We start from the raw sequence: 60,948 nt of genomic DNA, 5'->3' as shown, positions 1-60,948 counted from the left end.
CACAACAGATTTTTCAACTAGATTTCAGAAAAGGGGGACTCTTTACTCTCTGGGGTTTATTAGGTAATTAAATGCTGAAGCTAATTCATACGAGAAATTAAAAAAAACCTCAAATTCGGCCCACATTTTGTCATGAATCAAACTCCGATAACAATGCAGTGATTAAGTAATTGGTAAATCATCGAATTGATGGATTACTATAGGAAAATTGAGCGAAACAACTGGATAATTCGAATATAATTCATAGTCCAAAAAGTAGCAGCAAAATTCGACGAAATCAACAAAAGTAGCAGCAAAATCAAAGATAGAGAAGAACAATTATAATACAAGCAGACCTCTTTCTGGTAGGGAAGATTGAGAAATTTACAGCAATCTCCGATTTGTCGCAAGCATTGCTACCGCTAATTTGACGACCTTCAGTTATCGTTTTCTTCGAATTGATGTAAATTAGGTAGAACACCACCCTTTTTTTTATTAGGAAATTAAGTCAGCCCAAGGATAACCCCTACGAGCTACTAGCCTGTCGGAAACACCACCAACACATTGGCTGGTAGGAATTTAATGCGGTAAACGACACGTATCAATAATCATGAATATTTAGACACAGATTAAATCCTCTTCACAACAATATATAGCAAAAGCGATTTTCAACCTTTTTATGATTGTTCAAAACCTCGAATCAAAAGTTAATAACTATTTGAATGTCCAACTAATTGAGAAAAGAAATTCATTACAGGAGATGACACTTATGAGCACATAGCATGATAGCAACAGCCATTATAATGATGCAAGCAGGTCGATGATTTCATCGATGTGCTTATCTGAGCTGCCTCCCTCGCCCACTGCCTCCTTAGCCAAGGCTTTCCACTTTCCCGCATTCTCCTTAATCTTCTCTGCTCTTTGTCCATGCATGATTTCTTCAAGGCAATGTGTAATTTCCTCGCGAGAAACTAATCCTTTTTCATTTGCTTTGGGTTTAACTCCAACACCCCAAATTTGATCCACAAAATGTGCATCAATCATTTGGTCCATGAATTGCGGCATTGCCAACATTGGCACCCCAAAGCTCAATGCCTCAATTGTCGAGTTCCAACCACAATGGGTAACAAAACAACCCACCGCTTCATGTGCCAGGACATCCAACTGGGGGCACCAGGACACCACCAAACCTTTATCTGAAGTTTCATTAATGAAATTATCAGGTAGCTTGCTGTGCTCAGTTTCCCTTACTATCCATAGGAAACTACTCGGGATATGCTTCAACGCCTCTGCTATTTCTCCTGTCTGCTCTACACTCAAAGCAGCAGCACTGCCAAATGAAACATACACAATTGAGGCAACTTGTTTGGCATTCAACCAGTTCAAGCAAGTGTCATTATTTGACTTAAAGAGGTTAAAACCATAGTCGACATCATGCTCAACACGCTTGTCAAGGTATGCCGATGGAAGTGTAGGTCCAATGGTCCGAACAGGCCATAAATTTGCCATCCACTTGACAACCTGCAGGGTCAGTCAAATCTCTAGAAATTAGCAGTGTAACTTCACATACAGTATTTAATAAGACATCTTGAAATAGGCTGATTTTAGATTTATTATCTTGGTGGATTATAGAGGTTAATGCACGAATCACAGGAGATGAAAACAAGAATCAGGATTGTGTAAAAATTCACATGGGTTAAGCGCATCTTAAACCACAGCGCAGTTGACGATATTTGATATCTCCAATCAAAGAGGCTGAAAGGCTACTCGACGTACGAATCACAATATATACTAAATGTAACTCAAGTCTAAATAGAGGTAGTTGAGATTAAGGCTTAATGCACATGTTTACATAGATTATTCATTAACATAAAGTGCACTCAACCTAAAGAAATATAGATTATCCATTAGTGTAAAGTGCCAAGACCAAATCAAGTATAAAAAACAATAGGCGGTATCTTGATTTGGTCTTTACTATTACTATGGGGGATTCTGCCTATTTTTTTTGTTCAAATTGAGTCAATTACATGGTAGTTTTCCAATTTTAGATGGACACCCTCAATTCTTCTTGAGAACCTCTTTAAAATGAGAAAAGCAATCCGAGGGTGAAATCACTGGGGAGGAATACTAAGACAGGGACACATCCCATGCTATTTTGTGATGCATGATTCGTCTACAGAATGAGAACAAAGAGAAGTTTGTAGGCCAAAATTTTCAACTTTTTCCCAGGTATCAACTACATATTGTTTTTTAGCTGATTGGTTATAATCCTGGCCTAATTTACGATAATCAAATGTTCTCAACAAGAGATCGGCGGCAGCTCTTCATTAGAGCAATTAGGTCGGCTGAGTTAAAGACGAAAGCAAAGCTTTTTTTTGTTTTGCATATCACTATGTCAGTAATGAATAATTTGAATCAAAAATCTTCAAACAGGTTTTTCAACTATTTGAAACTAATTCCTGTATTATAAGTTTATAAGCAAGTAAAAGGGCAGATTAAGTTTTGTTCCCCAGTTTCAGAAAATAAGGAACAGAAAACAAGAGAAATCTTCAAGTCAGAACAACAGCTATAAGAATAAATTAAAACATATAAAAGGCAGAATTAGTTTGAAGGAGTTAATTTAACACACCTCGTCCTCGAGGTTATCAAAAGAGTTGAAGAGAACCAAGTCAGCAAGATGAAGGTTAGACATATGGGACAACATCATTCGGATGATAGGGTGAAGAGGCTTCGTGTCAGTAGCAGTAGAGGAGAACGACAGAAGGCTAGGAAGACCTCGCTCGAGCTCCTCCGGTGACGGCACAATCACACACAGCGGAGGACTAGCATTAGCATTAGCATTGGCAGCAGCAATAACAGGATGATCATGATTGTCTGCATACTCCTCAAGAAACATAGAGTAGAAAGATGCAACATAAGCGCACGCCTGTGTGAAGAAAGCTGCTCCTGGTACACCCTGCTGCTTGGCCACATCCAACGCCCACGATAGATTAGCATCGTAGACAAGCAAACACTTCCCTGCTGAGCTGCTGCTCCTAGTAGAGATGAGGCGTCCAAGTTCGACAGAGGCTTGGGATTGGAACCTGTCGAATCGGGCCTTGAAGTTCAGTTTGGCATCATCTGTGTCGTCATAGATGGACTTTGTTGTTATGAATCGTAAGTTTTCGTTGTCGGAGTTGATCATTTTTTGGGTGGTGGAGAGGGTGGTGGCAAGGGTCACACGGATGTTGCCAGCGCCTTTCCAAATTAAGCGTTTGGCGAATTGAAGCATAGTGTTCATGTGACCTTGCCCGTGAAACGGCATCAGTATCACCTCCATCTTTCTTCCACCTTCCTTTGATTTCGATTCGGAATCTGAAAATTGTTGATTTTCCACTACTCTCCAACTCTTCTATAAAACCAGCTTTTGTTATAGATCTTGGCTAATTTCGGTAGTGACAATTGATAAATTTGATAACAGTGCTCCATTAAAAAAATAAAAAAAAAGAACTGTCAAACAATAGTGCACGAGGAGCTCGTTGGCCTAGTTCCACTTCCGTTCTTCTTTTTCTTTTCAACTTGCAACCAATTCCTTTATTTTCTTTTTCTTTTTATCTTTTCTATTAGCTTTTGTTGACCATTTAATCCGGTTGATTTAGTGTAGCTGAGTAACAGTGGACTTATTATTTTACCCTTTCAACTTCTTGAAATTCCTGACCTACCCTTACTGTGCAACGTGTTTGTTTGTCTCCTATTCTTTGCATCTCCTCTTCTCTCTGTTTCTCCTATTCCTTTCTCTCTCCTCACTCCCACCGAAACCCTAGCTTTCAAAATCCTTTTCTGTAGGAATATATAAGTACTACTAGCTTTTAACCCGTGCAAAAATGCACGGGAGGTTTTATTTAGATATAATTTGGACCAGTTCATAGTGCACGGGAATTGCTTTATTTATTAAGTAGTGTTCTTATATTATTATTATAAATTCAATTGCATTTAAGGTTAAAAGAATATAAAATGTAAAATCATATTAGATGATATATACAAATCCTTTGTTACAACATTTTGAAGTTTGAAAATCTTATAATTGTGATATATACATCTATAAATACGTAAATGAAACAAAAAAAAAAACACATTAACGCGCGGAAATATTTTGTTTTATTAATTTTTATTTTAGGATGTTTATCCTAAAATCATGGTCAGAATATTAGCTCATGATTTAAAGTTTTTATAATCATATTGTGTAATAAAATATATTTTAAAATCAGCTTATGACCCGTGCATTCAATGGCTGATGTAGCTAATGTCATGATAAAATACACGGGAAGTTTTTTGTTGGTTAGATATATATACTAAAAGATATTGATTGACTATTTCATTTATACAAATTCTTTAGTAAGATAGATATACTGTAAATTATTGTGATGGGGGTATATTTTTGCCTTAAATATATCAATTTTATTAATCTAGAAGTGGCCTATTTAAGATTAAAAGTTACACACTTTGGTTGAAATATCTCTTTAAAGTTGTAAAATGACTCACTTTGACTTAAAAAAGTGATATATTTTGATTAAAATTAAGTGAATTGGTTTGACAATAAATTTATTGTATTTATCCAGAGCACACAATATTTGTTGTTTCATTTGAAAGTAGGAAAGAACATGCAAAATTAGCACACCAATTTGTACATATGATATATAGTTTTTATATGTCTTGCTAATCATTGTATATTACTTCACTATATTACTACCACTATCGGAAAAAAATATTGATAATTTTATATTCTAGGTACACCATACAAAATTATGAAATAAGATATATTATTGATAATGATTCAATAATAATGATTAAAAGATCACTAACTATATATACAATATTTCTAATTCTAATATGGAATCTCTTTATAAAGTATATTTTTGGAAACCTCCATCAGTTCATTATCATAAAATGTGAGTTTCAGATGTAAAAGTTACGAAAAGCTTTGTGTTCTTATCAAAAAATGAAAAAAGCTTATTTGTATTGAATTAATTTAGTTCAATATATATCTGCAGCATAACCATAAACTATAACTTGTATAACTATATGAGATGACCCAGGAGATTTAGTGTGACTTAATGATAATAACTTATGTAAAGATAAGGTTAGTTAAGATACACTTACAATAATCTTAAGATTTGTTGTTACAACAACTTGATTTAGTTCATTAAGGATATTATTCCTTTACTTCAGGAACTCCAGAACCAATTCTCTTCATCTGCCCTATGAAATTGTATCAGGTTCAATTTCGTTGGCCATCTGATCTTGATGAAGAATAATTTTCATACACCGTATCAATATTTATGCATCTCAAATGACCACCTTAATATATTTCTTACCCACCAGCTTAAAATTCTAAATTTCATTATAATAGTAAATATTAGTACATAGTGAGCCTTATTTTGCGAAAGAACGACAAACATGTTATTTATAAAAAATATCAATTTCTTTTTGTATTAAGAATTAGTTATTTAATGGCTTTCAGGAAATAAAGTTACATAACACTCAAAGTACTATATACTTTTTTTGTTTTCTTTATATGCGACATTTGTCTTTTTAGTGGGTAGATCATATTTATCAAATGTTACATAAAAAAAGGAGGTAGTATTAGGATCACTTTCGAAAAATAAACAATGCAACATGTAATTTTTTTTATAAGAATATCATGTAATTATTGTAATATTTGCCAAGTACTCCCTCCGTTTCAAAATATAAGGCATTCATGCTTTACAAAAATTTGTTTTGACCAAAAATATCTCTCTATTTTTTTAAATTTTTTTTATCAATATAGATTGAGAGTAATTAGCGGTCAAGGTCTAACCTTGAACATCATACACGCCTTATATTTTGAAACGGAGAGAGTACATGGTACGAAAATCTAAGGATGTATGTGTAAATTAACTTTTAAATTTATAAATTTAAGATATTATATTTGCCTATTTATTACTTTTATCTAATTTGTAGATCTAAAAAGCAGTCAAAATAAGACCCTTCGGGCCTTCATCACTTTAGTTCTTTTAGTAGATATTATATATCAATCTTTTTATATATGCACCTTGTTGAAAAAATATAAATAAATTTATAGACATAGTCTGTTGGTTAGAACCCTTTTCTATTTATGAGGCTATAACAACAACTGAACAAGTAACCATATTATCAATCACATCCTTCACCACACGTATTATAACACAAAATTGGAGGAAGGGTCTGATCTCCCAGCTTATTTTCAGTTCAGTTTGATTCAGTTTAGTTTAATTACAATCAGTTCAGTTGAGTTCAATTCAATTGCGATCAGTTAGTTCAGTTCAGTCCAGTTCCTAATTTATTTATCAAATAACTTATTATTATTTAATGACTTATTATTAGTATTTAAGACCTAACTGGATGCTTATCAAGAACTGAAACTGATAATGATGAACTGCTATTGGGTACAAACTCTCTAACTATAGTTTTTTCTTGTTATATTTGTCAATGTGTGAATTCCTAAGTAAAAAGACTAACTCCCGAAAGTCCTGAATTACATTGCAAATATTAAGAAAAAAAAGAGATGTATTGTAATGATTTTGGAGGATTCTATTATATAGCAGGCAAAATACTACTATGATTGATTCCAATCAAGGCTGTTAATTTTGAATGATATACGACAATTTGTTCTAAGCCATTAATTTAGTACATGATTCTTTGCTTGATTTAAGGAACATTATAACAATACTTCCTAATTTGAAATATTATAATTTATTTACTGATGCTTCTTGCCTAGTTATAAAGATTATGACACGCGTTAGAGCGGTATGCAATCAACACATAAGCATTAGCTGTTTACCAATCTACACGTGGCAATTTAATTTTGAAGCCACATGAGAAGACGACATTTGGCATGATGTATATTAGCTTGACACGTAGGCATAATGAACTTAGCTTTATATATAGATATAGATAAAGCAGAATTTCATGAATCATATTCATAAGCACTTAAATCAGGATCATATGCATATACAATTAAGGATCACATACAAGTTTAGAAATAACCTTTGTAGCGTGATTTCCACAAAGCTTGAAGAACCCGGATTGAGAATCTCAGATGTGATTCCTCTACTTAGTCCACCAACCCAGATCAACACTCCACCAATGCTAGTTGGAAAGGAAGAAAACTTCTTCTTTGTTTCTTGGAGTATAACGTGACTTTTGAAGAGAGAGAATAGGAGAGAGAAAATAATAAGAGAATAAACTGATGTTTTCTTTTCTGCCTAACCCAAATATATAAAAGTATTTAGGTCAGATTCTCTCTCCTTTTCCTATCTCTTGGCCGGCCACCCTAGGGCCCTCTTGGGCTCTAGGTTTCTTTTGTTGATCCAAGTTTAATGTGTGACCTTGTAGGATCCGTTACATTGGGCTTCGGGTTTATTTATTTACTAATCCGAAGTTCTATAGCTTTCTCTAGCAAGACGTATAGACGACCCAATATAACGAACTTATTATCTCTATAATACGATCCATTATATATTAGTAATTGCATTTAAGTCGAGGACATAAATCCTTCAATCTCCCACTTGTCCGAGACGAGTGTGCAATGTTTTTATTCCTCAAGTCTCTTAATGTCTTAATTTGATAGTATGATCATATTTCTATATCATCCATACTAGCTTTCAAATTATTCCTTGAAATCCGAGTTCAAATTGTCAACAAATGATCATCGAATGATCCATTTGAGCACGGCCATGCATTTTCAATTTTTCACTCTTCAAGGGGCCAAGACACCTATCCTATCTCATATAGGAGGACTTTTCCAATCTTGTAGTAACCAATACTCCCACTCAACTTTTAGCACAACCTGAATGCTGCCTTTATAGTCCCCTTTTACGGCATGACGTTTGACAGTATCAAAGCTATACTAATCATTGGGCTAAGTAATGTTCTACTCATGTCTCAGGAATCTACTAATATAATTTCGAAGTTATAAAACTTCTAAGTAGGTCAAGTTCGACTATGTATCAACTATACATGTCCATATGATTGATTAAACATCTCTATGTTTCCATAGCCCATGAAACGGCGCTATCAATCAATCTTATATGCTAATCCCTTTAATAAGTCATTTATGTCCATTTAATGACTTAGATTAGGAACTTTAATATTCTATGAATTCTGTTCACTTATGGTGTTTCATTCATCAAATCACATATTTGACAAAACCATAGAATTCAAGATATATTTTGGACATTTTATTTAATACCAAACCAAAATTAAATAAGACAAAATTTATTATCATAAACATAAATAGCAAAACCATGTCTTTACATTGTAATAAGTTTCTCTAAACCTAGTACAATCTAAAGCCACTCTAACATTTGCTTCAAGCCTATAGCCCTAGCGTGACACTCATGCTTGGGTTGAGGTAGGGTTTAGTTAGCGGATCAGCCACGTTCTCATCCGTATGAACTTTGCAGATTCTGACATCCTTCCTGTCAACTATCTCTCGAATGAGGTGATACTTCCTCATCACATGCTTGGACTTGTTATGTGACCTTGGCTCTTTTGCTTGCGCAATAGCACCATTGTTGTCACAAAACAACTCAATTCCTTCCAGAACACTAGGTACGATATCCAGCTCTGTCAAGAATTTCTTTATCCAAACTGCTTCCTTAGCTGCTTCAACTGCTGCTAAATATTCTGATTCTGTCGTAGAGTCTGCTACAGTGCTTTGCTTTGAGCTCTTCCAGCTCACTGCTCCTCCATTCAGACGAAAGACATACCCTGACTGAGAGCGGTAGTCATCTCTGTCGGTTTGGAAGCTTGCATCCGTGTAACCTTCAACAACCAACTCACTTTGTCCCCCATATACTAAGAACATGCCTTTAGTCCTCCTTAAGTACTTAAGGATGCTCTTAGCTGCAGTCCAGTGTGCTTCTCCTGGATTTGCTTGGAACCTGCTACACATGCTCAAGGCATATGCAACATCAGGTCGAGTACTTATCATGGCATACATAATAGACCCTATAGCCGAAGCATAAGGAATGCTACTCATTCGCTTTAACTCATCAGGCTCAGTCGGGCACTGACTCTTGCTAAGCGATATGCCATGTGACATGGGAACGAAACCTCTCTTCGAGTTTTCCATGTTGAACCTTGTAAGAACCTTATCAATATAAGTTTCTTGACTAGCCCAATCATCCTTCGAGACCTATCTGACTTCCCAGTATGTACTCAGCTTCTCCAAGGTCCTTCATAGAGAAACAACTTTTTAACCATTCCTTGACTGACTCAAGCATTGGTATGTCGTTTCCCATGATTAGTATGTCATCTACATACAGAACCAAGAAGACTAAGCTGCTCCCACTAAACTTCTTGTAAACACAAGACTCTTCTTCGCTTTTGATGAAACCAAATTGTTTGATTGCCTCATCAAACCGAAGATTCCAGCTCCGAGATGCCTGCTTCAATCCATAAATGGATCTCTGAAGCTTGCAAACCCTTTTAGGATTTTCTGGATCTTCAAAACCTTCAGGTTGTGTCATGTACACATCCTCATTCAAGAACCCATTCAAGAATGCGGTTTTGACATCCATCTGCCAAATTTCGTAATCGAAAAATGCAGCAATCGCTAAAAGTATCCGAATTGATTTAAGCATTGCTACTGGAGAAAAGGTCTCATCATAGTCTATACCATGAACTTGTCTGAATCCTTTTGCAACCAGTCTTGCTTTGTAGACATAGACATTTCCATCTTTGTCTGTTTTCAATTTGAACACCCACTTGCATCCAATAGGGTTAACCCCCAGGCAAGTCAACCAGTGTCCAAACTTTATTCTCAGACATGGAGTCTAACTCGGATTTCATGGCCTCAAGCCATTTCTCAGAGTCTGGGCTCGTCAAAGCTTGTTTGTAGGTAGTAGGTTCTGAATTTTCCAAAATCATAATTTCAGAATTTCAGTCATTAGGAAATCAACCAACCTTTTGTTTGGAATCCTTGGTCTACTGACCTACGCGGGTCTGAGCATCAAGAGAAACGTTCTCTTCAACAGTTTGAAGATTTTCGCTTGATTCAACTTCGAATGGGACGGTAGGAGGTTCAGCGTTGAATACGTTATCTCCTCAACATGACTTTCGTCTTGTTGGGCCGTCTCTGACATGGTGTGAGCCACGTCCAGTTGTTGCTCATCTCGAATTTCTTCGAGTGTTATTTTACTCCCACTTGTCTTTCTAGAAACAAATTCCTTTTCAAGAAAGACACCATCACGAGCAACAAACACTTTGTTCTCTTGACGGTTATAGAAGTAATAACCCCTTGTCTCTTTTGGATATCCCACAAAGAGACATTTATCTGACTTGGGTGCGAGTTTGTCTGATAGTAACCGCTTTACATAGACCTCGCATCCCCAGATTTTAAGAAAAGACAAGTTTGGAGGTTTTCCATTCCATAACTCATATGGAGTCTTTTCTACAGCCTTTGACGGGCTCCTATTTAGTGTGTGTGCAGCAGTTTCGAGAGCGTATCCCCAAAAAGAAATCGGTAGATCAGCAAGACTCATCATAGATCGAACCATATCTAGTAATGTTCGATTCCTCCTTTCAGATACACCATTTAACTGTGGTGTTCCTGGTGGAGTTAATTGTGAAAGAATTCCACAATCCTTTAGATGATCATCAAACTCTTGGCTCAAATATTCACCACCACGATCGGATCGTAGTGCTTTTATTGTCTTACCAAGTTGATTCTGTACTTCATTTTGGAACTCTTTGAATCTATCAAAAGATTCCGACTTATGTTTCATAAGTAAATATAGCCATATCTACTCAAATCATCAGTGAAGGTGATGAAGTAATTAAACCCTCCCCTTGCCTTTGTGCTCATAGGACCACATACATCTGTATGTATGAGTCCTAAAAGATCGCTGGCCCTTTCACCTTTTCCAGTAAATGGTGATTTTGTCATCTTACCCATTAAGCATGATTCACATACATCAAATGATTCGAAATCAAATGATGGAATTATACCGTCCTTTTGTAACTTGTGAATGCGCTTTTGGTTTATATGACCCATTCGGCAATGCCAAATATAGGTTAGGTTAGAATCATTTGATTTCTTTTTCTTGCTATCTATGTTATAGACTTGTAATGATTTATCAAGCACATATAAACCATTTATCAAATTAGCTCTGGCATAGAACATATTATTGTAAGAAATGGAACAACATTTGTTCTTTATTTCAAAGCAAAAACCTTCAGAATCCAAAACTGAAACCGAAATTATGTTCTTAGTTATTGTAGGAACGAAATAACAATTATTTAATTCTAAAATAAGCCCAGATGGCAAGTGTAGACTATAGCTCCCGACGGCAAGTGCAGCAACTCGTGCTCCATTTCCAACGCGTAGCTCTACCTCGCCTTTTGCCAACTTCCTACTTCTTTTTAGTCCCTGCACATCATTAACTATGTGAGAACCACAACCGGTATCAAATACCCATAAAGAAGTAGAAGTCAAATTGATTTCTATAACATATATACCTGAAGTAGAAGCCCCAGACTTCTTTATTTCCTCCAAGTATATCGGGCAGTTCCTCTTCCAGTGTCCAATCTTGTGACAGTGGAAGCACTTGCTTTCCGCAGCAACCTTGGGCTTGGCGGTTGGCTTAGGTTTTTCAGCGACAGTGGCAACTTGCTTGCCTTTGTCCTTCTTTCCTGCCCATTTCTTTTTGAAACCCTTTCCCTTTTGAACCAACAGAACCTCTTTCTTTGGTTCAACCTTAGGGATGTTCCTTTCAGCATTGACCAACAATCCATGCAGCTCTTGCAAAGTCTTTTCAGACTCATTCATATTGTAGGTCATTCTGAACTGATTAAAACTTTCAGGTAGTGAGTGGAGAATGATGTCAGTAGCCAACTCGAGCCTATAAGGGAACCCAAGTCTTTCCATGTTTTCGAAAAGACCCATCATTTCGAACACATGGGGGCCAACAGCTTGACCCGGCTTCAAGTGACATTCAAGGATCTCCCTGTTAGTCTCATACCGCTCAACTCGGGCCTGAGTTTTAAACATGGCCCGCAGCTCTTGCATGATCGTGTAGGCATCCTTGGTTTCGAACCTCTTTTGGAGGTTCGGCTCCATGGCTGCTACCATCAAACAAGTGATTGGTATAGACTTATCACTAGCCTGTTTTGCACGACGTTTTTCAGCGTCAGTTGATTCATCAGTTATTACAGGAAGCGGGGTATCTAAGACGTCCTCTCGACCCTCAAACCTCAGAACGAGTCTTAAGGTCCTTTCCCAATTAAGGAAATTTTCACCATTCAGTCTGTCCTTTTCCAGAAAAGGACGAATGTTGAAACCGGAGTTGTTGTTGTTGTTATTAGACATGATATCTACAGACAGAAAAATAAGGCAAAGTTCAATTTTATGTTTATAAAGCAACCTAAAACATGTAAAAGGTTTCTAGGTTGACCACCTATTCAAAATTAAAGTCCCCTATGAATAAGTGTTTTACAAGATCCTATCAACATGTAACACTAAGCAGACGGAGGCCTTATTAACGTTACATTATCAAGGTAAGTAAACTCTTTTACTAATTATAACACTTTATAACTCTTGTTTAGATGGATAAACATCGCATGTTTAACTATCTCTTGCTTCAAAATTCAAAACGCTTTTGATAATTTTGTTAAGGACAACCAAACTAAGTTGTAAAATTCGCAATTTTACCTTATTATCCCAAAATTAATGATAACACCCTGCGGAGGCATGACCTATTACTATTAATTAAGGGTTTTATAAGTACTTTATGTTTGGAAAAGCAAACCTTAATATTTACGGGGCCTAAGTTTATTATGTTGTTATGAATTAGTGAACTCTAGCGCATCAAAACCAACATACAATAAACTTATAAGCATTTTAAAGAATAATAAAATGCGAAAATAAAATGATCTAGTATGGCCCCTAATCCTAAGAACTAAGCATCAATGCTCCTTCTTGGACTCTTCATGGATCTCCATCCACTTTTCCATGGGCCTTCTCTTGATGGACTCTTCTTTGGATTACATAAGTATCAAAAATAATTTAAATAATAACTAAATTAAATAAATTACAAAAATACTTAACGATACGCAGATCGTATTTAAAATTACAAGAATACATCACGATACGCAGATCGTATTTTCTATCTTAATTTGGGCCATACTAGTCATACATAGCAAATATATCATAATATAAAAGCCACATAATAATATCAATATTATACTTGCCAATCAATTAAAATATCAAATATTCTTAATTAAAGCAAAAAGATAAAATTTTAAGTAATATCTAATCACCTAAAGATTCTATCCCTTAAAACTAGCCTAATTAATTTTAATTAGATTAAAAAATCAGATTATGGATTGAAATTTATGACCAAGTCAATAATTAACATAATTGAAATTTACTTATCTTTCTCAAAATTCTGTTTTCAAAATAAAACTTCCAAAAGATAAAATAAAAAAAATTGGCTGCTGCCCAGTCTTTTAGTCACGTTCTTTTATCAAAATTTTTTTTTTATTTTAAAACTTTGAAAAACCGTGAAACGCAGCACAAGACTGCTTTCACGCAAGTTTCACCACCAAAAGTTCCGGCAACCATTGCAGGCCACTCCTGTCGACGACTTCACCGGCAACTCGCCGGTTTTTGAGACCGTGAGCCGACGCCGGCAGAAGACCACCAGCGCCAGCCTATCAACTACCGAAACGGCTAACAGCACTGCTCGCACGTCAACGTGCGTCGCCTGCCGCCACGTGCTCCCTCGCTGACGCGACTACTCGCCGGCGTCTGCGACTCCCTCCCCGACTTCACGCCGGCAGACCACACCACGGAGCAGCCACCTTGGCTTTCCTTTCTTTCTTCCTTCAATTTTCTCCCTTTTTTTTTTTTAATATTGAAGGAAGTAAAATTACAATTATTGTAAATTAATTAGTGATCTTGATCAAATTAAACATAACTCTTTATGCTTAATACAGAAAATTAAATTTAAAATCTCTATTTTAATTAATTTTCAGATTATTCATATAATTAATCACTAATTCATATAAAACACCTTTTAATGAATTTATCTTCATACATAAACGATTTTAAGCATGAAAATTTTATTAATAACATGAATTTATTTCGAAATTTAGAGATCTAAAATCAGAATTTTATAAATTTCGAAAAAATTAGGGTTTAGGAGGTTAAAAAAAAATCGGCTATAAATATTGAGAAAGAAAGTAATTAAAACTCTTTTTAACAAATTTCAATTAATTATTCAATCCATAATTTAATTCCTCCCCTTAATCAAATTAAAATTAATCATACATAAACTAAACTTTATGACCAAAAATCTATATGCAAGAGGCTAAAACTGATACCACTGTAGGAATATATAAGTACTATAAAGCGGAATTTCATGAATCAAATTCATAAGCACTTAAATCAGGATCATATGCATATACAATTAAGGATCACATACAAGTTTAGAAATAACCTTTGTAGCGTGATTTCCACAAAGCTTGAAGAACCCGGATTGAGAATCTCAGATGTGATTCCTCTACTTAGTCCACCAACCCAGATCAACACTCCACCAATGCTAGTTGGAAAGGAAGAAAACTTCTTCTTTGGTTTCTTGGAGTATAACGTGACTTTTGAAGAGAGAGAATAGGAGAGAGAAAATAATAAGAGAATAAACTGATAGTTTTCTTTTCTGCCTAACCCAAATATATAAAAGTATTTAGGTCATATTTCTCTACTCTTTTCCTATCTCTTGGCCGGCCACCCTAGGGCCCTCTTGGGCTCTAGGTTTCTTTTGTTGATCCAAGTTTAATGTGTGACCTTGTAGGATCCGTTACATTGGGCTTCGGGTTTATTTATTTACTAATCCGAAGTTCTATAGCTTTCTCTAGCAAGACGTATAGACGACCCAATATAATGAACTTATTATCTCTATAATACGATCCATTATATATTAGTAATTGCATTTAAGTCGAGGACATAAATCCTTCATTTTCTTCCCCCATATTTTCTCTCTCCAAACCATATCTACTTGGTTTAGGTTACGTTTTTCGTCATTTGCAATACAGTTCTTCCCCAAATTTAATCAGCCTAAAGAAAAAGCAGGGGCGACAATGGAGGTGAAGAGCTAAAGTCGTCGGTGCAGAATCTTTGACAGACGGACGGCGAGGATAGCGTATTCGTGGTTGGGAGATCGAATCTTGCAAGCGTTCCGTTCTCACGTCACTTGAACTTCAGCTGTACTCTATCTCTTTAATGTTCCATTTAATTCAATTATTTTGCTCTCTGCTGATTTTTATTGTTTGGAATTCCGATTATCAAAAAGATGAATTGTTTTATTATCAGAAATAATATTATTTGGTGTTATGTAGTTGAATAAATTTGACGACTGAATTGACGTGAATTTTAGCCCTAGCAAATTCAATTTGATGCCCAGTCTATCTATCTATATATATATATATATATATATATAAAGTAGAATCCTTCAGGCCACGTGTCGCAAAGTTAGAGATTTCAATCCCATGTGGCATGACGTGGCATGCTCCGTTGATCATTATTTTTTCGAAGCTCAATTAGAGTGTCTACGTGGCAAGGCAATCAAAGAATAATCATTTCCCTTAATCACACATATAATTGATTTGATATTGAACTAAATTAGGAAATCAGTAATAAGATTCAGAATCAAATTGATATGTAATCGATATAATTAAGGAAACAATTATTAGTATATTAATGTAATTGACGTTAATTATGGTTACAATTACGTAATTAAAATCTTAAATTAATATGCTTTTGGCCGAAATTTTTAGTTGTTATATTGGTATGTTCGAAAATTTTAGTTAGCAACTAAACATGGCAAGTAATTTAAATTATCAATCAATCTTAATTATTGCCTCCGTTAATGGTAATTGTTAATCAATCACTTAATTTAGATTAGTATCCGAAATTAATAAAAAATTATTAACATGGTAATAAAATTAAGATATCAATCAATCAATATTTATGCTAATTGTCAATCAACCATAATTTTAGGTGATTTATGACTTTAATTAAGCAATTAGTATCCTCAAATCTTTATGAATTTAAATCAGTTTTAAATCATTGGCATTTTTTATTTAATTGATTGATATTACAACCGTATCTTAGGGGTAAGGGATCCAAAATGTCAATCAAGTCAATCATATATATTTTTGGAATTAGAAAAAAAAAAAATCAATTAAATATACAATATTACAAGTATAAATATAGACCATGTCATAGCTCACCATTACTCCAAAACGTGCCCTACTCCAAAATTATTCATTGAGTTATACGTATGCTTTGGATATTATAGAGTAGGGAGATCTTCTTTTCTTCAATATCATATGTATACAAAAGCCCATATTTTTAATTGGAGCACCAACTACACCACAATACCATAGTAGTAACGCAAACAAAGCAGCAACAACGTAAGAGGCTAAAGAAAGAGTTACGGCTTAAGTTGATGATTCGAAGCTCATATGTACATGTTGTTGTGCTAATCATGTTTTTTATGGTTTCTAAAGATTACATATGTGGAACGTTTTTTCCATGAGTGATGATGTACAAGTCATATTGGTGATCTATTAATAAGTGATGATATATAAATCATTTCATAATATTGGTGATGATGTACAAAAAAATCAGCTTATTTATTTATGCTAATTTAACAATTGATACTAAAGTAAATTTAAATATGCATATCCAATCTAATTGATGATAATTAGGATCATATACTAAAGGTATATCAAGTAATTCATATTCTTGCTTTCTAATACTATATATGCTTTCTAATACTATACAAGTCATATTCTTGCTTTCTAATACTATACACATACTAGAGTACTAATTAGAGTTATAACGATACTTATTTAGAGTTGTAGGGACTACTAATTAGAGTTATAGTGACATATGTTTAGAGTTAAATACTTATTAAGAGTTGTGGGAAGTAATTACTAGAATATAAGAAATAACAGGTAGAAGTATATAGCAACATTTATTTAGAGTTATAAGAATTACTAAATAGAATTATAGCAACATTTGTTTAGAGGTATAAGAAGTATTAATTAGAGTTATACCGATATTAGTTTAGAGTTATAAGAAGTTTTAATTATTAGTGTTATACCGATTTTTTTATTATTATTATAGCAATGCTTGATAAGAATATTGTTTAACATTGGAGAAATTCCTAATACTTGAGTTCACGAAAGCAATTTAGCAGTTCTTTTTTAAAAAGCAATTTAGCCTAAATCACAGAAAAGCAGTGTAAGTGAAACAACTAAAACTTCTCTCTTGCACAAATATGTAGGGCCTCAGAGTTGAGTACAAAACTCATAATCCTATACTTTTATCTGGGAGTTTGTCTAATTAGATGAAAAAAATTATTTTTGCTCTCCATAGAACAAGTACATTTTGACATTCTTAGTTTCTGTTTTGTGAACCATGGAGAATGGTTAGCCGGTTAGGTAAATATCTTCACTGTATGGGTACCAGTAATGTATATATATAGGATGATATGATTATATGTCAAGTAGGTGCCACAATTTTATGAATTTCGAATGTGTTAAATATAATAGGATGATATGATTATAGGATATATTCTAATTTAATTATTTAACACATATAACTGAAAATGGAGATATATGTATTTATTAGAATGAGAAAGTCTACGGGACATGAAATTCAATAGTTGTAAGAAGTTGCTTCAGGTAGAATGATCTTTCGTTCCCACAATAAAAGTGTAAATAGTATTTACGAAAAAAAAAGAGAAGTCCAAGGATTACTATAGAACACATAGAGTATTATAATCAATTTACTTTAATTTTGAAGTGAAACATACAAGACTACAAATCAATTATGTGAAAGTATTGGGTCAGACCGTCTGACCCAATAGCTTCCGTCGGACGGGCCTGGCCATCAAAAACGCGCGGGCTTTCCTTTTTTTTGTTGATCAGCAGTTTTGTTTATTTTTAGAAAAAACATAACGGTTATTAGGTCATTATCTTTTTTCGATTTTGAAACTGTTTTTTTGGATTCTACTTGATTCTCGCTAGTTTTAAAACTGATTCTTCTTCATTTCAAAGAAACCGATATATTATTTACTGATTATTTCTAGAATTTTTCTGCTCCTTTGCTTCTCTGCTTCTCTGCTTCTCTGCTGTTGAAACTTAGTGTGTTTTTTTGTTCGTAATCCATTACGTTTGCATCGCAAATATGGTGAAGAGGATTAGGAATGATGATTCTAAGTATAATTTCATTTGTTTTTGCTGCAAATTTTTTTTTGTTTTCAAAATTTGAGCGTTTTTGTTGTTGTAATTGTAATGTAGCCCGAAGTCGAAGAAGGTGAAGAGTCTTGGATCTTCAGGAAAAATTTTGGCAGTGTCTACTGCTGGGAAGAAGAAAGAGAAAGATGGTGATTATGATCCAAGGTAGATTTCAAGTTCTTAGAGTAGTTTAGATATTTTTTTTCTATTTTTGAATGTTTTCAGTTTATCAGAGTATTTATTTCATGTTTTTAGGGTTTGTGTTTCAGTTTTTGTTGTTTTATACACATGTTTTCAGTTGTTGTTGTTTTTGCAGTTGATATTTATATATTCTTTCAGTTGATTATAATATTCTTTCAGTTGCTACTTGTATTCTTTTAGTTGATGTTGTTTTTAGTTGATATTTATATTCCTTCAGTTGATTTTTGTATTGTTTCAGTTGATTCTTATATTCTTTCAGTTGATTTTGTTTAGCAAATAAGTCTAACTGAAGAGCAAATAAGTCTAAGTGAAGAGTTAATAAGTCTAACTGAAAAACTAAATAAGTTTAACTGAAAACTAAATAAGTCTAAGTGAATCAGTCTAACTGAAGAGTAAATAAGTCTAACTGAAGAGAAAATAAGTCTAACTGAAGTGTAAATAAGTCTAACTGAACACTTAATAAGTCTAACTGAATCAGTCTAACTGCAGAGTAAATAAGTCTAACGGAAGAGTAAATAAGTCTAACTGAAGCGTAAATTAGTCTAACTGAAGAGTTAATAAGTCCAACTGAAAACTAAATGACTCTAACTGAACACTTAATAAGTCTAACTGAAAATAAATAAGTCTAACTAAAATCTAAATAAGTCTAACTGAAAACTAAATAAGCCTAACTGAAAACTAAATAAGTCTATCTGAAAAACAAACAAGTCTATCTGAAGCACTATATAGACTAGCTGAAAAACGAACAAGTCTATCTGAAGCACTTTATATACTAGCTGAAAAACGAACAAGTCTATCTGAAGCACTTTCTATACTAGCTGAAAACCGAACAAGTCTATCTGAAGCACTTTATATACTAGCTGAAAAACGAACAAGTCTATCTGAAGCACTTTATATACTAGCTGAAAACCGAACAAGTCTATCTGAAGCACTTTATATACTAGCTGAAAACCGAACAAGTGTATCTGAAGCACTATATTGACTAACTGATAAAAGAAACAAGTCTAACTGAAGTAATGTAAATTTTCAATGAAAATTTTAAGTGTAATTGGAATAGAATGAAATGAAAGAATATTATACTAAATGAAATAATAAGGACTAGCTGATAAAGCAACAAGTTTAAGTGAAGCACAATAATGAAGTTACTTTGAATGACTGTAGAGACTATCTGAGAAACAAACAAGTCTAACTGAAGCACTATATAGACTATCTGAAAAATTAACAAGTCTAACTGAAGCACTATATAGACTAGCTGAAAAATAAACAAGTCTAACTGAAGCACTATATAGACTATCTGAAAAACAAATAAGTCTAACTGAAGCACTATGTAGACTAGCTGAAAAATAAACAAGGCTACTTGAAGCACAACAAATACTAGCTGAAAAATAAAGAAGTTACTTTGAAGGACTGTAAAGAGTAACTGAAAAATAAACTAGTCTAACTGAAGCACAATCTATATAAGCTGAAATGCAAACAGTCTAACTGAAGCACTATATAGACTATCTGAAAACAAAGAAGTCTAACTGAAGAACTATATAGACTACCTTAAAAATAATCTAGGCTATTGTTTCAGTTGATGGTGGTCTGCTTTTAGTTGATGTTCGTATTCTTTCAGTTGATCTTTGTATTTTTTCAGTTGATGCTGTTTTTTTTTCAGTTTTTATTGTTTGATTAAACTTTGTTTCTTTCAGATGTGATAAATCCTTGTCTAAGAAGAAAGGCAAATCTGATTTATCACCAATCAAGTTTTCATTTTCAAGATCTAATCCCGATCAACAGAAAGACACATTTGATAGATCGTATGTTTTTTTCATTATTCTCGTTTTATATTATATGATTGCGTTTTTTTTTTTATGTTTTAAAGTTATTGTTGTTCACTTTTGTTAGGAATTTCACTGAGCAAGAAATAAAGTCAATTAATCTACAAGTATTGTCAGACTATTCCCATTTAAATGAATGGTTAGTAATTTAGTGATGAGCAAAAAGAGACATTAGGGATATTGGGTTGGGAGTCTCTTAGATATTAGGATAAAGCCTAATCTGAATTTGGAGGTGTTGTTAAATTACAATGCATCTGGAATGATGTTTTCAACAAAGAATGGTAAACTGATTTTTAATAAGTTTACCATTAGTGATGTTTTGGGTTACCTGTGTCAGATAGAGCAGTAGAGTTATGATGACGCCTTTAGGAGGAAAGGTAGTCAGATAGAGGCTGAAAGTGCCAGGAAGGATTGGCATAGGTTTCTTGGTATTTCTAATCCCAAGAAGGTATATATTGGTAGAAAAAATTGGGATGATTTGTTTAAGAAATATGAATCCGGGGATGATTTCAAGAAGTTATTTGTTATCTTTTCGTTGTCCAAGCTTCTATGTCCTATAGCTGATTTAGGGCCTGTGCTGAAATGTGCCAAGAGTTTAGAAGATGTATCTGCAATTTCAAGTTATGACTGGTGTGGATATATATTGAGAAGTCTTTGTGCTGCTGTTTTGGACTGTCATCAGTCTATTATGATTAAGAAGATTGAGCTTGGACAGAAGAAAGTATCATTCAAGCTTCGGGATGCGTCAGCGCTTTGACTCTTGCTGTTATTCACAACTTCAAGTGTCGTACTGGATTATTCAAATGTCAGTAAGCCATTTATCAGTTATTGGCAGGATGAGAAGGATTTGACTGATGTTGTGAAGCAGTTTGAGATCAACATGGATTTTATTCTGCCGGTGAAGCGTGAAAAACAGAAGGTTGAGTTTAAAACTCCCAGTGTTAGTGTTGCTAGTAGGAAGTCTGGTTCTCCTATGATTAAGGTGGTTGAGGGTCCATCACCTTCAACTAGGCAGCTTATCATGGATCTTCCTCATAGTTTGATGACTGATGAAGAAATAGATGCTCTTGATGTTCCTGTGAGTTTCATTTATCTTATGTTTTTATTTTTTTTACTCTTGAACTCTAAGTGAAGACTGTTGACCTCTAACTGAAATAATGTCAGTTCTAGCTGAAGAGCAAATAAGACTAACTTAAAAGTAAAGAAGTGTAACTTAGAAATAAAGAAGTCTAACTGAAACTATGTAACTGAAGAGTTAATAAGTCTAACTGAAAATTATATTAGTCTAACTGAAAACTTAATAAGTCTAACTTGGAAGTAAATAAGTCTAGCTGAGAAGTAAATAATCTAACTGAAAATTAAAGAAGTCTAACTGAAGAGTACATAAGTCTAATTGAAAACTAAAAAAGTCTAACTGAAGAGTACATAAGTCTAACTGAAGAGTACATAAGTCTAACTGAAAAGTAAATAAGTCTAACTGAAAACTAAATAAGTCTATCTGGAAACTAAATTAGTGTAACTGAAAACTAAATAAGTTTATTTATTTTCATTTAAGTTTTCATTTGATAGTTTGATTCTTTCAGATGTCCTTATATTTCTGTTTATGTTGTTTCTGTGTCATCATCATATTAATTTGTTTGTTTATTCTATTTTGCTCTTTTAATTGAAGGAATATGTGAAGAACATGCACAAGTTGAAGAGGAATGCGCTTGCATTCTGTCAAGTGAATTTGGAGATTGCCCAGAATATTCGGGAGGAAGGCGAGAAGCTGTCTCAAGACAGTATTTCTCTGGATGATAGTGAAGTATTTAACCCAGATTTTCTGAGTCAAATTGACGACATATGCAAGCGTCATTTGGAAGCGAAAGACAGTGCAAACAAAGTTGATCCTACAATTTCACTATTGGTGAAGCGGCCTGTTGAATTGGAGTTTGGAAGAATTGAAAATGTTCCTGATTTGGATTCTGGTGTTCATGGAGTTGATTTGAAAGAAGGAAGTAAGTTCCTTTCATTATATTATTTTCATGTTGTAGTTTTGTAATCTGGTTGGAATAAAAAATTTAGACTCTAAGTGAAAGAAATGTTTAACTGAAGAAGTGAAATAGCTAACTTTGATACTCTAACTGAAAGAATAAAATGACCAACTGAAAACTTTGACAGTCTAACTGAAATAATATGAGCACCAGCTTAAAATGAGATGAATACTAAATGAATTTTTTCAATTCACTTAAGTTTTCATTTGATTGCTGGATTTTTTCAGTTTATTTTTTTTTTCATCTGTTGGAAACATTGTTTCAGTTTTTGTGTATTTAGTTGTTTTTTATGTTTTGAATGAAGATGATGAAAAAGAAGGAGAGGAGGATGAGAAGAAGATGAATGCTGATGATGATCAGCATAAAGAAGATGATGATGATGATGATGATGATGATGATGGTGATGATAAGGATCACCAGAATTATAAGAAGAAAGGATGAGTGCTGATGATAATGGTGATCCTGGTCTTCAAGAGATGAAGACAAAGGAGTAGATAAGGATGCTGGTCTTCATGGAGATGAAGACAAAGGAGGAGATAACGGTGATCCTGGTCTTCAAGGAGATGAAGACAAAGTAGGAGATAAGGATGCTGGTGTAACAGCCCGCACTTCCAAGCTGCTAGCTAATTATACTTAACATTCACTAATCACAATTAACGCTTAATAATCTCGAATTACATTTACTCGCAGCGGAACACATAAACCTTAAAATGATCCTGGACCTGTGGGTCAGGGCCCACAACACATCATCCATAAGATACATATCTAATTTTATAATACTTTACTCGAATCCCGAAACAATACAATATTAAATATTTCACGCACTAAGAACTTGAATACTTCTAATTACAACTTAACAACCAAACTTTTCCTTTATGATCCATTCGGAGCTTCCAACTCAAGAACCTGCAATTACAAAACAGAAATACAAAACAAAAACGAAAACTAAAATGAGCGAAAAACTCAGTAACTTTACTTCAGCCCGTCAAAACGGTTTTGGTTCGTAAACATTTTTCATATCAGAAACAACTTGGTAATTGTTCGGAAATAATTCATCTTTTGAATATATCGCTGGCATAGCTCAATTACTTAACACAAATCACTGGCAAGTACAGGCTTATAACAGAACTTAACATAATACTCGACCTTATCTGGTCTTAACTCATATACGAATTATTTTACTCCACCTTTACCTTGCCCACTATTCATCTCAGTTCATAAACTAAGCCAGCTAAAACCATTTCGAAAACATTTTCTCATTATCATACTCAAATCACATTTTTAGAATACTTTATAGTTTCCGAACAATTCCAATAACATACAGCATTATTCTTCCATAACCATCAAATATCAATTCACAATTAACTTATAAATATGCATCTATAACCATGGCCATGACTATAAGCAATGTATGATATTGAAAACACAATACAACATGGGCATGTAAATTCATTTTGCTGAACATAAAGATTACCTCATACGAAAGCTAATTTCTTAATCTCCCATCCAATAACCGAGAACCTCCAAGCTTCTTTAACCTCTTTGACATTCATCAATCAACATTCGAAATACACCTCAACAATAATACCAACTATCAATACTCATACTTAATAATTCTCAAACATATATACTCCTAATACTAAACCATCTCAACCTGAATTACTTGACTTAACTAATCAAAGTCCCATTAACATCATCGACAAAAAAAAAATCATTCCCAAACAAAGTTTCTTTCAGAACTTAGACAATGAAAGTTCAAAACAATAACAATCCAGCTTTGCATTTTTTTCATTAAAATCCATAACCGAATTGATTTCCATAGTGACAATTCACAATCTATATTACATCAACTTTGAAATAATTCTCCTCAGAACTTAATTCAAAAACTCATTTAAACAAACTCTTATACTCATAACTATTTCTTGAAATTAAATATGAGAAAAGGGAAAGACATATATCTAGATTATACCTTGCAAAAATCAGAATTGATTTTCTTATGAATCGAGTGAGGAACATTGGAGGAAACATAAAAACAATGTCGCAGCAGCAACAACAAGAACAACGATGCACCAACACAGCCATGGCAGCAGCGGCAACAAGAAAAACAACAGCTGCAACGACAACCACCAACAGCGGTGGCGCCGGAACACCAATTCGAACGACAGCAGCAACACAAAAGCAGAGGAGAGAGAAAAAAAATAGCAGCACAACACTAAAAACTCGAAGCAAAGGAGAGAGAAACTCCACCAAACGCAGGCAACGTCGCAACCAACAACAATGGTGATGGTGGAATGGCGGCAAAACGCCGGCCAAAGTACCGACGACAAAGAACAACAGCAAAGATGAACTTCATAACAGCAAACCCGAAGAGAGAGAAAAATTTCAGCGAGAGAAAACGAATCAGGAGTGAGGGGATTTGAGGGTTTTGGGTTTCTTCAATTCTGGTTGATGAATCTCTAGAGTTTGAGAATGAGTTGCTAGATATCTAAACCCCTTAAAAAAAAACTGATTAGGCTTTGGTGTTGACAACTCAAAATTTTATTCAACTTGGCAGCAAAATACTAAGACACGTAAAGAGAGAGAAATAGGTTCTTCTTTTTTTTTTGTTTTTTTTTTTCAAATTATATCTTAAACACAAATTCTATTTAGACATTAAAATACACTTTTTCAAAGGTGTTTTACAATAGTTTAACATATAATTTAAGGTAATAAAATATCATTATCTTTTAATGAAACCTGCTTAAAAACACGACTGTTACAGCTGGTCTTCATGGAGATGGAGAGGAAGGTGGAAGTAAGTTCTTCTTATTGTATTGTTTTAGTTTGCTTAAATGAAAAAGTTAAATAGCTAACTGAAAGAATAAAAAGACCAACTGAAAAGTTTGATATTCTAACTGAAATAATATTAATACTAGCTGAATATCATATAAATACCAAATGAAACTTTTTGTATTTGTTTTTATTTAATCTGTGGAAAAATAGTTTTAGTTTGTCAATGAATTTATTCATTTCTGATTTTGTTTTTTCAGTTATTGTGTATTATTTATTTTTATTGTTTTGTTTTTGAATGAAGATAATGAGAAAGAACCGAAGGAAAGATATAAAGAAGACTGGCAATGCTGATGATGATTGTGGTCTTCAAGGAGATAAAGAGGAAGGAGAAATAAGGAGTTGGATGCTGGGGTTCATACAGAAGGAGAGAAAGGAGGAAGTAAGTTTCTTTCATGTTATTCCTAATTGAAAAGATTCAAAGACCAACTGAAAAATGTGATGCTCTAAAGGAAATAATATCTTATAAATAGCAATGAAATACTGTTTTAGTTTGTAACAATATGAAAAAGAACTGAAAAATAAATAGGAAGTAAGCACTATAAAGATTACTTGAACAATAATTGATGAAGTATTATAAATGTAGCTGAAAATGATTGTAATAGTATCAAATAAAAGAATAATTATACTAATAATAAATTAAGGACCAACTGAAAAGAAAATAAGTCTAACTGAAAACTAAATAAGTCTAACTGAAAAGTATATCAACTGAAAACTAAATTAGTCTAACTGAAGAGCAAATAAGTCTAACTGAAGAGTAAATACGTCTAACTGAAGAGGTAATAAGTCTAACTGAAAACTAAATAAGTCTAACTGAAAACTAAGTTAGTCTAACTGAAGAGTAAGTAAGTCTAACTGAAGAGAAAATAAGTCTAACTGAAGTGTAAATAAGCCTAACTGAAGAGTTAATAAGTCTAACTGAAAACTAAATTACTCTATCTGAACACTTAATAAGTCTAACTTAATCAGTGTAACTGAAGAGTAAATAAGTCTAACGGAAGATTAAATAAGTCTAACTGAAGTATTATAAAGACTAGCTGAAAAAATAAAAAGTCTAACTGAAGGACTATAAAGACTACCTGAACAATAAACAAGTCAAACTGAAAGAATATTCAGACCAACTGAAAATTTTGATACTCTAAATGAAATAGTCTTAATACCAACTGAATATCATATAAATATCAAATGGAACTTTTTATATTTTTTTTTTTTTTTTTTTTTGAATTAAGATGTTGAGAAAGAACAACCAAAGGAAGCTGATAGGAAGAGGAGGAATGCTGATGATGATCAAGTCAAAGGGGCTAAGGATAAGGATAAGTGTAAAATTTCTACACACGTCCCTACTCGCACCGCTGCTGGTATTGATATTGTTGATCTTCGTACTCCAACTCCTCCTCCTCCTCCTCCTCCTGTTGTTGAAGCAGTTGAGAATGTATATAGCAGAAAGTCTTGGAGAGTTGATTCTTCTGCTAAAAGGAAAAACATTGTTGATTTCGATGCCCCTTCATTCCAACTATTAACTCCTAGTCCTGTTGTTGAGGATCTTCCATACAGTGCAGAGAGTGGTGAGGGTGTTGGAAGTTCAATTCCAATCATCACTCCAGTAAATGTAAAATATCCTCGAGTAAGTATAGTTTTAGTTTCTGTTTTTTTATTTTTCTGTTTCAGTTAGTGTATGTTTCTTGTCATTTAGTATATCTTTTATTTCAGTTAGTGTATGTTTGTTTGTTGTCAGTTAGTATCAGTTTATGTTTGAGTTAGTGTAAGTTTCATGTCAGTTAGTGTTTCTTTTTTGTCAGTTAGTATTATGTTATGTTTCAGTTAGTGTATCATTCTTGTCAGTTAGTAATTGTTTAATTTTCATTTGGTTTATGTTTCTTGTCATTTAGTATCTGTTTTATTTTCAGTTAGTGTATGTTTATCTTTCAGTTAGTATATCTGTCATCCTTTTTTAATATTTTAATTGAATGCAGGGTGATGGCTCTTATTCTGATCAATCATCATACAAATCCTACAAACCTCAGAAACAATCAAGTCAGAAATCCCTTCAACACCTGAATTATTGAAGGGGTGGGACTATGACCCTTCTTCAGAGAAAGTTGGGAAAGTTGTGAGAGTTAAGGAACCAGGTGATGATTATGACGATGAAGGTTTGGAGGACCTGATTGATAGGATTGCTGATCATGGAGTTGAATCATCATCTCACAAGGCTAAAAAAGAAGAGGATGAGAATGAAGCTGGTGTTGTTTCATCTTCTACGCCTGGTTTGCATGCTGTTCCTGTCAACAACCATGGCATAATATTATGTCGAAGTTTGCAGCATTATAATAGATATTTGAGTGATCTGTCTCCTGACCAGAGGTTGCTGGTTGATTATCTATTTTACAATGAGTATGAAGATGTTGCATATATGTCATTGGATACAGATTCTGAGGAAGTGAAGATGAAAAATGACATTATGCAAAGTGAACTTACAAGTGATCTCATTGTGGATTTTGATAATCCTCATAGCAACTATGCGGTTCAGCTGTACAAATTCGACTTAATTAGCATGCCTCGTCAAGGTTGGCTGACAAGTGGAGTTATTGACGGATGCGTCTTCATGTTCAATAGGCAAGAAGAGGAATCACCTTCTGCAACAAGGAGATTTTGGTTTAATATTATGCCTTTTGTAAGTGTTGTTATTGCTTAGTTTTATATGTTTGTTTTCATTTGGTCATATTATTTTGTCAGTTGGTCATCTTCTGTTTTTCAGTTTGTCATGTTATGTTTTTCAGTTGGTCATATTATGTTTTCAGTCTAATAAAAAGTAAATAAGTGTAACTGAAAACTTAATAAGTCTAGCTGAATAATAAATAAGTGTAACTAAAAATAAAGAAGTCTAACTGAAAACTAAATGAGTCTAACTGAAAAGTAAATTACTCTAACTGAGAAGTAAATAAGTCTAACTGAAAGCTTAATGAGTCTAACTGAAAACTTAATGAGTCTAACTGAAAACTTAATGAGTCTAACTGAAAACTTAATGAGTCTTACTGAAAACTTAATAAGTCTAACTGAAAACTAAATGAGTCTAACTGAAAAGTAAATTTGTCTAACTGAGAAGTAAATAAGTCTCACTGAAAACTTAATGAGTCTCACTGAGAACTTAATGAGTCTTACTGAAAACTTAATAAGTCTAATGAAAACTAAATGAGTCTAACTGAAAAGTAAATTTGTCTAACTGAGAAGTAAATAAGTCTCACTGAAAACTTAATGAGTCTCACTGAGAACTTAATGAGTCTAACTGAAAACTTAATGAGTCTAACTGAAAACTAAATAAGTCTAACTGAAAAGTAAATAAATCTAACTGACATTTTAAAAAGTCTAACTGAAAACTAAACTTAATGTTTCAGTTTGTCATAATATCTATTTTCTTTTGTTGTAGAACTATATCAATTGGTTGTGTGCTGAGAAGGTAAAAAAGGTTCAGTTTGAGAGTGAGATTGCTGAAAATGAGATTATTTTGAAGAACCTGGAGGGCACTAGGCAGTATGATCAGAAGTTTAAGGAATGGGAAGAAAACAAGAAAAAGCTTATTACAAAAGATGATGATTTATTCTACAAGAAATGTAAGGAAGCTATTTCTTCATGGGTGAAATCATTTCCACGCAATGATATTCGAGAAGCTGAACTGGTTAGTTGTATTATTGTTAACTATTTTTTTATTTGTTCAGTTAGTGTAATTTTCTCTTTCAGTTAGTGTATGTTACTTGTCAGTTAGTCCTAGTTTATGTTTTCAGTTAGTGTATGTTTTTAGTTCAGCTAGTGTTTTTAGTATTTCATTTTGTTTTTTGTTCTCTGTCAGGTAGACTTATTGCTTTTGCATCTTATGTTTATCTTCCAGATTTTTGTTCCTGTTCACAAGGATGATCATTATACTGTCTTGGTGCTGAACAAGAAAGCAAAAAGGATTGAAAATATTGACAATCGTACAGACATGAAGGACATTGATAGATATAAGCATGAGGAATTTAACGGTCTTACATACTTTGTAAGTACCTTTTTATGAGCATTTGTATTTTTTTTTTGTTCCATTTTATTACTTGTTTTTTAATTGTTGTTTTTTTTTTTGATCTTCAAATGCAGTGTCGTGCTTTTGATTCTTTTATGAAAGAGACTATGAGATGTCGTGATTTTGATCGTCTCCACCATTGGCAAACATCAACTCTTTACTTCCCTTGGAGAAGCAAGGACAACAATTTTGATTGTGGTGTCTATGCAATCAAAACCATGGAGCTGTATGACGGTCAAATACTAACCATGCTGCACTTGTTGACCTAAAAGGGTATGATTACTTTATTTTGCTTGTTACATTTCTGTTTTTGAAAGTTTTTTAATAGAAAAAGGTATGATAGCCAGTTAGTGAAGGACTTGAAAGACTAGCTGAAAAACAAAGATGTCTAACTGAAGCATTATAAAGACTAGCTGAGAAATAATGAAGTCTAACTGAAGCACTGTAAAGACTAGCTTAGAAATAAACAAGTCTAACTGAAACATAATAAATACTAGCTGAAAAACAATCAAGTCTAACTGAAACACAATCATTACTAGCTGAAAGCATTATAAGGACTACCTGAAAAACAATGAAGCACTATAAAGACTAGTTGATGTTGTTGTTTATTTTCAGTTAGTTTTATTTTGTAATTGTTACATTTTTGAACCTTTTTTAATAGTTTTGATTTTTTTATTTTTTAGGGAGCCACCAAAAACCTTGAGCGGTGTAGGCTTGCTCTTCGTCTTGTGGACCATCCTTTAAACAAACTGAGAGAGAAAGTGAAGCATGACTGTTATGTTTGGTCTGCAAAGAAACCTGAACTGATGGCAAGACAGAAGATAAGGAAGGATAAAGAGGCTGTTCTAGATAAATTAGCATTTAATCGATCAAAGAAGACGAATAGAAAAGAAGCACACATTTTACGGCGAAGGAGGGATCATGAGGCGAAAGTAGAAGATGTGTTGAATAATAATTTTGGAGACAAAGTGAAAATAGAGCAACTGTTGAAATTTCATTATTGTTAGGTGCCAAACTTTTTTTTATTATTATTATAATGTACAGTAGAAATAGAAACCATTGAATTTTGCAATGTACAGTACAAATAGCACAGAACTCATTTTACATTTTATATCTGTGTTCTTTAATGAATTGTACATTTACACTTACTTTGAATGGAATACATTTGTGTAAAAATGAAGTTGTTTGAAAATTAATTGGAAAAATACAAATACCAACTGAAAAATGAAAAATCTAACTCATAATAATAAGTGTATGACATATATTTGTAAATATAAATTTTAAGTCTAACTTATACACTGTAAATAGTAGCTGAAAAACAAACAAGTCTAACTGAAGAGTTGTTAAGTCTAACTGAAAAATAAACAAGTCTAACTGAAGCTCTATAAACACTAGCTGAAAAATAAAGAAGTCTAGCTGAAGCACAATTAATACTGCTGAAAAATAAATAAGTCTGACTGAAGGAAATTTAACACTAGCTGAAAACTACACAAGTCTAACTGAAGCGTAATTAATAGAGGCTGAAAATCAAATAAGTCTAACTGAAGCAGAAATATACACAAGTCTAATTGAAGTACAATTAATACAAGCTGAAAAATAAATACGTCTAACTGAAGCATCATTAAGACTAGCTGAAAAAGACACAAGTCTAACTGAAGCAGTATAAAGATAAGCTGAGAAATAAATAAGTCTAACTGAAGCATCATTAAACTAGCTGAAAAAACACAAGTCTAACTGAAACTGAATTAATATAAGCTTAAAAGTAAACACGTCTAAGTGAAGCACTAGAAAGACTAGCTGAAAAATAAACAAGTCTAACTGAAGGTCAATAAATACTAATATTACTGAATTTCGAGTAGCTTAGGAATAAACAAGTGTAAATTTCAATACAATTACTGAGTGGAATACAATTGAAAACTAATATTATTTGAACACTATTCAACTTGAGGTACATTTGGGGTTTTTGTTCCATATTCGTTCGGATGCCTTGTCTTCATTTTACGCTTCTCAAAATGTCCTTTTACTCTCTTGTTTCCCTTTGGTGGTCTTCCTTTTGTCTTTATCACCTCAGGATTTTCAACTGTTTGTCTTCGTAGTTCTTCATCTTCGATTTCTTGTTGTTTTTGTTGATCAGTCTTGAAAACTTCTTTCACTGATTTGTATAATTCCTTCAACGACTTGTCACATAATGTTCTTGCATCCTCATTTGATTGACATATTGACACTAGGTTGTAGAAATTCTTGGTTATTGCATGTCTCCATGGTGTCCACAACTGTGCATTTTGGCTTTGGTCCTTGTCTGCTTTAATAAATGTTTCTTAGTCAATTAGTTCATTTGACTAACTAAAATTTTCAGATAGCTTATAAATTCTTTCAGGTGGTGTGTTAATTGTTTCAGTTAGTTAAGTGTTAAACCCCACACCCCCAAAACCCCCCACTACTAATATTCCCCCTCCCACACACAAAGAAAACCCCCAATTAATGTTCTGGTAGTAACATTAATTTATCAGTTAGTTATAGTAATGTTTCAGCTGGAGCCTTTTTTTTTTCAGTTCACTAATTAAATCTTTCAGGTGATCAGTTAATTGTTTCAGTTGGAGTCTTCAGTTTTTCAGTTAGTTGCTTTCATTTGTCAGTTAGTCATATTGATTTATTTCACTAACCTTGAACATTCTCCCATACTGCTGACTTTGCAAGTCTTGTCCATCTCTTAAGGATATATTGTTGTGGTATTTGAAATATGCTGAACATGTGCATGACCCTTATTATGTGAAAGCAAAGCATCCCCGTCTCTGTGAAGCATTGACATGAGCACACTAATTCTGTTGTCGCCTCATCGTATGCTACTGTATGTGAATTGCTGAAATCTTCTTCTGGTGAGACTTCAAACAACTTCAGCTGTGAGTTTCTCTGTTGCAAATGCTCGTAAAAATGATGCCATTGCCCACTCATACTCTGTTTCAAAGTCATTATATAGTGCTAGTGTGTATACATCAGCTGCATGTTTCAGAAGCTTTGATTTGGATTTGACGGCTTTGGGACGTTCAGTTCTGTTCCGGAAGTTGTCACTAGTTTCATTGCTTCTCCATCTTTTCACTGTTTGCTCAAATATATGATAGAATTCAAACAGGTTTGTTGTTGCTTTTGCATTGAATGATATTGCCTTATTTGTGACTTCACTTCTTTGTGATGATAAGATTCCAGCTGAAAACATATCCCTGTTTAATGCGGTGCACCACTTGTGTCTCTGATCATATACTTGCTCGAACCATTCTTTTTTCTCGTGTCCATACAATTCCATCATTTTCGCCCACAATTCTTCAAAGCCTGATTCATTTTGACACCCCATCAAACAGTTCTTGAACATGTTCTTGAAGTCTTCATTGGTCTTGAGGGATCCGAAGTGGCTTACAAAGTTCTTCTCTATATGCCAAAGGCAAAGCCTATGTCTTGTATTTGGGAAAACCTGATTTAAGATAGTACATATTATGCTAGAAATCACTTTCATTTGAATGCTTGTGAATCTAATTTAAAAGGTAAAGAAATAATATGAAGACCAACTGAAAATTTAAGAAGTCTAACTGAAAACAGTGTAAATGCTAACTGAAAATTTCATTAGACAAAAAGAAGTAATATGAAGCCCAAATGAAAACTAAATGAGTCTAACTGAAAACTAAATAAGTCTAACTGAAAACTAAATAAGTCTAATGAAAAGTAAATTTGTCTAACTGAAAAGTAAATAAGTGTAACTGACAACTAAATAAGTCTAACTGAAAATTAACTAAGTCTACCTGAATAATCAAGACGTCTAACTGAAAAAGAAAGAAGTCTAACTGAAATAGTGGAAATAAATGAGTCTAACTGAAAACTCAATGAGTCTAACTGACAACTAAATGAGTCTAATAAACTAATGAGTCTAACTGACAACTAAATTAGTCTAACTGAAAACTAAATAAGTCTAACTGAAAACTCAATGAGTCTAACTTAAAACTAAATACGTCTAACTGAAAACTCAATGAGTCTAACTGAAAAGTAAATTAGTCTAACTGAGAAGTAAATTAGTTAACTAAAAAGTAAATAAGGCTATCTGAAAAATTAATGAGTCTAAATGAAAACTAAATAGGTCTAACTGAATTATAAATAATTAACTCAAACTGAAGACTAAATAATTCTAACTGAAAACTAAATAATTCTAACTGAAAAATACCTTTTCAATTGCATTGCCCATTGCCTTATCTTGATCAGTGAAAATTGTCTTTGGCTCTTGTTGGCACATTGCTCTCTTGAATGTTTCTAGTAGCCATTCAAAGCTCTCTTCCTTTTCATTAGTTATGAAAGCACATGCAAACATTGTTGTTTTCCAATGGCAATTTATGCCAACAAATGGTGCACATATCAGTCCATATTTGTTTGTCCTATATGTTGTGTCAAATATCATAACATCTCCATATGCTTTGAAGTCCTCCAACATCATTGAATCTCGCCAAAAGTAGCTGACGATGTTGTTATGTTCCCCAAATTTCAGCCTGTAGAAGAATGCAGGATCATCATCCGCTCTTTGCTGAAGTAAGTCCAACACACTCTGCATATCCTTTCCTTCAACCAATCTTGTTCTGTACTGTGTGATATAGTTTAGATGGTCCCTTTTTGTGTGGCCCACTACTTCTTCTGATCCAGCCTCATGACACAAAAAGTTGTATGCATGCATTGGCTTTATGCCAGATTCAACCATTGTTTGTATTAGTTGTCCTTTTTGTTCAGTTATCTTCCTTTCTGATTTCAGATGATGTATTTCTTGTTGTATTACCAACTCATGGTTGTGCTGCAACTCATGAGCTACTACAACAAAGTCTTCACCAGGTTTTTCTTGCTTAAATCTGACCATGGCTTTGCATGCTGTTCTTGTTTCATTGACTACTCTTTCCTTTCTTTTGTTGGTTGGCTGCTCAACATCTGGTATCTGAACAGGTTTTTCTTGTTGTGTGTCTTTTCTTTTGGTTCTGTTATTTTGTTTGTTGATTTTGAGCCTCCTTCCTTTGAGCAAACCAAGTAGAATTCGTATATTGAATTATCAATTCTCCTCCTCCTTAGAGTTTGTTTCCTAATACTAAATCCTAATGCTCTTGAGTGTGCTTGATACAAGTTGTAACCATCTTTGTGATCTGTAACATGTCTCCCTATTAAACTGCTACTGATATTTTCGTCATTGATGTACTTGAGATATTCATGTTCAGCTGTTGAGTTCATTGTCAAAAAATTAGGACACTAACTTAAAGAACAAAAGCACTAACTGAAAACTAAACAAGTGTAGCTGAGAATGATTGTAATAGTATCAAATGAAAGAATAATTATACTAAATGAAATAAATTAAGGACCAACTGAAAAGAAAATAAGTCTAACTGAAAACTAAATAAGTCTAACTGAAAACTGAATCAGTCTAACTGAAAACTAAATTAGTGTAACTGAATATGTCTAACTGAAAGCAAATAAGTCTAACTGAAAACTAAATAAGTCTAACTGAAGAGTTAAAAAGTCTAACTGAAAACAAATAAGTCAACTGAAAACTAAATTAGTCTAAATGAATCAGTCTATGAATCAGTCTAACTGAAGAGCAAATAAGCTAACTGAAAAGAAAATAAGTCTAACTGAAGAGTTAATAAGTCTAACTGAAAACTAAATAAGTCTAACTGAAAACTAAATTAGTCTAACTGAATCAGTCTAACTGAATCAGTCTAACTGATGAAATAAATAAGTCTAACTGAAGAGTTAATAAGTCTAACTGAAAACTAAATTACTCTAACTGAACACTTAATAAGTCTAACTGAATCAGTCTAACTGAAGAGTAAAAAGTCTAACTGAAAACTAAATTACTCTAACTGAACACTTAATAAGTCTATCTGAATCAGTCTAACTGAAGAGTAAATAAGTCTAACGGAAGAGTAAATAAGTCTAACTGAAGCGTAAATAAGTTTAACTGAAGGTAATAAGTCCAACTGAAAACTAATTAAGTCTAACTGAAAACTATATTAACTGAAAACTAAAGTACTCTAACTGAACACTTAATAAGTCTAACTGAAAACTAATTAAGTCTAACTGAAAAAGAAGTTAATGAGTGAAAAATAGACTTTTGTTGCAATGTAAAAGGTAATTTTATGCATACTAACTGATACAATCAAAATTATAACTGAAAATGAGTAAATGCAATTGAAAATTAAATTTAGACATACACTGTTACTTTGTCTTGTATTCCAGCTGATTCTTCATGTAATTTCTTTCTTTTTTTTTCTGATGTGATATCTGTGTTACGGTTTTCATTGTTTAGTTCAATTTGTAATGTGAGATCTCTGTGAGTATTCTCATTGCTCAGATCAATTTGTAACGAACTTGCGATTTGTGAATTCGAATCTTCGGCTGACATTCTTGTTCAATTTGTAACGAACTAGATTTCAGTAGTGGAACTAGATTTGTAGTGAGAAAGTGAAGTGTTGGATATGTTTTTGTTCTTGAACAATGGCGGATGAAGCGGATGAAGGGGATGAAAGTGTTTTTTTTTTTGTTTTTTTTTTATTTTTTATTTTTCGGTCTTTAATAAGTCGCGCGCGTTGCGTTGCGTTGCTCGTCCGATGAGAGTGTTGTGTCGGACGAGTCCGACACAATACGTTCTCATCAATTATATAACAAAAAAGTGATAGCGCACAAAGAAAATAATAAACCTTAATGCTTTAAGAATGTATATGGTCATATTTAGTGTTATTTTATTAGATTTTTGAGTGACAATTTTTTATGAAAAGTGACATGGTTGAACATTAACATATAGTTATAAAATATCGATGTATGTGAAATAAGAAACATATTTGAAAGTATCTGACTAATAGAAGTGATGAAAAATATTAAATAAAAAATAAGAATTGAAATCTATAATATCATAACATAATAAATATAAAATGAAAAATCACATAATGCATGATGAGTAAGAAGATGGTGAAAATTCAAAAGTTGCTTTAAGTAGAAAGTTCATTCCTATCGTAAAAATGTAGATGGTATATATTATGAGACAAAAGAAAATGAAAAGTACTAGAATTACTCTAGAGAAAAGTGAGTACTATTAAAAATTAGTTTACATTAATTTTCAATATAACGCACAATGCTACAAGACTATAAATTAAAACAAGTATATATAACAAAACTACTATAATGAGACTTTTATCACATGTTATTAAAGAATCTTATTTATGTGCAATCACTCCCTTATTTGTAGTTATTGCCAAAAAATTTCTATATAGATAACGTCTGCCAAAATAGTCAACGATAAAGAACATCGGTGGTGTAAGATAATAAGAGAGAACTGAATGCACAAGCTGAAATCATAATATAATTTTGGTAAGAGATAACTTTTAGGTTGTTAGGTATAATTAATAATCAAGTTTTTGAATTTGATATTTTTGCATGTTTTTTTTCCAAATATTTCTGATTTCTTTACGATTATTTGCGTTTACTCATATTGTAACAATTATTAAATAACGATCGTTTTTAAATTTGGATTTAGCGTAATGTGAGTCAACTCTATCGCAACTAAATCTATTGAATTCTTTTCTATTGATTTGGGACAAAAATAGATGCAAGTAAATGTTATATATATACAAGATATAATCCAGTTAAGCAAAAGGTATATAACTAGATGAGAATCTGACAAGAAAATTACATAGTGGTATTTCAAGTTCAATAAGTACATGCCAATAAAATTTTGACGAAGGTTATTATTAATCTTAGTGTAAGATCTATAGCTTTGTTTTGTTAATTTATTTATTTTATATAGTTGTTGTTAAATCGTTTCAATCATATATATTAAGGATAAACATATTAGTGTATATAGTGTAATTGTTTGCCATAATGTAGAAGGGAGAATTAAATTCTAATAGGAAGTAACAGTAAACGCGATTTTTTTGGTGTGATTTTTAGTAGAATAATTTAAATTGTGATATAAATAATATCTACAACTTTATAGAATATAACACCAACTACAAAAAGACACTAGATGTAATTAAGTATACAGTAAAATACTATCAATACTCAAGTATATCGGAATATTAAAGTTTTGTGTGCAACCTACACTGGAGTATAGCAATATGTTCAAAATAAATATATTTTCTCAACAAAGTAATAACAAACTTTAAAAATAATTTTGGTGAAAATATTACTCCCTCTAATTTCTTTTGTCGTTCCTATTTTGTAATCGAAAAAGCCAGTATAATCTTAAAAATGGGAAAGATTTCATTATTTTAAATAAAATAAAATGAACTAAAATAAAGAATATAAGCCTTTGAGTTAATCTGCTAAGCAACCAATAACACAAAAGTTTGAGAGGTAAAATATTAAGTATTTATCATTAGTGTGAACAAATTTGTTGGGCTTTAAAATCAATGGAGATTTAAGTCATAAAATTACACTATGTATGAAAAGATTTAGAATAGGAATAATATATTTAAAGTTCCCGACAGGGAATACATAATCAACAAAATAATATAGAGAGTATTATACTTATTATTTGAAATAAGTCATAAGTCAAAATAGTGTAACACATTTAGTAGCGGATCCAGAATTTTGCAGCTAGTGAGTCACCACCGTCCACAACAAAATGTTACTCAATAATCAATGCATGAATTCAAAACTTCATAAAAAGTTTCAGTCTGGAAGTAATACTCCAATCCAATTTTTTTCGATATTTAAACCAATTCATAAAAAATGTGTTTTCATTTAAAATCACCACTTTCTATTAGTAAGTTATGATATAGTTATGGTAATCATAATTCTTTATGTTATTCGCTTATAATCTTTTAAAGAAAAACCATAATTTTGTTTGAGTAAAATTAATGACTTTAGAATCACATGGATTATACAAATAATGAATCAACGTAATGTATTTATCTCATGCCGTTTGAGTTTTTTATTGCACGGTATCTCATCCCGTGCATTTTATTAAACGTAAATTATGATTATTTAATTTTCTAGAGAAAAGCCAAATCATATTTTCTACCAATGGGTAGCGTATTTCTTAAACTAAATTTCATTAATTGTGGTACATGGATAATCGAACATTCATCTTCGAGGTCATAGATATGTTCAAACTAAGGGGCTCCAAATAAAAGGAGACTACACCACTAAAATGAGAATAAAAAAAAGATGGAAAAACAACCAATCAGGCGGTGGCAAGGACATGGGTGGCTCAAGGAGCCAGCAACAAGAAATCAATCATTACTTTTTTAGCGGGAAAGGGAAATATCCTATATCAACTATATATAGTAGAAACATATATATTTGGTATTTCCTAGAGATCTTTAAAGGGGCCTGAGTATGTCAAGGAAATGGGAGTAATATGGTATTTATACCCCGTATGACACTCATTATGTCAAATGGAACAAAATTCTCTTGAATTGTGTTTTGCAATGACTATAAATAAAAGTCAAAGATATCCCTATCACATATGGGTTTGTATCTCCCAAGGTTTTCAGCCATAGCCAATTTCATGTGGTCATTTCTAAAGTCACGGGTAAAAATTGTATAATAATACTGATTTGTGAGAAAGAACATGATATGTCTAATATTACAGCTAATGACATATATATATAAGTCTTTTACAGCCTAAGAGTGTCATGAAGGTGCAAAACAACTTCATAATTAACATAAAGGAGCATTTTTTGTTTTTCTGTGTAAAGTGCATCATTGATACTTTGTTTTTGGTTAAATATGTATAGGATTATTTTGTATTTCAATACATCGTTCAAAGTTTATTAATTTAATATGGTATAGAGGTTAAACTCATTTGAGTTTCGAGTAGTACATAAGCGTATATGAATCGAGTAAACATGCTTATTAAACAAAAAAATTCCCGTGCATTTTTGCACGGGTCCAAAAGCTAGTTGTATATATAAAGATGGTGTGATATGTATTTACTTTTCCATGATTCAACCCATCTGATTTCATCTTCGAAAAGGAACTATTTATTGTTTATATCAAGGCAAGTTTCTCTTTCGGAATGTTCTCATTCGGCGTGATAACAGATTTTTGGGGAGTAAATAAAATATTTACTTTAAATAGTTTTTAGGAAAATGTCTTTGAAAATAAGTTTCATTAAAAAGAAAATCATTTTTATAGTTACAACGAAAATCTTTTTAAAACCGGAAACTATATTTAATTTTCAAAACAAAATCTTATAGTTTAATTAAAATATAAAAGATAAGATTAAAACCATTTTGATATTTATCTTAATAAAATCAGAAAATCAATTTAAATCTTTTCCTAACCAACTAATAACAAACTCCCTAAAATAGTGAATCTAGTCAAAACTATCCTAAAACTTCTAACTAACTTGTTAGGCGCACAACTAATGTTAGGCACACTACTTAGAAGTTATTTAGGTGTTCCTAAAGTTGTCTATAAGTATGTTCCTTAACCTTGTTCCTAAACTGTGCCAGTGTCTGTTCCTTTCATGGGAATGGAACCAAGTTCTGTTTGAGAATTCACAACAAACTAAATTGAGCTTTCACTCAACCTTAACATGAAGATATTAAATACACCATAATGTATGATCACTCCAAGTTTGATACTTCACCATTCGAACATCTTCACTTCAATCTTTGATTAATTCTCCATTTTAATCTTCAATCAAGTATTCTCTTTGCTCGAGAATGAATTACCTAACAATAACACAACTAAAATACACTATGTCTTTTGTGGTTAAGTCATTTTCAAAACTCAAGGGTCAACAAAATTTTCTTCAACCAGTTTGCATTCTCAAAGGTGCCCCAGGAGTCATGGATAATTTGATCAAAATCTGCATGATTGGCCATGTAGTTAAAGAACTTAAAAGGCCTCCTTCCTGAGTTTGTGCTACTTGTGCATTTAACCAGCAAAGGACTATGATCAGAAAGCACTGGGTTTATTTTCTTTTACTTTAGAATACTCAACTCAACTTATTTTAATAAAACAAAACTAATTTCATATTTGTACTTGGGAAAAAAAATTTAAGTAATTCATGATTCCCAAAATATTGGCATACTAACATTATCATATGATTAGAATTAATGAAATGTAATTAACCCTTAATTGATGTTGTTGAAAAGTATGGGCTATTACGATAAAAGAACCAAGCTCTCATACCATCTGTAACAGCCTGCACTACCAAACTGCTAACTAATCACACTTAACATACATAATCCCAATTAGCACTTGATAAACCTCGAATTACATTATTTTATAGCAAAAACATAATCTAGAAATCGATCCTAGAACTATGGGTTAGGGTACACAACATGATGACCTCAATACGAATTATTTCTCAATTCTTAAAAAAAAATATTTTATTCTCAAATAAACACTTGCACCCTTCTAGATACAACTTATAAATCTAGAATTTGATTGCAATTCTGATAACCACACTCGAATTTTGATCCATTCTGAACCTCTGAGACAACTTGCAAAATCACTAAAATTGAACTCTGCCCCCACCAGGACAGGTTTCGAGAACAAAATCAGAAAATTGAGTACACATTGTCCAACCATAAATTCATTTTAGTGGTTTAAAACATATATATATAATTTACCACTTTTCATTAAATAGGTAAACTCATAAAATATAGGTAATATAGTATTAAGGTAGTAATATATATATACTTCTTAATACAAGATGAACATGCTCGAAATGATTTTACCACATCTCATACCGCACACTAAACGTACAATATCTCATAACTCTTTAAGTTGACAAATCAAACACAAGCTCTTCGAAAAATAAGTATAGGAGTTCCAGATAACATTTTTAGAGATCAAATATATTTTTATAGTTCCTGCCCTAAACAGCTCACTTAACAATCGAGAAAGAGAATACGAATAGACAGGGGCTATGCCACCATCTCTAAACTCATGGGGACATCTTCCCTACCAACATTGTACTGCTTGTAAGACTTTTTCCCGGGACATATGTCCCATCATTTCATAATACACATACCACGATGTGTGCTCATTACTGGAATTACATGAGATTCCAATTTATGAACTAAAACTTTTGATATCTTTAAAATTACATGAGATTCCAATTTATGAACCTATGAAGTAACGATTATGATACTTTTATCAAACTCAATTTTGATCTAAGCTATAGTTGTATATGAAAGATTTGGAACAAATAAAAGAATTCTGGTCAAAGGATGTTAACTTATGATTTTGGGGAATAACGATTGATAATGATTTGCGATATAAACTTTATATAGAGCTTACGGGAGTGTGAGTGAAAATGTATTTATGGTATGAGATTTTGTTATGTATAGTCAAGAAAATTGAGAACTATGAATTCGAATCATGAGAAAATATGAATTTGTAAAATTATTAATCAGGTTTCTAATTTTGTTTATGATGGGGAACAAACTACAACAGCAGTGATGAATACATCGTGGTATGTGTGTATTATAAAATGATGGGACATATGTCCTGGGAACAAGTCTTGCAAGCAGTACTTGGTAGGGGAGACGTCCCCACGAGTTTAGAAATGGTGGCATAACCCCTCTCTATTTGTATTCTCTTCCCCGATTGTTAAGTGAGCTGTTTAGGGAAAGAACTATAAAAATATATCTGATCTCTAAAAAAATATCTGGAACTCCTATACTTATTTTTCGAAGAGTTTGTGTCTTAATCGTCAACTTTAAGATTTATGAGATATTGTACGTTTAGTGTGCGGTATGATATGTGGTAAAAATAATTTCGAGCATGTTCATCTTGTATTAAGAAGTATATATGTAACATCCTGCACTTTCGAGCTGCTAACAAATCACACTTAACATTCATAAATCTCAATTAACACTTAATAACCTCGAATTATATTAACTCGCAGCGGAAACATAGCCTATAAAAAGATCATGTACCTGTGGGTCAGGGTCCACAACAAATCATCTTTAAAACCAAATAACATATTACATAATACGTTACTCGATTCCCAAAACAATATAACATTATATTCTCAAATAAGGATATATACTCTTAAATACAACCTCTGAATAATAAATCCAATTATAATTTTATAACCAAACTCTTCCTTTTTGATCCATTCCGAGCTTCCCACACGAACCTGCAAGATCACTAACAATGAACTCTGCCCCCACCGAGACAGGTTCCAAGAACAAAATCTGGAAAATTGCGTACACACTTTCCAACCATATATTCATAATAATGGCTTAAAATATATGTATGTAATTTACTATTTTTCCTTAGATAGGTAAAGTCACGATATAATTACTTTGGAAATGGAATATCAATATAAGGCTAGCTTGAATATGATTTTAGTTCTCTTATAATCTGTGTTCATAAACACTTTCTTATCTTTCAGCTATATCGTATATTCCTTGAAATAGATCTACCAAATACATATACATTACTTCAAAATATTCTAGGAATCACAACCTCTTAGTAGAACATCCTTTTTGTAAATTCGCTTTCTTGGTATTACGTCAAAACTCATACTCCTTTAAAAACGACACCAAAAAGAATTACTTAATTGAAGATGAATTCAAATATATCGTGGAAGCATACCTCCCGCTAGGAAATTCTTTAGAACTATTCCATTTCCTTGGTATAAAACTCACTCACAAATCATTAAAGTGTCGTATCAGATACTAGCTCTTGCAAAATAAGTTTAGGAGTTCCATACACAATTTTTCAGGAATCAAAATATATTTTTTATAGTTTCCGCCTTAAGCAACGTACTAAATAATCGGGGAAGAGAATACGAATAGAGAAGGGACTTTGCAACCATCTCTAAACTCATGGGGATGTCTCCCCCACCAATCTTGTAGTGCTTGCAAGTCTTGTTTCCAGGACATATGTCCCATCATTTCATAATACACACATACCACGGTATGTTCATCATTGCTGCTGTAGTTTCTTCCCCATCATAATTAATAATTTGACAAATCCATATAATCTCATAACTCAAATTCATAGTTTACGTTAATTGACCATATATAATCAAAATCTCGTACCATAGATATACTTTTAGTCATATACTTCATAATTTTTATATAATGAATTGAAAGAAATTAACTTTTGACCATAAATCAAGTTTCAACCCATCGATTCATCAGTAAAATTACAAACTTTTATCTCAATACTAATCTGAATACTACTAGTATAAATCCAATACTTTGTTTGAATTAGAAAAGATGGAAAAGAAATCATAAGTTGTAGACTATACCTTGGTATAGAATTTGTATTAGATTGATTTGGTTTTCCTTTTGAAAAGAAAAAAAATGAAAAGTGAAAAGTAGTAGAATGCAGCAGCAACAACACGCTACCCACCATCTGAACAGCAACACAAAACAACACCAACTGATATAGGGAGCAGCAAAGCAAATAAATAGAGGATAGAGAATTACATCACCAACTACAACAACTGCAACATTGACAACACAACAGAACACTGGCAGCGGCAACACGGGCAAGGATAGCAGCACCGCAAAAGCAGAGGAGAGAGAAAATGGGACTTAAAGAACATCCAACGACGGCAGCACCGGTGATAGCAGCACTGTTGGATCGCGAAGAGATGGGTTTCGAAGAGAGAGAAACAGAGGTGACTCCGACAGGGAGGTCCGGGCATGAGAAAAATGGAGGAACAATCTTGAGTGAAGAAGGGATTTGGGGTTTTTAATTTGTCAGAGAAGGCACGAGAAATTGACAACAAATCAGATTTGTGGCTACTCCTTAGGCCTCGTTTGGTTCACATGGGAAGTAATTTCCCATGGAAATTTACATTTCATGGGAAATTCTTTCCCTTATTAATTTCCTAGGCATTAGACAAAATTGTTTGGTTGACACCATAGGAAATTGCATTTCTTAGAAAATTACTCACCAAGGGGGGGCTTGGTGAGTGATTTCCCATGTTTCATGGGAAATTCTATTTCCCTTGGAATTTGTATTTCCTATGCTTCTCCCATTTCCCTCCAACCAAACACAACACCCATAATGTATTTCCTAAAAATTTGTATTTCTAAGGGAAATAGCTTCCAACCAAACAGCACCTTATTAAGCCACGAAGAGATGAGATAAATATTTATTTATTTTCTTTTAAAAAAAACTTAAAAGTACCTCATTTCATAAAACTCCCAATAATATAAGTACCTTTAAATAATAATTCTCAAGTACTTTCTCATTGATATAAAAGCTTAGTTAAACTATTAAATATACCTAACTTTGATTAAACATGCTTAAAAACCTAGGCTATTACAATATATATATTGCTACCTTAATACTATATTACCTATATTTTATGAGTTTACCTATTTAATGAAAAGTGGTAAATTATGTATATATGTTTGAAACCACTAAAATGGATCTCTGGTTGGACAATATATACTCAGTTTTCCTGATTTTGTTCTCGGAACCTGTCCTGCTAGGGGCAGAGTTCATTGTTAGTGATTTTGTAGGATATCTTTGGGGTTCAGAATGGATCACAATTCGAGTTTGGTTATCATAATTGTAATTAAATTCTAGATTTATAAGTTGTATCTACAAGGGTGAAAGTGGGTTTATTTGAGAGTAAAATATTCTTTTTTTTGGAATTGAGAAAAGTATTCTATAATTGGATAATTGGTATTGATGTCATTATGTTGTGGGCCTTGACCCACAATTCTAGGATCGATTTGTAGATTATGTTTCTACTGTAAGAGAATGTAATTCGAGGTTTATTAAGTGTTAATTGAGATTGTGTATGTTAAGTGTGATTAGTCAACAACTTGGAAGTGCAGGCTGTTACAGCTGTCACTAACTATTTCAGCAACGATTATCATTTCCCAACTACCCAAACTTCCAAAATCAACATGTAACATTAACATTTTCAACCAAACAAACTACACAACACCATTTTAACCAAACAAACTGCACAATCCCATTTTAACCAAATAAACTTCGCATTACCATTGTAATGCCAATTTAAAGCTAAAATTATTAATTGTTTACTACTACCAAAATGCATCACCCACTTTATCAAATTTGATTTATTGATAAGCAAAATGTGACTACAAAATTAGAAAATTTTGTTCAGTACTTACTAGCAAAATGCGACTCTGACATTTATATTTCATCAATACTAAACCAAATACAGTATTTAAACTTATAAATGAATTTCAGATTTAATCTATTTCCATAAAAGCAATAACAAAATCAAAGCAAAAATCCGACCTTCAATTAATGTAATCATGTCCAGCGAAACTCCACTTCTAAACATAATTTAGACAAGATCCAAACGGTTAAATGGGGAAGTTCAAAAGCTCTAATGAATAGCAGTTACCAGCTGAAGTTTGAGTTTTGAGTAATTCTAGAGGATTGCAAATTTTAAACTTAAATTTGCTCTTTTTTTGGAAAAAAACGACATGGAAGGGTAAATGAGGCAAAATGAAGGTTCTTTGAAATTTATTAGGGAAACTCCACTTGATACCACTATATTTTAGGCTTTTTCATTTGGTACCCAAATATTTTTTGGATTCCATATGGTACGGCTGTAGTTTGAACTTATTTTATACTATAATATTATATTAAACAAAATATTAGTTGGGGGTTATATAGGGTTAGAGATTTGTCTAATTTAGCATAATTCTGGTTTTTTGAGTCATTTTGTCCTTAACAACCAGATTTAAAGTCCAATTTTATAAAACAAAACAAGTAGGCATTTCGTGACGCGTAAAATGAGATTGTAGTCGTTTTCTCCAATTTCGACTTCAATTTTGGCCCATAAGAGCCGAAATGACTCCCAAGCCTGAGCTAAACTATTCTCGATACACAAGGCACGTAAACGAGGCAAACCATTAACCTTATTTAACCCAAAACTAATGTTTTATTTAACGGAATGTTAAGGTATAGAATAAATCCAAACTATAATGGTACTATATGGAATCCAAAAAAAAATTGGGTACCAAATGGAAATGTAATATCCCGAATTTTTGTAACTATTTTATAAAATTTATTTTTGTTATTATAAGATTTATAAATATAAAATTTTTAAAAAATAAAATATAATAGTAATAATCAGATTTTTTTTATGGAAATTCGTTTTATTATACCAGATTTTTTTTAGTATTTAAAAAGATAAAAATATATATATAAATGTCGAAAAAAAATTGTTAAAAGAAAATCAGATTTTGTTTTATCATCTTTTTCGTCCAATAAGAAAAAAAGTAGAGAGAGAAAAGAAAATTCTGAAATTATAACTTGAGTTGATTTTGGGAAAGGATTTGATTTTTTTAAAATACTTATCCTTTAGTGAAAATCCTAAATTCACTTATATATATATATATATATATATATATATATATATATATATATATGTACCCCATAAATTCTCACGTAATTCACTTTCTTCATCTCTTTGGTAAGTTCCGAATTTCAGATCTAAAAATCCACCATTGTTGTGTTTCGAAGGTTTCAGCCAGAAAATAAATAAATATATACATATATCAAAACCCGACACCACGATCTTCTTCTTCTCTTTTCTTATTTCTTCTTCTTCTTTCTCTTTCTTCTTTTCTACTTCCTCTTTCTCTAGTTGCGTGTTGCAACATGAAGAAATGTAAATGTTTAAGTTTTGAATTTATATTTAAAACAAAAAAAAGAGAGAGAAAAGGGTATGCAGCAAAAGTCGAGTTAAGGGTACAAAGAGGACCCAAACTATGAGGTTTTTCACCATTCAGGACCTACAACTATTTTTTTCACCCTTTGGGACCTGATGACAACAATCCGGCAAGTTAACTCACCTTTAACTCACCTGAGGTTAACTAGAGCCAAAAAAAAGCAAAATTAAATTGAAAAAGTAACCGTTGCAATTTTTGGAACTTTAGTTCCTGAAATACAGTTGAACACCTCCCACTATAAAAAAAAACGCAAAAAAAAGCAGGGGAATGTTCTAATGTCAGCAAAAAATATATTTACAACCCAAAAAATCAGAAAACTCGCAAAACTCCATTGGTGAGGCTCTTGAATCTTCAAAACTCCATCTGCAAAGAAAATGTATTTCAGTGAGGTGCTTTGTGATTGTGGCAGAGTAGCAAAGAAAAGAGTTTCTAAGACTATGAGAAATCCATTTATGAGGTTTATATATTGTGAAAATTATAGAACAAGAAGGGGTTGTCAATTCTTTGAGTGGATTGACAGTCCTCATCCTCTTGAAATAAGGGATGAGATGGTAGGTTTCATTAGAAGCAAGATGGAAGTAGAAGATGAAGTGGAAGATATAAAGAAGAAGCTAAGGAAATGTAGGATTGTGTGTCAGGAGTGTAGGTTTGTAATTTTTTTTTGCTACTGAAAATGTAATTTTATGTAATTAAGGGAAAGAAAATGCTTACATTGTATTAGAATAATTGTGTTGCTCCATAGTACAATGATCCAATTTCAGCCATATTGGTTGTTGTACTTGTGTTGCTTAACCTTGTCTGACTTTCATTGAACTGCAAGATATAAAGACATTAGATTCTAGAATTTGCAACTGTTAATGAATTAAAAATGTAGTTAAAGAAATTGCATTACATTTGCTTGGCTTTGAAATTCTGAATGTGATTGTACATTTGGTGGAGTTGCAGTTGCTTGGGAGGGTGCTTAGGTGCTGTAGGAACAGGACACCTTCTCTTGTTGTGTCCCTCCTCTCTACAAATGCTGCACCTCATTGAAACCCCCTTCTTGGACAATCTGTTACCAACTACCTCCCCAACAGATGGTCTTCTCTTCACAGTAGGTCTGTTATGTACTTTTTTGACAGCAGGTGCAAGTATTGGGTTGTAGGATGATTGAGGCCACTGTTGTGGTCCATTTAATGGCTCTAATGGAAACAAGTATGCCTTGAGATATGTGTCTTTTGAGAAGTAATGTGACACATAGTGCTCAGGGGCTTCCTTTGCTTTCCATATTGCAGCTACTGCATGGTTGCAAGGCACTCCACTGAGTTGCCAAGCATTGCAGCTGCATGTTTTGTCAAGCAAACTTACCACATACCTAGTTTGTGTTAGACCCTCCCTAACCCATATGAAAAGTGACCATCCCAAAAGGCTAGCCAACCCCTTGCATCCATCTTTGACTTCTCCAGTTTACTTTTGATCCTAGGGCAAATCTGAATTTCTTTATTAGCTATGTAATCCCTTTTTTTGTGAAGCCTCTCCATCAACCCTTCTCTAATATCCTCAAGCATTGTGATTATTGGTTTATGCCTAGATGACAGAATATATGAATTGAAAACCTCATTCATATTGTTGTCAATACAATCACAATGAGGAGTGGTTGTGAAGTAAGCTCTCACCCATTTTTTTTGGTTTCTCTTCCTTAAATCAGCTTCTGCCTCCTTAGAAATGTCACCAAATAGTGACATATTCTTCTTAAACTCAGCTTCAGTTGTGCTTTTGGCTATTTTCCAAAAGCCTCTTCTGTATTGCACACCCCCACCAAATACCTGCCTAAAGTTGCAGTACACATGTCTAGCACAACATCTAGTATCTGCTCTAGGCCATACAAGAGAAACAGCTTTTAGAAGACCTTTTTGTTGATCAGACATTATAGTATAGCCTAAACCATCTACTGTTTCAAGATCATCAGCCAATAGTTGCAAAAACCAGCTCCAACTTTCAGTGTCCTCAACTTCAACACAAGCCCAAGCTATTGGAAACATTTGATTGTTTCCATCTCTACCAACTGCCACAAGAAGCTGCCCACCAAAAGGTCCTTTTAAGAAGCAGCCATCAATACCAAAGAAGGGCCTACATCCAGCCAGAAATCCCTTCTTAATGGCATCAAAGCAAATGTACAATCTCTCAAAGACACCACTATTCATCTTAAACTTAATAGTGTTTCTAGGGTTGGACCTCTTAATCTCTGCAGCATATCTGTAGAGTAAGCCATATTGTTCCTTGTACTCACCAAATATTAGGGCTTGGGCCTTCCTCCTTGCCTTCAATGCAAGCCATAATGATGCCTTCACTCCTTTTTCAGCCCATAGTGTGTCAACTATTTCTTGGCACTTCATATAAGGGTTGATCTTGAACTTCTGTTGATATAGTTTAGCAATCCATGAAGCCCTAATCTTCTTTAGAACTGCTAACCTACCACAGTTATGTTGAGGGACCAATGTCTTCACAACTAACTGAGCCTTCCCTTTAACAACAGATGCATAAACATAGAATGGACACTTATCTGCTTTGCATCTCACTCCAATTTTCTTTGCATCATTCTTTGGATAATAAGTGTCCCTCCCAATGTTCATGCAGTAGTTAGTAATTGCACCCCTGAACTCAATTGCATCTTCAAATTCTTGTCCTAAGTAGAATGGACACTCTTGCTCAACAGATAAAACTTCAGAGAGGACACTTGCTTTCCTCTTGTTTATCTTCCTATCATGACCTGGTTGTGGCAAAAGGTAACCACAATCACCTTCACCATCTGAGTTATGGGGGCTGTCAAAGTCAGAACTCTCACCCTCATAATCTGAGTCTCCATTATGACCACATTTCCTAGCTGCTAACCTACTCAGTGAATCAATCTCTTCTTCATAGGATTTTTCTCTCCTTTTGTCTTCTTGCAATTGTTCTCTTGCTTCTCTAACTTCATCATCTTCATTATCAGAACCCTCTTCATCATAGTCAATGTCATCACTAGCACTACTATAATGTGACAGAGGCTCACAAACCATATTGCCAACAATTACATCCTTACAAGTATTGCTAACCACTGTTTCTTGAGTTAAACATTCTACTTCACCCTCATCATGTTCAGTGAATATATCAAGCATCTTGAACTCATATAACAAGCTTATAAACATCCCAAATGTGGTGCCATCATAACCTAGGAACCTAATGCCTTTATGGAGTTCTTTTAATGGATCACAATAGTGCAGCTTCACAATGTTGTTATACCCTAATGAGTTAATCAAACCCTTAAGGTAACTTGGATCAAAATCAGTAGGCAGATCATTAATCAACTTTACATTACCCCCCATATAACAGAAGCTTGGCTGTTCAACCCACTTCCCACCATGGTGGATGACTAGACACATTGGTATATCCATATTTCTGTAATGGGTATTTAAAAAATGACAATCAATACACATTGAAAAACATGTTCATAACTTAATAATAAAAACACAGCATCAGATTTCCAATAAACTTCCATTAAACTCATTCCATTAAAAAAGAAGTCACATTACATATCAATTCACTTACTCTTGGAAATGGATTCTTACAATTACAAAAGGATTCCATTTCCATCATTAAGTGCAAATCAGCAAGAATTCAACACTACATAGACTAAATCAGGGCTATCTTTCACCAAAAAACAACAAGAAGCCCTATACTACCAACCCAAATCCCTGCTACAACAACCAAATTACCCAAAAAAATACCTAAATGTACTACTTGCAAGCAGGGGACTTGAACCAATCACTCATAGTCTTCATCCATGAAAAAATCACCATCATAATCAGCCAACCAATCATACAAATAAGCAGAATTGTTGTGAATTATGTCCCAGCATATCCAATTGCGGAAACGATTAGCCCAAACTGCAGCCCTTTCCGGGATCCACCACTTCCAATTCCACATATCCCTCCAATCCCTACATACAAGTGACACTACCCCCTTGTCACGTCTGTTGAGCCTTGGGAACACATGCATTGTCATTATCTCACTCATGAACAAGACTGGGTGGGGAGCTTCAGTTTCTTCTGCCATTTTTTCCTTTAAAAAATAACATCTAAAGTTAAATAATGACTAAAAAAAAAAACCTAACACCCTCTGTTGTAGTTAGTTCATTTCACTAAAAAATTCAAACAAACCCTAAATGTTCATCAAAATTTAAAGTAGATACACATACAAAACTAAATATTTTCACCACACAAACTATAATCTGAACCGAAAAACAAAAAACATGAACAAAAAAAATTGAGAATTTTGAATTTCCAAAGTTTAAACATCCAAAACCCCTCCAACTAACCCAAGAAAAACACTGAATTATGCTAAAAAATACAAAAAATAGAGAGTTTAGATGATTACCTGAAAGATATAAGTAATTTGAAGCCGAAATTTTTTGAGATGAATCTTCTTGTACCAAGCCCTGAATTTTCGCCTTTGAGAGAAAATGGAAGAGTTCTGAAAACAGGGGAGTGGAGTGTAGTGGAGTGGAAGATAGAATGGCGCCAAGTACAGGTAAAAGGCTTCCTTTAGCGTTTTTTTTCTCTCTCAACTGACACAATTTTTTTTGGGAAAAACAACAAATTATTACTTTTTGGGGGTTTTAATGAGTTAAGGGGCCCACATGTTAACCAAGGTTAACATTAATGCTCAGAATTCCGTTTGAGGTCCCAAACGGTGTACAAAAAAAGATCAGGTCCCAAACGGTGAAAAGTGTGATAGTTTGGGTCCTCTTTGTACCCTTAACTCAGCAAAAGTCACTGACGAAATGTGACTCTGCTGTCACACATCAACCTACAAAACATTTTTTTTTTGGTTTCCTTACAACAGTGACATTGTCAAGTTTTCACAAAAAAAATTCTTTCTTTATTTTTCTTTTCTTTCTAACTTTGGTTATTTAACTTTGTCCATTATTAATCTCGTAAATTTTGGTCAATTATTTTTCGGGATATTATATTAAGTGACTAATTTTAGGTAATATTATTTGTTGTAGACGGAAATTACGTAGAAGACGACTTTTAGTTGATATTGCTATACTTGGGACGCGTTCGAGGTAATTCATAATGTCCATCAACAACTAGAATCCCGTTAGGAATTTATGTGCTATGTGTAATACATGTGGTTATGTGATTCTATGTTTATGTTAGATGTATATGTGACATAAATAGTATTAGTACTTGTTATGACTAAAATTATTATTATTAATTATTTTAGTACTACTACTGCGTATAATACTTATGTATCTACTAGTATTTTGTTATTACCTTCGGATTTATAATGTACATATGTTACCATCATATTAAAAACTACACTAATGTTGATAATGTAACTTCATGGGTAAAACTAGTGAGTTGGTGATGTTACTAACGATATTATAAGTTGATATTGTGACTCTTTGAGGCTCTAATGATGGATGTATTGGTAACTATGAATTATGGACGTTGATTACTATAATTCTATTAAGTGGTTAAGTTGTGAAAATATATATTGAACTGAAGATGTTCCTGTTAATGTTAATGTGAACTTTGATGTGTCATAACTATTAAAATATATTAATCACGTAAAGTGGAAATATTATTGAGGGAATTATCCTGTGGACTTGGATCCTCCATAGGTGATGAACAGTACTTGATTTTATTCTGTTACAACACTTTTGTCTTCCTCCTAATACTATTGGTGTGTGTTGCGGATACCCATTAGATTAGTGAGGGGTGTGCACACTAGGGACGTTCTGCTAAACGATATTGGCCACTAATCTTAATTTATCTGGGTGACGACCCATGTTGAAGTAGATGGTTACTGGGATTAGTCCCGGCCTACTGACGTTCAATTTCCCTCTAATAATTGAATTTGTTGTTGTATGACTCATATAAACTTGAAATAATTGAAATGGTTAAGTATATTATATACTTATTTGTATTATATTATATACTTGTCTGTATTACGCTATACTTGTCTGTATTATGCTATAAAAATTATTTTCAAAATATAACTATTATTATTATTATTTTACGGGATGGAGTTGTGATTACTTAGCTTTTGCTAATTTTTTGTGTATTTATCTTCTTTGTTCTTTTCCCTATTTATATTGTGTGGGTTGGTGAAAGGGACTATGTTACAGGAATGAGCGAATATACAGTTTTAAGTTCACCTAATTTGATAAATATTATGGTACTGATAATTGAGATTGTTTAGTTTTGTATTGGTTTAAACTAGACAACTTAGTTTGGTTTATTTGATACTTTGGGTTGTGAGTTAAATTTTTTATTCTTAATATTAGCCTTGTATTTGTTTTTAACAATAGATGCGGCGGTAACACCCTAAGTTTGGTCAGTTATTTCAATGAAAAGTGAATGTTTCATAAAGTTTTGAAACCAAAGTTTCGGGGTGATACAGGAAATGCCTAAAGTACAGTGGTACCAAGTGGAATTTCTTATTTTAATTTGATAAGAGAAAATTAAAATAATGCTCCAGTATGGGAAATTGTCTCCCCATGCCTAGTATATAAGCACTTGACTCATATGTGGTCACTAAGAGAAGGACGGGATCAGGGTCTTCTCATGAAATATAGAGGCCATGTGCTATCCATCAAATGAGGCCCTTCAAAAAAATTACAAAGAAGAAATTATAATATGCAATGTATAATAGAATAAACCCAAATCTAATGATATAAAAACAACAAGAAAGAGAGAAACCACATGTACTCTAATCTTTTTTTTAATTTCATATATGCAATCTCATTCTTTAGAAAAAGAAAAAAAAACAAAGAATAAGAATGTATTATACAAACGGTTTTTTCACCAAATACCCCTGACAAATCAAGAAATTCACAATATACCCTCAACGTTTCAACAATTCACCATATACCCCTGACAATTCATTTTTGCGCACCAGTTACCCTTTCCGTTAACGATCGTTAACTGTAGTTAAGTTTGAAACTTAGTGCACCATATACCCTTACAGTAAACTTATTGCACCAAATACCCCTTTTTTGCACAACGGCTAGTTTTCCAGTTTTAAAAAACTAACCGTTGGGTTTTATCTTATAAATATAGTTGGTTTTTTTACTGTTTAGCATCCTCATTTGTTAGCAATGAGCTCACATACTAAAAGCTCCTCCTCTTCTCATGAATATCCATATGTTAAGGTCCGTAATTATTAATGTAGTTATAGAAGAAGATTAGCATTCGAAGTTCATAGAGCTCAACAAATCCAAGTAGGCTATACTAGAAGTAGTATGCTCACCCCTAAGTGTCTTTATTGCCCAAGATACACTATCACTCATAAGTGATGCATGTATCCTCCATTCACAGCACTCCATAATGCAAGTTGCTGTGAATCTCTTCCTATCAGCCTTCTCTATGTTCAATCCAAACCCCTCCTGTATATAGAAATCCCTCAAAACCTGAAGGAACTCCTCTTTGTTAGGGAAGATAAGCCAAGGCTGCAATTTGATTGATCCAAATGGTGCTTCCCTCCAAATTTTCCCATTTTCATACAACTTATCTGTTGCTACACTCCCATCAAGGTGATCCTCAAACTCTTTGTCACCTGTCTCATCCTTAGCATCAACTATTATTTCATCCTATGAAGTCAGTTTCAAATATATCATCCCCACTGTTGTCATCATAATCCAACAGCTCAAAATCTTCATCACTCTCACCCTCACTACACTGCTCACTCACCTCAGGTTGGCTCTCAGTTACCTTCCCCTTGGACCTAGTATTCCTAACATCAGCTTTCATCTTAGGTCTTGGAATCCCAAACTTAACAGCAGTACTTTTAGATATCCTAAACCCATCAGGCCTTGTCCTAGAACGACCTTTCTTGGATGATTGACCTTCTTTGCTTGGAGGAGGTTCTGTTGAGGGGGGTTGTGAAGGTGCAGGTTGTGTTGAGTGTTGTTCAGTTGAGGGAGGTGGTGTTGAGTGTTGTTCACTTGAGGGTGGTGGTGTTGAGTGTTGTGGAGGTGAGTGAAGTGGTGGTGATTCAGTAGGAGGGCTAGGTGGTGGAGGTGGAGGTGAGGGGGGTTGTGAAGGTCTGGCAGTTGGAGGTGAAGGAGGTGGTGTTGAGATGTTAGGTGGACTGATAGGTGGAGGTGAGGGAGGTTGTTGTGGTTGTGAAGGTATGGCAGTAGGAGGTGAAGCAGGTGGTGTTGAGTGGTTAGGTGGACTGACATGTGGAGGTGAGGGAGGTTCTTGTGGTTGTGAAGGTGTGGCAGTTGGAGGTGAGTTGTAAGGTGGGGATGCAGGTGCTGGTGAAGGTTGGTTCCGTGATGGCGGGGGTTGTGAATCCCCAGGAAATACCTCAACATACTCTTGTGATGAGTAAACCCTCATATACTCACACACAACCTCATGTGCATCAGTATCCCTAACTGGGACCTCCATAGCCACTAGGAGCCTCCTTAACTCCTCTTCTTCCCTTTCTTCCTCATCTTGTTTTTTCAATCTTTCCTCCTCTTCAGCCTGTTTTTTCAGTTCCTCCTCCCTCTCCTTCCTTAACCTCTCCTCATAAAGTTTCCTCTGTTCTATTACCTCCCTCTCAGCTTGTTCCTTTAAGGCTAAGTATGACTTAAACGACACTACACCAGATTTGTCTGTTTCCTCAACCCAAAGTTCTATGGTGTCACTACCCCAATACATATCCCACAACTTTGTCAACTCAAGGTCAGATGCAAGCTCTTTTTCCTATTTGTTCTAGGCCCTCTGAATAACAGCCTAAATGCTTTGGGTAAGTACACATTTTGCTTCTGAGACTCAATCACTATATCCTCATACAACCCAATCAAATGACACAAGTCAGTGTCACTAACCCTAACATCAAAGTCATTAGAACCATAATGCAACAACAACCACACAACTACCATCCTAACACATGCACAAAAAAGCGAACAACAAAAAAATTCACAAATTTAATCAAAATTGTCACGACCAAAAAACGCATAAACTCAAAAATTAATTCTGAACAAATTGCGAACAAAGTTTAACTTACCCGAGTTCGAATTTTGTTCAAAATTTTGAATTTTCACCACCGTGAACTTCCCAAAATGCTTCCTCTCAGTTGCTCTTCAAAACAAATGTGTCCTCGAGTTCAGTTGTCGAAGAAATTCACTAGCGAAAATCGCTTACTTCGCAAAATTCTAGGGGTTTTCATTGATTTGTGATGAACAAAGTTTAGGGAGAGAAGAAGATGAAGGGGCCCTAATTTTTTGGTTGCATAAAAGAGAAGAAGATTACGTGTCCAACAATTGACAAACTGCCGCCAAAACACTTAATACTAAGTAAGGGTAATCTTGTAAATAAAGGCTAACGGAGAAATAACGGACATCAAAAACAGGGTATTTGGTGCGCAAAAATGAATTGTCAGGGGTATATGGTGAATTGTTGAAACATTGAGGGTATACTGTGAATTTCTTGATTTGTCAGGGGTTTTGGTGAAAAAACCGTTCTACAAAGAATAAGAATTCACTATTAGCACGTATATGAGGAGATAAGAATAAATTATAAGTAGTAGTTAGTAAGCTACATATATGAGGAGATAATTTTGCCAATTGAAACATGATCAATCAAACATAATCAACTATCGAACACCCCAATGAAAAAGAAAATTGACATGACATAAAATAAACCATTCCATCTTCTTTTTTTCGGTTTTTTCACCAAATACCCCTGACAAAAAAATTTATTCACCAAATACCCCGGCTTTTTTCAAAATTCACCAGATACCCCTAACTTTTAAAAAAATTCACCAGATACCCCAAATTTTTTAAAAAATGACATAAATTATTCAAATATACGTTTTACAACTATACAATTAATTAACCCTAAAACCCCTAAAACCCTAATTAACCCTAAAAATCCTAAAACCCTAACTAATCTAAAACCTCTAACTAACCCTAACCCATTCCCAGCCCACCAACCCAACACCCACCCACAACCCCACCAGCCCCTACCCCAGCCCCACCAGCGACCCTCTCCTCCTCGACCTCCCTCGCTGCCGCGCATCCCCACCCGCAACACCCCCGCAGCCCCTACCAGCCCCCTCCTGTAATACTCTGTATTTTTGGAATTAATTGGTAATAATTAAGAAATACCAAGAAAATAATAAAAAGGTATTTTAATAATTATTTACAGAATAATAAGAATATAATAATATTAATACGAGTCGGTTGTGTTAATTTCGGATTTATAAAGGTTAAACCGAGTTCACCCAATCTAGAGTTACCACTTTTAGAAGGCTATAAAAAGGAAAAGAAGAGGAGAAAAATTTTAGAAACCCTAAATTTTCCTTTCATCCTTCGGCCGTCATTCCTCCTTCTCCCTCAAACCCTTCTCCTCTCTCTCGCTGGTCTCCTCTCCCTCTCACTGGTCTCTCTCTCTCACGCTGACCTCTCTCCCTCCATCTCTTAGTTACCAAGAGGCTCGTCGTGAGGGTAGTGCGAGTGGTGCTGTGCGAACCTTCGGCGAGGCTCTAGGGGGGGTCGTTGCGCGAGGCTCGGGTGCGAGCGAGTGTGTGAGTGAGGGCAGGACGCGACGCTGTGCGAGGGGCTCGAAGCGCGCGACGAGGGTGCGCGAGACGAGCGAGCAGGTCCTCGTGCGAGGGCTGCGAGCGACGAAGCTGGTGCGAGAGTTGCGAGCGACGAGGCTGTGCGAGGCTCGCGTGGACGAGGCTTCGCGAAGGCGCTGCGAGCGTGTCGTCGTGGGTGCTGCGAGCAACGAGGCTGGATCGAGGGCTGCGCGAGTATTGTGTGCTGTTGTGCGTTCGTGTTCGAGTGTGGTTGTTGTGCCGTTACCGGAAATCGGTCGCCGGAACTTGATTTCCGGCGAGCTTAACGGTATAAAACATTTTATATATTGAATATATTATATTAAGTTTAATTATAATTTATGTTTTCATAATTATGTTAAATTATAATTAGTTAATTAATAATTCAAGTTAATGAGTTTATTTTATTATTCTAACTATATTTGCGAATATAACTTTTGGACATAATATTGGATCGGACCTAATGACTTTTGGACATAAGATTTTGGACATAAATCATGGTTGGACTTATAATTTAAATTGGTTTGGTAAAGATAGTGGACTAATGACACTAACTAATATTAGTATGTTCACTAGCTTTGACTCCTAAAAGACGTTAAACTCTTTATAATAGAAAAGTAACGAAGATTCACAAACAAGGGGTTTAGTTATCGTTTACGTCGAATTATTAAAATGATAGTCTTAGTTACGTAGTAGTTGTTAATGTTATCAACGATGTAGCACTAAAGTTTTATTTAACGGTTTAGGTCCCAATTTCATAAGCGGCACGTTCGATTAAGATAGCGAAAATTCTCCGTTACAAGGTACGTACGCGTACCAGTTTAATCCCAAGTATTAGTATCATGATTAGGTTGCAATCTATGTTATTGGAACCTAGAAGCATGATAGGGAACGTTTGATTGATTGAGATTGTCTGGTTAGACATTTGTAATTGAAATCGATATGTTGCATTGAAATGCTTAATTCTATCGTAGTATAAACAAGAGCATTTTTAATCTATCCATAGTGTAACAAGGTTGTTACAAGAGATATGATTCGAGCATTGTAACTAAGAGGACAGGTAAATGATTTTATGTATCCATAGTGTAACAAGAGTGTTACAAGAGATACGATTTGAGCATTGTAACTAAGAGAACAGGTAAATGACTATATGTGGTTATGAAATGAATGGTTAATATTAAAATGAATGATGGCAATATCTTGTAGCTGGACTCCCTACAAGTGATGAACAATGGGGGGAGTGTGGGACTTGTCCTACGCTCCTACGCAGGCCGTGACGGACAGTAGTGTCCTTATATTTTTGACACTCAAGTAGGCGGAAGGTTCCGTTCGATCTTGGGGGTATGCATACTAAGGTGATGGGTGTGAGACGGAACAAAACCGTATTTGCATTTCATCTAACAGACCTAGTGTCTGTTAAGGATTCAGTAGCCCGTATGATTCTAGTAAGATGACGGTGCCCGTTCGATGCCAATTAAAGATTAAAGATATAAAGGTTAAAGGATGTAACATAATGTAGCATCATGCTTAAGATTGTTCATGTGTGCATCATTTATTTATATGTATTCAATGGTTCATTACGTACTCAGCATAGCTGATTGTGTGTTATTATGTGTTTGATGAACTGCGATGAACCATTGATGCTACAATGGGGAGCAGACTAGGTGTGCTGGTGTTGCTGCATATCTCGAGCATACGGGGACTAGGCTTTGGTATTTACATTAAAGCATTTGAAATAAGTATTATTGGTTTTTCTAAGACTTATATAAATGGTTTGTGGTTTGAATGAAAGGGGTCATTGATGATTCCCGAGTTGTATTTATATTTTAATTCCGCTGCATTTTAGTTTTCAAGAAATGTTTTAAGTTATCGTTAACCTTATTATGCCTTGCGTTCCATCGCGCGGTAACCCCCCGAGGTCGACGCGACGCAGCAGTGGTAGGCGCGTGTGGATTTTGGGGGTGTTACAAAACTGGTATCAGAGCCGAAGGCTCTGAATTTCAAAGACGTTTTAAAAACGATTTCAAAATGGGTAGTATGGGATAGGAGCATATAGAACATATTATGTTATGTGCATTAAGTCATAGGAATGATTGCAAATGTGATTTCGTTTCGTGTCTTGAACTCGAATGTGTTGTTTGATTGTTCAATTGAAGTTGCGAACGATTCTTGCAATATTCGAATATGAATAGGTAAAGAGGATGTACAAGGATGTTTCAAAAAGGTGTTGAACTAAAACCTTATTTTTGCGACAAAACTATTTACTTGATTGGAACGATCGTTTTATCTCTTAAATACATATATATACATATATATGATATATGTTTGAAAACCTTTAATGATACTTTATGATATTCCTTGTTATGGTTGTGACGTCTCATGTGAGATGTTTGTGTTGCAAGTCAATAAAGACTTAATATTTGTTCGTGACAACTGCTTGCTATATGTGCAATGTGTATTGGTTAAGAAAGGACAGGATGATGTGTGTCACTGAGATAGCTATTATGTTATTTTCAGCGTAGAATGGTTCGGGAGGGAGGCACGCCTGAAACCTCTCTGAATATCGAGCAATCGATACGTGACTTGGTGCAAATCACTGCCAACCTAGCCCAAGGTCACAATCGTGAAGGGGATTTATCCGAAAAGGTTGCCCGTAGGAACCCACCAATACTGAATGGGAAAGGGGGACCTGAAGAATTAGAGAACTGGGTTGGGGAATTCGATAAACTTTTCTTCACCTTATCTGCCCTGATGAGAAAACTGTGCCCTTAGCGAGCTACTACCTTCGGGAGATGCTCATTTCTGGTGGACCAAGCTAAGAGCAACCTCCTGAGTCAGCCTGGTTTTGGGTGGGAAACTTTCAAAAAGGCCTTAAGGGACAAATATTACCCTCCATACCTTAAGAAGCAGAAAGCCCAAGAATTTATGATGTTGGAACAAGGGACTCTGTCTGTTGAGGAGTACTACGGAAATTCATCGAGCTGATGAGATTTGCCCCGGAAATAGCACCTACTGAGGAATCTAAAGCCTCACGTTTCGAACTAGGACTTACCCTTGACCTGCAAGGAAGACTAGGGGGAGATACATTCACCTCTTTAGATCATGTGTTTGGCAAAGCTGCTCATCTTTATGCCATCAGGAAGAGAGAGGAAGGGGGTAAGCAGGGTGAGAAACGAAAGGATAATCCAAACCCTGAGGTCCAGAAGTGAAAGAAGCATAATGGGAACCAAAACCATCAAGACCCTCAAAGGAATTTCGGTAAGGGACCCAATAACAACAACTCAATCCCAACAATAATAACCGCAATAACAACACCAATAACCGCAGACTTGAGCGTGTGTATAGGTGTATAAAGTGCCCTAACAACCATCCTGGTAGAGATGTGAGGGTAACAAGGTGGAATGTCGAGAATGCGGGAAATTGGGACATAGGCATATGAGTGCTACTCGAAGAACAAACTGAACCCAATGGCCAAAAGAAGG

At 33.9% G+C, this 60,948-nt stretch overlaps 5 protein-coding genes and 2 long non-coding RNA genes across 8 annotated transcripts; 3 read left to right on the top strand and 4 right to left on the bottom strand.

The window, feature by feature from the left end:
- Nucleotides 1–632: 632 nt before the first annotated feature.
- Nucleotides 633–3,497, bottom strand: LOC104899326 (UDP-glycosyltransferase 74E1). Its single transcript, XM_010686501.4, has 2 exons — nt 2,609–3,497; nt 633–1,500 (listed from the first exon to the last, which is right to left on the bottom strand). The coding sequence occupies exons 1-2, from the start codon at nt 3,296–3,298 to the stop codon at nt 778–780; spliced, it is 1,413 nt and encodes a 470-aa protein (XP_010684803.2). The 5' UTR covers nt 3,299–3,497; the 3' UTR covers nt 633–777.
- A 2,993-nt stretch (nt 3,498–6,490) lies between these two features.
- Nucleotides 6,491–9,145, bottom strand: LOC125493428 (secreted RxLR effector protein 161-like). Its single transcript, XM_057391413.1, has 2 exons — nt 8,400–9,145; nt 6,491–6,506 (listed from the first exon to the last, which is right to left on the bottom strand). Exons 1-2 carry the CDS (start codon nt 9,110–9,112, stop codon nt 6,491–6,493), a joined length of 729 nt encoding a protein of 242 aa, XP_057247396.1. The 5' UTR covers nt 9,113–9,145.
- Nucleotides 9,146–18,232: 9,087 nt separating this feature from the next.
- LOC130592120 (uncharacterized) lies at nt 18,233–20,441 on the top strand. The gene is made up of 3 exons (XR_008970308.1): nt 18,233–18,450; nt 20,178–20,285; nt 20,374–20,441. It is a non-coding gene; the product is annotated as an uncharacterized LOC130592120 (long non-coding RNA).
- Nucleotides 20,442–21,238: 797 nt separating this feature from the next.
- On the top strand, nt 21,239–22,780 carry LOC130589815 (uncharacterized). The gene is made up of 3 exons (XM_057391409.1): nt 21,239–21,384; nt 21,976–22,303; nt 22,644–22,780. The coding sequence occupies exons 1-3, from the start codon at nt 21,280–21,282 to the stop codon at nt 22,778–22,780; spliced, it is 570 nt and encodes a 189-aa protein (XP_057247392.1). The 5' UTR covers nt 21,239–21,279.
- A 134-nt stretch (nt 22,781–22,914) lies between these two features.
- On the bottom strand, nt 22,915–25,293 carry LOC125497748 (uncharacterized). The gene is made up of 2 exons (XR_007274703.2): nt 23,814–25,293; nt 22,915–23,245 (listed from the first exon to the last, which is right to left on the bottom strand). It is a non-coding gene; the product is annotated as an uncharacterized LOC125497748 (long non-coding RNA).
- A 1,005-nt stretch (nt 25,294–26,298) lies between these two features.
- Nucleotides 26,299–29,488, top strand: LOC130589814 (uncharacterized). The gene is made up of 4 exons (XM_057391403.1): nt 26,299–27,839; nt 28,593–28,841; nt 29,052–29,198; nt 29,294–29,488. Exons 1-4 carry the CDS (start codon nt 27,579–27,581, stop codon nt 29,486–29,488), a joined length of 852 nt encoding a protein of 283 aa, XP_057247386.1. The 5' UTR covers nt 26,299–27,578.
- A 1,564-nt stretch (nt 29,489–31,052) lies between these two features.
- On the bottom strand, nt 31,053–34,595 carry LOC130590403 (protein FAR1-RELATED SEQUENCE 5-like). 2 transcript variants are annotated; one of them, XM_057392744.1, is made up of 3 exons: nt 33,427–34,595; nt 31,883–32,685; nt 31,053–31,521 (listed from the first exon to the last, which is right to left on the bottom strand). In XM_057392744.1, the coding sequence occupies exons 1-2, from the start codon at nt 34,102–34,104 to the stop codon at nt 32,104–32,106; spliced, it is 1,260 nt and encodes a 419-aa protein (XP_057248727.1). In that variant the 5' UTR covers nt 34,105–34,595; the 3' UTR covers nt 31,053–31,521; nt 31,883–32,103. The 2 variants fall into 2 exon arrangements, with proteins under 2 accessions (XP_057248727.1, XP_057248725.1); XM_057392742.1 differs by having other exon boundaries at nt 31,053–31,518.
- Between the last annotated feature and the right edge of the window lie 26,353 nt (nt 34,596–60,948).

The sequence above is a fragment of the Beta vulgaris genome, chromosome 1, assembly GCF_026745355.1.
Source record: "Beta vulgaris subsp. vulgaris cultivar EL10 chromosome 1, EL10.2, whole genome shotgun sequence".
Lineage (NCBI taxonomy): Eukaryota > Viridiplantae > Streptophyta > Magnoliopsida > Caryophyllales > Amaranthaceae > Beta > Beta vulgaris.
Note: the sequence above shows the minus strand (reverse complement) of the source record. Positions and strands in the feature narration are given on the sequence as shown.

What these genes read in the sequence shown, in the direction of transcription:
- LOC104899326 (XM_010686501.4), bottom strand. Translation starts at nt 3,298, where the DNA reads ATGGAGGTGATACTGATGCCGTTTCACGGGCAAGGTCACATGAACACT. An exon ending in TTGATAACCTCGAGGACGAG is followed by an intron (nt 1,501 to 2,608) that starts GTGTGTTAAATT and finishes CTGACCCTGCAG; the next exon opens with GTTGTCAAGTGGATGGCAAA.
- LOC125493428 (XM_057391413.1), bottom strand. Translation starts at nt 9,112, where the DNA reads ATGGAAAACTCGAAGAGAGGTTTCGTTCCCATGTCACATGGCATATCG.
- LOC130589815 (XM_057391409.1), top strand. Translation starts at nt 21,280, where the DNA reads ATGATTAAGGTGGTTGAGGGTCCATCACCTTCAACTAGGCAGCTTATC. An exon ending in TAGATGCTCTTGATGTTCCT is followed by an intron (nt 21,385 to 21,975) that starts GTGAGTTTCATT and finishes TTTTAATTGAAG; the next exon opens with GAATATGTGAAGAACATGCA. An exon ending in AGTTGATTTGAAAGAAGGAA is followed by an intron (nt 22,304 to 22,643) that starts GTAAGTTCCTTT and finishes TTTTGAATGAAG; the next exon opens with ATGATGAAAAAGAAGGAGAG.
- LOC130589814 (XM_057391403.1), top strand. Translation starts at nt 27,579, where the DNA reads ATGTCATTGGATACAGATTCTGAGGAAGTGAAGATGAAAAATGACATT. An exon ending in GGTTTAATATTATGCCTTTT is followed by an intron (nt 27,840 to 28,592) that starts GTAAGTGTTGTT and finishes CTTTTGTTGTAG; the next exon opens with AACTATATCAATTGGTTGTG. An exon ending in ATATTCGAGAAGCTGAACTG is followed by an intron (nt 28,842 to 29,051) that starts GTTAGTTGTATT and finishes TTTATCTTCCAG; the next exon opens with ATTTTTGTTCCTGTTCACAA.
- LOC130590403 (XM_057392744.1), bottom strand. Translation starts at nt 34,104, where the DNA reads ATGGTCAGATTTAAGCAAGAAAAACCTGGTGAAGACTTTGTTGTAGTA. An exon ending in TGGGCAATGCAATTGAAAAG is followed by an intron (nt 32,686 to 33,426) that starts GTATTTTTCAGT and finishes ATCTTAAATCAG; the next exon opens with GTTTTCCCAAATACAAGACA.